General features: G+C 39.0%; 4 protein-coding genes across 4 annotated transcripts; 1 reads left to right on the top strand and 3 right to left on the bottom strand.

The window, feature by feature from the left end:
* Positions 1 to 9,164: 9,164 nt before the first annotated feature.
* Positions 9,165 to 11,562, bottom strand: LOC128358898 (calcitonin-1-like). The gene is made up of 4 exons (XM_053319296.1): positions 11,477 to 11,562; positions 10,277 to 10,411; positions 10,161 to 10,169; positions 9,165 to 9,415 (listed from the first exon to the last, which is right to left on the bottom strand). Exons 1-4 carry the CDS (start codon positions 11,560 to 11,562, stop codon positions 9,226 to 9,228), a joined length of 420 nt encoding a protein of 139 aa, XP_053175271.1. The 3' UTR covers positions 9,165 to 9,225.
* Positions 11,563 to 34,272: 22,710 nt separating this feature from the next.
* On the top strand, positions 34,273 to 39,388 carry psma1 (proteasome 20S subunit alpha 1). The gene is made up of 10 exons (XM_053318787.1): positions 34,273 to 34,333; positions 36,593 to 36,637; positions 36,740 to 36,841; positions 37,318 to 37,421; positions 37,511 to 37,599; positions 37,882 to 37,952; positions 38,097 to 38,226; positions 38,522 to 38,601; positions 38,811 to 38,915; positions 39,055 to 39,388. Exons 1-10 carry the CDS (start codon positions 34,331 to 34,333, stop codon positions 39,118 to 39,120), a joined length of 795 nt encoding a protein of 264 aa, XP_053174762.1. The 5' UTR covers positions 34,273 to 34,330; the 3' UTR covers positions 39,121 to 39,388.
* Positions 39,389 to 41,039: 1,651 nt separating this feature from the next.
* ric3b (RIC3 acetylcholine receptor chaperone b) lies at positions 41,040 to 47,544 on the bottom strand. Its single transcript, XM_053319494.1, has 6 exons — positions 47,427 to 47,544; positions 45,851 to 46,089; positions 45,492 to 45,570; positions 44,486 to 44,579; positions 43,693 to 43,823; positions 41,040 to 41,533 (listed from the first exon to the last, which is right to left on the bottom strand). The coding sequence occupies exons 1-6, from the start codon at positions 47,542 to 47,544 to the stop codon at positions 41,040 to 41,042; spliced, it is 1,155 nt and encodes a 384-aa protein (XP_053175469.1).
* Positions 47,545 to 49,835: 2,291 nt separating this feature from the next.
* LOC128358702 (rhombotin-1-like) lies at positions 49,836 to 61,488 on the bottom strand. The gene is made up of 5 exons (XM_053319059.1): positions 61,400 to 61,488; positions 60,546 to 60,759; positions 55,778 to 55,903; positions 55,314 to 55,422; positions 49,836 to 50,531 (listed from the first exon to the last, which is right to left on the bottom strand). The coding sequence occupies exons 1-4, from the start codon at positions 61,419 to 61,421 to the stop codon at positions 55,317 to 55,319; spliced, it is 468 nt and encodes a 155-aa protein (XP_053175034.1). The 5' UTR covers positions 61,422 to 61,488; the 3' UTR covers positions 49,836 to 50,531; positions 55,314 to 55,316.
* Between the last annotated feature and the right edge of the window lie 10,601 nt (positions 61,489 to 72,089).

The raw sequence follows: 72,089 nt of genomic DNA, 5'->3' as shown, positions 1-72,089 counted from the left end.
GGCAAGAAAAGTTAAGGAGATGTGATATAGATGTATTAACTTGTGTTCAAGATACAGACATGCCCACACAGTACATATGAACAAACATCTTTCTTTTAAATCTCTAATTGTCCAACACACTCAGACGCTTAAACCTAATAACACATCTCTTGTCATCCATAATTGTCTTTCTCTTGCAAAACACACACACACACACACACACACACACACACACACACACACACACAAATGTATCTTCCACTGCCACATCACACACACACAGAAGCCTGCAGTAAAGACATGTGGTAGCAGTGTCCTCATCATTATCGTCAGCCTTACTGTAATCATTGTTGTTTTCCACAGTCTCAGCTTCCATTGCTCCCACACAAACCAGATCAGCCTACTCCAAACACTGGTAGCCACTATGGTTTTCAGACTCCATCATGACTCAGAACAAAAATGTTAAATATTTTCCATGTGAAAATGCAGAGAAGAGTCCCGAGAGGAGCATTTATATTTATCATGATAGCATCAATTGGTATGTGCTGGTTCTCACAAAAGAGATGTTGATGGGCATGTAGGCCTACTGTATGAGCAATTTAGAATATAAGGTTAGTATATGTCAGTCAGATGTGTACAGTCAAGTGATAGCATGCATATTATTGACTCTGCAAAAAGGTGGCATAGACTTTTAATGTTAAAGGCCTTATTTAACGCAGCAGTAATATTTTTTCAATGACGAGGTATAGATTGAAAAGTATCACTGGACTCTGCAGTTCCTCCTTATCTTTACAGGGCGTTTACTGTGTTGTTTCACCCTAAATGCTCTCAACTGTGTAATTTCAAGTGGCTGTTTCCAGCAAATAGCTCTAATAAATCCACTGACACTACCTGCCAGACACCAAACAAAAACAGTGTGCAAACAGCTGTTGAACATAGTGGAACATTTAGCAGTCAAACATTTCACCATTGAGAGTTGGTGGAGACCAAAACAGAAGTATACAGAGAGGAGATAATATTAGACTTCAGTAGTTGGCCAGAAACACAATTCATGATGAAAGCTAATGTTGCTCTTGGATGTGTTGAAAGCTGATAACTTGCCAATGCTTTCACCATATCAACTTTAAAAGGTCATACTATGTCATTGTTGAGTCTACAGTTAGTTGCACTGCCCTCAAAGTGGCAAAAACATGGAATAAAGTATCACTAGCAGAATTGTTCCACACAAATAAAGTAATTCAATATTATTTGACCTGTTTTTGGATTACATACTCTCCACAATTAAACAAACTTAATTTGAATGTTTTTCATTCATTGTCTGTAACAATGTAGAACTATTATCGACTTTTTTTGCCTTTAAGCTTGTAAAAGTTTAATAGTTAATGTTATTTATCCTAAATGTGCATCTAATCTGATCACTTTTGTCAGTAACTGCATTACCCAATTAGAGTAATGCAAGTGCAGCATCTTCTTTTTACTTGGACTGTCATAACCAACTGCATATAATCTTTTACTCTTTAGAGTTTAATAGGGGTAAATTAAAGTCTATGTGACTTGGCTCTTTTTGTATTTTACCTTTTATGTGTCCTCTAAACTTTTTGGCAAGGATGACACTTTAAAATCTTAAGTCAAATACTCCTTAAATTGAAACAATATAAGTCTCCAGAGGGATTCATATAACCTTTAAATTTCACAGGAATCTGGGTGTCCAGATGATCAATGCTGTTTCAAAGTTAGAATGCTATCTATCTCTAATAAACCCTCCAGGTTTGTGTGATAAAAGAGCAGACTTGGACAATGGTCAAGAACACTTTCCTGAGAAAAAAGTGCTTTGACATCAGTTAAGTCACCACCCATTTAAATGCTGGAGTTTGTGAGCTCTGCAAGCACCTTGCACAACGTGACAAAAGCACTGCCAATTGAAGAAAACTGTTTGAAGTCCCTGAACCAACCAAGTGAACAACTGCATTGCTGTTAGGGTTATTTGCAGGCTATGACAGGGATGCAAGGGACAGGGGAGTTTTGTATTTAAAGCATGTACCCCATCATATACAAAAGTTAGTTATCTAAGTTGTCAAAAAAGTGAGTTGCTCACAGCATCCTTTCACCATTCCCAGAAGTTGAGATTAGACTGAAACAGTTGCTAAACTTACCCATTCTCTTGGTCAGCGACTAAAAGGTTAAGTGTTCCCAGCAGGATTCATAGTTGCAGCTCGTGGTTCTTGTCTTCTTCCCTGCAGACTGTCTGTCTCTGTCCTTCCTTTTACTCACTCTTACTTTGTCACACTCTGTTTCCCGTCTTGGAGCCAGCTGGGCCAACCACCACCGAAGCCTGCAGGAGTAAGACTGCTCAGAAACTAAACGTGACCGGCCTTAAACGTTTTTTCTTGGGGAGAAAAAGCCCACATCCCACTGTCAGTCATGCAGCGGAGCATAGTTTCAGCTGGGCCGCCATCCAAACAGACATGAAACTATTCTATTTCGGTCTGCCATATGAGCACTGTTGCTTTTCAGAGGAGGGGGCAGAAAGATTCTGTGGTGGAGCATGTAATTGTAGAGTGACCAGTTATGGTGAGATGTAATTGCAGACCTCATCAGAAGGAGAGAAACTGCCAACAAGACAAGGTAAAGGACTTTTAAATAAGACTTGAAAAAAAGAGTAAGAAAAAAGAAACAACACAGACCACATAAATAAATGAGAAGCTGGGTTCCAGATGTGGCAGCAAAGGGAGGAAGGGGAGGAGAAGAAAGAGAGGGAGAGACAGAAAAGAGGCTCAGATGAAGGAACTGCAATGGCAGCAGAATGAAATCCCATTTCTGACACGGTGAAAGGGTGTTTACCTTCCCAGGAACAGTCGCAGAAGACGGAAAGGGGGATTGGGGAAGGTGAGAGGATGTCGGGCCGGCCTTATGTTGTTTCTGGACCTTAACCATGAATGCTCCTGGGTGTCTGGTTTCACGTCAGCCTTGGAAATGACTACCTTATGGAAAAATTGGGAGCTTTAAAAATGAGGAAGGAAAATGAAAATATAAACGGCGGTCGGCTGGTTCCCATTACAAGCAAGACTCAGCTGGTCTGGGTTGCTGCAGCTAATATCACTACGTACTCTTGAGTGAATAATTACCATGTGATTATGTGGAAGGGGTGGCTCCACACAGAGACTCATGGACACATAAAGGCCTGTTACTCTGTATATAATCAATAAATATTAGCTTTAGCTTAAATCTGAATGTAAACAGCTAATTTCCTCACACATTTTACCTCATTTCCTGGCCACCGGAGTGCGCTCATTGAAGCTCATTTAGAGGTACATGGCAATGTGTGAAGGTAATCCTTAGCTAGACTTTATTATTTAAGTAGTTTGTCACTTTATATTCAGTTTTCTGTTGAGAGTCAGGGGAAGTTTGATGCCACTCTCGTGTTAACACAGTACATATGAAGCTCCAGTTAGCCGGCAGTTAGTTTAGATTTTAGCATAAAGATTGGAAACAGTGGGACATAAACTGGCTTCCCTCAAGGATAACAATCTATCAACACAAAATGGTGAAAAATTGTAAATGGACAGCAATTATAAATCATCTTTCTAATTTTCCAACCACTAAAAGCACTTTTACGTTACATACCAACATTCACCCATTCACAAACACATTCATACGTTAATGGCAGAGGCTACAATGGAAGATACCAACCTGATTGTCAGTGCACAATCATACACTCACACAGCACTGGAGCAGCCATTGTGAGCAATTTGGTGTTCAGTATCTTGCCCAAGGTCACTTCAACATGCAGACTGGAGAAGCAGGGGATCAAAACACCAATCTTCCAATTAGTGGACGACACGCTCTGCCTCCTGAGCCAAAGCCAAGCCCCCAGGAACAGCATTGGGCTGTGAAGACAATTTGACATAGTGGCCAAACTGTGCCAAACTGTGCCAAACCGTGGTCCAACACGTGATATACCCTGGCTCAAAAAGCAATTTTGCTGTACACAATCATTGGAAAAGGAGAAGCTGTAAAATGGTGAATACATTTACAACCTCTGCTAAAGGATTTGTTTTATTATCCGAATTTGATCCGTTCACTCCAATAACATTTGGAAAGTCACAAAGAGACAGGATTAAATTGTTTTATCTCAATTCAAATGAAAGAGGAGTCGACATGAAGGCTGCCGACTTGGCCAGCAGAAGTCTCTGAAACGTTGGATAAGGACTCTACTGAGTATGATCTATGGGCCCAAAACACAGAAGTGTGGCCATATTTGAACGTTCTCGTTAATACATGTATGACCAACACCCTTAAAGTCCACTAATTAACCATACAGTGAACCCAGTTGTCCTTGACGTTCTGGCTGTACCTCCACTTTTCCCTTACAGACATGACAGTAGGATCTTCTTTGCAAGAGAGCAAATAAGTGTATTTCCCAAAATGTCAAGGTCTACCTTCAAAACATATATAAGGAAGCATCTTCCAAAGCCTCAGGTTCGGTAATGGGTTTGTGGTGTAGGTTTCTGGGAATTGGACTAGTGGCACGTCTTGTCTCTAGAGATGAGGGGCTTTCTTGTTGGTTTCTCTTATTCAAACCATCTAATTTCCAACTGGAGGGGCCCCATTCAAAGCAGCTGTGTACTATTAGGGCTGCTTTTCTCATTGGCATAGTGGGATTGTTAGATTACTGCTGAGAAAGAAGCTCAAAACCAAACCAACTCATGAATCAGCTCTCCACCTCCCGTTCCCCTCAATTTTCAGAATATGGAGAGGGGTTTATGTATTTTTTCCTTCTTTAGTCATCCAGGAAAAGTTTCCATGTGGATTCCTGCATGACTTCGGCCCTGATTTTCTCCAGACAGATGGACAAACAGACAGATAGCAAGACAGCATGAGTGGAAAGACTGTAAAAACGGTGGACAGATGAGAGCTTTAAGGCTTGAGGGGGAATAGAGCTCAAATCCCTTCTCTGTTTATCCTCCAGTAGCATAAGTTCACACATTAGTCATTCGTATCCTCTCATCTGGGAATTAATAAGTCATCCAGTTGAACGCTTTAAGTGTGTAGGCACGGCATATCTGATGTTGATATTTTTCACATATTGCTTGGTATTCATCTAAAGTAAATAAGATGCTTTACAAAAGAAGCATCTTCATTTTTTCTTAGTTCTAACAGCTCATGTGCTTGGTGGTGATGCACACAGTGACAAATATCCTGTATTTTGCTCTGGTACACACTTGGCATCCATCCGTGCAACCAAATAGGATCAACTGTATCCTGTTTTTCAATTTCACCCTTATTGAATGGGCTCATTATCCCCTCAGTTTCCAAATTTAAATCCCATATTTGTCATACTAAACTGAAGGGCCTTTTTTATTCTCCCTTCAAGTTCTGTTTTTGTTCTCCGTCTGTGATTTTTCTGAAAACAAGTCATTGGCAGTGCATACAGGGTGTGTTATTGTTGGCAAAATACAACATAAAAAAATTGTGTATTTGCGTTGTATTTATTTGCTCCAGTTCAAGCAATTAATATGATTTATGTGAAATCAATGCTTTATTTCCTTTTATAAATACATCAAGATTTTTTTTTTTTTGTTTAATTTTTGATAATGATGTTTTTCTTTTGGAATATTGTGGTTTCCTTTTATAGTAGTGTCCACTTTCATTCAGTATGTAATCTGCAAAGGAGCTGCCCAGTACAACCAGTCTGCTACTGATGACTAGTGAAAGCAGATGGGATTTCAGTGTGTTTCTAAAAGGTATCTTAGTGGCACCGAAAAGAAAGGATAATTCTCCCAGCTGGTTCAAGATTTGAGCGCACAACCTTATTTTTTTTGTGCAAAATTTTTGTTCATATGAGGTATTATGTGTTTCAGCAGCAGCAAAGGCGATCTTTGTGACTCATGAATCCGTAGGAGTTAAGTCTCATACAGCATTGCACATAGCATTGAATAAAACCGTCACCTTTTCAAAGGCAATTTACATTTTTTTTATGAACCGAAACCTATCAAACCCATACATCCTGGTTAAAAAGCATGGGTGCATTTCCTCCATTCATGATACGAGCGCTGGATTGTTCAACAGGTCATTGTTTTCCACCTCAGTGATGTCAATATAACCCTCTGTTCAAACACTGCAAAAACCTTATGTAATTATCCCACCGGTGTCATGTTGATCAGAGATGTTCTTTCTTGGTTTGGTTTTATCATTTGTGCAAATAAACAACATGTACCTGCTGAGGAGGTCAAATAAACTGGTGATTGAGATGATAGAGTTTGTCATGTGTGGAAATGTTTTTATTTTCATCACTTGAGTCAGACGTGTGAGGATCTGCAGAGCTCCACTGAAAGTTTTGTCAAGATAATTATGTTGCCACCTATTGGAGTGCTGCTGTAAAAGCAAGAAAACCCCAAAATGTTCAGTCACCCAGCATGTGATTGAATATTTGACAATAAAAAAAGAGTTTGTCAGCTGGTTTAAGTACAGTATATACTGTAAAGAAGGTTTGAACACTATAAATATCACCTTGAACTGTAGTGAGAGCTGCTTGCTACTGTGAGTTTAATTAGAAATGTTAAATTAGAAATGTTGGTGATGTCTCTGCATTGATCTGTATGATTTTTTAACTTGGAAAATAAAGATTTACCTTCTGATATAGCATATATGTAAATGAAAGCATGGACTGATTCAAATGAGTGGTGTGCATTTACTTCCATTGAAGCTGAAGAAGGACACGTCTGACTGCAGATTTGACTGCCTTTTATTAAGCAATTACCCATGCAGTTATTATCTTGTATCATCATGTATCTCAACATATCCATGCTGTTGTGGTGACAGTCAGAAAAACCTCTCATGAAACCGAGCAGACTGTCGCTGCATACAAAGTGACCAAAACTGTGCAACAGTAGAGTTTATGACTGTGGGTTTGTTTTGGTTTCTTAATATTTTACTAAATTAAAGATGTGTGCTACAATTTTTCATGAATCTGTCAATGAGAAACTTCATACCAATGAATTACAAATCACTCTATTCCAAATTCGACTTATACCATATGATTTATCCTTAATAATTTATAGACAATGTTTATAAATATTCCAGCCATTAATATACAAATATATGCTTCTTATAATATAATCAACCTCTCAGTCGTTCATCCCTTTTCTACACCTAAATGCTTAAAAACCTTTGAAGAACAACACAAGTACCCCAAACCCGAGTGTATCTAAAATACATTTTAATCTTGCTGAAATTTGTTTTCACAATATTGTTTACAATATTAATCTTTCTTCGTTCTCTTCATCCTCGCTCGTGTCTTCTTTATCGTCTCGAAACAGAACTGTACAATCATGTTCATGTAAATTGTTCTACATCAAGGCACAAGACAACAGCCGTTGTAGGGGGGCCTTGGGTAGGCTGATCTTTAATGGCGTCCCTCTGGCACACAGAAAAACAGGGTACCCTTGGGAGGAAGGGGAAATATGGGAAATGTATGGATCTCAAATGGAGTCGAATGGAAGAAATGTGCTCTAACGAGGTGAAAGGAGGAAGAAAAATCAGATGATAACCACTGCTGCTTTCATTTTATTTTCCATAGATACTTATGTATAAAAAAGAGGAACCATTAGGATGTTTTTTGTTTCTTCAGGAGTTCATTTGTTCATGTACATAAACTAAAGTGCTTTTTTTTTCTCTTTTTTTTCTCTTATTTGCCAAAAGCAAAAGGTTCACTAACAGGATGGAAATGGGGACGAGAAGTCCTGTGGGGTCTTTTTTTTTTCCATAAGAACGTGAGAGAGTGGATAAAGGGCCAGTTCAGTGTTTACTTTCTGCTCGATTTTGTTTTTGTTGATTTTTGTTCTCAGGTTTTTTTTTCTGATGCTTTCTTGTCGGGTTTCAACCTGTGTAAGACAGAAAGAAGGAAAGAAAGAAAAAAGAAGCTTCATGAATAAAAGTAAAGCTTGGTATTCTAGACAATACTGAGACTGGAATTAAATATTACTCTATTTACAAATGACTACATGATGAGTTCATGTCCAAAACAAAAAAAAATCAATTTGTGATCAATTATTTCTAAATTCCTTGGATGCAAAATTTCTGTCACTTTTTAAAATTGGTAGTAGTAGTAAAAATCATTCAAATCAAGGGGTAAAGGGATGGCAATAACAAAGATTCATTTTATTTACCATTTCCCTGAAGGTTTTGGGGTGCTCACATCTGGATGCTTCTCCTCCGCCTCCCGAAGGCCTTGGCGCCAACGTTGGTGGGGACGAAGTTGCTGTTGCCCATTCCCCCCGATCGGCTGAGGAAATCCGCCAGGCGATGAGTCACACAGGTTGCCGTGTTGCAGGCGCGCTTCTGTGCTGTAACGCTGCTTCAAGAGAACAAACATGGGTTTAATACGAAGATCTGGTGTGATAGTCTTCCATAAACAACACTGACACACAACAGTATTACTGTGCACGGACATTAAAAACACAGTATCTCTGCACACAGTTCTTTTTTTATCAACTTTAACTTTACAGCACAGAAAGAAAAAGCACAAAGCTACAACATACAGGTTAAAAATACACATCAAGCATGCAATATTTAATTGTCTACTTTCTTCAGTTTGTTTTACATTCTTACCTTTGGACTCGATGTGAGCTTCTGAGATCATTTAAAAGGTTTTAAAAGCCAAGTTTATGTCCATTTTATATCCAGACCACGCTGTTTGTCCACTTTTATCAACTGACTGTTTTTAAGTGTGCCTAAGAATGAAAATGAGCTAAGGCTTCCTGGTAGAAAAATATGTTTATTGAACGAGAAACATGGTGTCGCATGAGTGGATCATTTATTAATGGTTTGATAAGTGATCTCTCTCAACTCTTCAATTTCAGGGTCTTTGGAAAGCCATCAAATGACTCCACGTACAGTACACAGAGATGGATGTCTGAACCGGCTCCTGAATTACATTTATGAAAACTGAGTCTGATTGTCTGAAATGATAGGGATAAATCATTCTCTGCCAAAAAAAAAGGGGGGGGGGGGGGGTAAGGAGATAAGAACTGAAAAGTTGTTTGCAGTTAAAGGTCATATTCTTCACATGTCAATCAAGCAGGTACAGTCAACATGCACTTGCCAATCCAAAAATGATAAGGAAGAAACTGGGATGAGGAGAGGGAAAGGACAGGAGAGGAGAAAGAGGGGAAAGGAAAGAGAAGGAAAGGGAGAGGAGGAGATGCGGCAAAGGTAGAAGAGCGGCTGAGGGGGAATGGGGAGGGCTTAGATGCTGTCAAACGTCTCGCCGTAGCTTGCATAGCTGTCACTCTCAGGCGCACTGCGCTTCTTGCCGGGCGTTCCTGCTCCCACGTTCGTGCGAGGGAACGTCTGCAACTTGTGCAGCTCCTGAGACAGTTTGCCCAGCACACAGGTGCTGAGGTTGGAGCAGCGCTTGGTTAGGGGCCTGTCCATGCTGTTGGGGAGGGGACACACAAAACACATGCAGAGAACAGGCTCATAGATATGGGAAAACATGCAAGCATCTATTTTTTTTAAATTTTTGTTAATTTTTCCTTCCATTCACACACTTAAGCAATTTCCTCACATGCATTTCCTTCTCGTGCCATCACAGGTATCAAACAGTACAACCCCCCCCCCCTCGCCCCTCCTTCTAGCATCATGCTTTTTTTCCCCCATCCCCACCATTCAAAGAACCTGTCATCCATCCCTTCATGCGCCAAACCTTCATTCCCACCCCCGCCCCGGTCCTTCCCATCTCGTTACGTCTTTAACACCCACCCAACAAACAGAAACCAGTTGCATCCCACTGTCATGCAACTCCAGCTAATTGACATCATGCACACTTATTCGTTCCATTAGGCATACACTGTTCACATGCCCCGCAGGCAGGCTCAAAATAGTAGTCTGTTCAAACAAAGTCAAAATCAAACTCATCCATGCAGGAGCACGGTCATGACAGAGAATAGGGATTTTTTTTCTCTTCTTCTTTCAAATTCATTTGTTTGTTCTTTGTCTACTAAGAAGTACATACCTCTACGCCTGACTGAACCCAAGCGGGCTGTTAAAAAGACGCATCTTCGGTGGTCATAACACGGAACCAAAAAATCTGGTACGTTCCCTAAAGAAAATTACACAAGAAGCCCCAGAAGGAGCTTTCCATTTTTTCTTTTTTTTAGTCAAAAGAAGTTTAGTGTCACCAGTTACCTCTCCATTCTGTCATTAAAGTCAAATCCTTCATGGGCTGTTTCTGCGTGGGGAGGAAAGGTTAGACTTTTTTTTTTTAAGGGTTCAAATTAAAAGGAGTCATCTGTACCTGTTTCCTTCAGTTGCCTGCTGCTCCAGCTCCTCTGCCGTCATCTGCACAAACTCCTTGACGATGGCGTTGAGTAACCTTCGCGCCTCATAATCCGTGAGCGTAACTCGGTCTGACATGGACTCCATACCCGGTCTGTGGCAAAAGGGGTGAGCGAGGAGGTTTAGGGGTCAAAGGGGTGAAGGGAAGAGGTGGGGGGGGCAAGGAAATCAGCATTAAATCCTTTGCTAGAATTATCACCTGCAGTTAAAAAAAAAAAAACGAGGGGCGGGGCAGTGTCAGGGTGGGGTAGGGTAGGGTTGCTGGTGGAGTGACTGGATGGATAGGAGAGGGTCAGGGGGGTTGGCTGGGACGTCACCAACTCTGAGAGGGATGACGTCTTAGTTGGAGGGCCCCCAGCCAACGCGGGGAAACAATCTGCAGAAAGTGCCTCATCTGAAAGAGGAGCTGATGTGCAACTGGCTTTAGATTTATTACTAAATCGATAGCTTCATGGGAACAGTGTGCAGAGTGGCTTGAATGGGGCTTCATATAAATATATAGACCTCATTTATCTCCCCCTGAGGTAAATTACACTTCTTCTTTTTTTCCCCTACTTTTTCATTCCATCTTAAACACTTAAAATGAGAGACATTATATATAATTAAATTAAAGATTAACATTAGGATATACAAAGTTAAAATGTATGGAGTAACATTTTTTTCTAAAATAAAAATATGGACATTTAAAATAAGAAGTCTCAGCTAACCTTCATTTAATCCTCATGTAAAAAGCCCAAATTAAGCAGTATATATATTACTAAGATCAACAAGAAAAATTATAGTTACAGTTTATACAGGTATCAGAATTGTAGCCATATATTTTTGAATGTGTTTGCACCTTTTTTCATCTATGCTTCCCCATTTCTTCTCATTTTTCTAGTGGCACAAAGATTTTGTGATTATGATGTAGCAGAAAGATTTTTTTTAAATCTCAAACCTCCACCATTGAAAAATATTTGCAGCATCTTTTCAACCCCTCAACCCCCCCCCCCCCCCCCCCGCACCACTCTTCCCACTGGTTGCTTGTAATATTACCATTAATTTAGAGATATAAGTTCATGCTACATTTAAACAAATTTTAAGCTTCTGGAAATATATGAAATGCATGTCAGCTTGAGAGAGCTTGAAGTGTAAAATGTGAACATTAAAAACATCTCACCTGGCAGGGGCGGCTTGTGAGCAGTACATCTGGCAAATGACCAGGGCGTAGGCAACGAGGAAAGCAGAGATCTTCAACATAACCATGGTCCCCTACACAGCAAGATAGACAAACCCAGACCAATCAGCTCAATGTGCACAAAACTACTGTCATTTACACTCACCTATCCACTAAAATAGGTTCTCAAATCACCCAAGAAATACATATGCAAAGTAAAAACCCAACATACATCTAGAGGATATACTTGCTAGAGTCTGGTCCTCTTTTGCTGTTGGGAATAAGTTGCAATTGGAAAACTGTCACTTTCCAAGGAGGTGAGCTCAACCCGACCCACATCTCAGCTTGTTACTCTTTAGTTCTTGTCTCCTGCTGAACATCCTTGCTTTTACCTCCACACAACACCCCTTCAAACCGAGCCACATAACAATCCCCCCTACTTTTCTTCTGCAAAATGCACTGTTCCTCCAAAACATCCAGCCGAGAGCACAGGACAGGTAGTTCTAGCATGTCATACGCCGCAGGTCCCGGAGTGTGACATGCCTGTGGGTGGGAGCTTGTGTGTGTTTGTGTGTGTGTGTGTGTGTGTGTGTGTGTGAGAGTGAGGGTAGATGGGGGTCCTAGACTGTGCAATGCATGTTGCACTTGCTCGTGCTGGAAGAGGAGGGGTGAAAAGAGGAGGGTGGGGGGGGCGGAGGGTTGGGGGGGGGCTGGACTCCAAGCTTGCCAACTCCCTGAGGGACCAGTGCATTAGTGTAATGAGCTAGCGGCACTCTCTCTCTCTCTCTCTCCCTCTCACACACACACACACTCTCTCACTCACACACACAATTTCAAACCTGGTTCCCCCCTGTCCATCTCTTTCTTCCTTTTCCTCCATCATTCACTGTTCTTTATGTCAGTTTCTTCTCATTTTTGCATCCATCTCTGTCTTTATTTCGCTCTCTAGTTTTCTTTTCTCCATCTTACTCTCTCTCTCTCTCTTTGGCCTTCAGGTAGCAGACTGGATCCTCACAAAAAAAAGGGTGGTGGTAATACTGGTGACCCCAGTGGCCACACTCCAATCCCATTAACAACACTATCACGTCACTGTACTGTAACGCAGTGACTCTGTATCCATTTCCCTCTGATCGACACAGACATGCAAACAGCTTATCACAAACATTTAGAGAGAAACTGCCATTCCAATGCATCGCCCATTATTAAAAGTCATCACTTACCTTCAGTGATAATCACCCAGCAAAAAAAATATATCTCTATGTATCTCTATGCAAAACACAATAAGTTGACTTTCTCCCAACTTGCAGAACAACTCTTGAGTCTGTTGCATGCAGCGCCAACGCACCAGCCTATATATCCCACCACTTGGATTTGTGCATTGACTGTGTAGGTGTTTAATTATCCGCCTGCAGCCAATCACAATGCTCTGATGCTACGGGGAACCAATGGGACGCCTCCCCTCAGTCTTGGCTCACTAATAAGGGATATGGCTTTGCGCTGACGTCATTCCTCAGTCACTAAGTGCTCCATTCACAAAATCCACCAGTCATTTGGACCATTTGCTATCCCCAATTTGCATTGATGTCATTAATTAAATAGGAGGCAAACCAAACTGGTGGCCATGGAGAAGCATCACCAGCAATAAATATTTTAAGAACCTTCCAAAAATGTTACATTGCATGCTATATCTCAAATGCCAAATCGATAAGGGCCCCCACACCCCAACACCACCACCCGCCAAGCTAAGCACTTGCAGGCGGGGCCATCTGCTGGGGAAGGATGTATACTACACAATGACGCACTCCCCAGGCTCTTCATTCATAATGCTGTTTGGATCGCACCAACTCAGGCACGACACCCACTATGCTTCAGCTCAGTATAGACCATTTAACACACAATCAGCTTACGTAATCAGCTTGTTATTGATTTGATTTGGAGCTATATGATGTGATTCATCACAAATAATGAACTCCTGGCACTTTACATATCATCTACCAAGCCATACGAGTCAACTCTGCACAGAGCATCCATGAAATTACTTTAAGGTTGCAAAGCATTGTGCATTTTTTTTTATCTCCCACAACTTAAACCTTGTATTTTCTTTTTTTTTTTTACATAATTCATATTTCTTCCATCACAGCAGCCACAGTACAATCAAAGCTCTGTATGATAACCTTCTTCCTCACTACAGTGAAACATCAAACCATATTGAGTTAATAAAGTGATACCACAGTCAGTCCAGTAATGGTCAGTGCCGCCTGGGCCTCCTCCCACACACTGAGAAAACGAGTTGTCCTCGGCAAAGACCAATCGATGACAGCCTCTGACAAGAACCGTTTCTCAAAAGCAATTACACAACTGTTTGTCGTGTGCCATCGTCTCAATTCCCTTCCTTTTCATTAGTGTGCAGGAGAGCATGTGTGTGCGTTGTACACTATGTGTGTGTGTGCACAGGCAAGTGTGTGTTTGATGTGTGTGTACACATCCGTTTGTGTCTCTGTGCACTCAAAGTCTCTGCACAGTGGACAAAATGAATGGCTGTACAGTCAGGATGTGTGCTTTTCTTTGTGTGTAAATCTGTGTGTACGTGCTAGATTATATGTCAGAGTAAAAGAAGGGGAGGGGTTGCCTCTCCTTATCTGCGTCATAGAGGAACCCCATTAGACAGGATGAGCCTTTTAGTGCTATTGAGCCACAAGGCTCACCCATGTCAGATGCTAAATCACTGCTGAATAGACAGCTCTGGGGTCTCAAGCTATATCTCTGTACCTACATTGCTTCTCTACCTGCATATCTACTGTCCTGCCAGATGAAAGTAAGACATCGTGGGCCGGAAGTCTCTAACTTGTTATTAGAAACTTTCTCTTAAGATCTTATATTGATTTCAGTACAAGGGAAGACCTGGACAACAAGTGAGTCATGAATGGTTTGCTTGGGGGTCAGTAAGGGAAAAAACTTCTCAACACGTTCTCAACAAACTTTCAATGCAGCATCAGTTGTGTTATTGCTGCACCACAGTAGAACACATAAATGCTCAGTATGAAATAATGGAAATGTTCTGAAACTAGCAGGCATGTAATCACTGCGGGGGATGTGGGGTCACGCCCCTCTGTAATATATCAAACAAGGAAATTTGTAACATATATTTGTAATTGACTTCAGATTCCAGAGGCTGAAAGAAAGAATAATTTGTTCCCTCAATATACAAAACATACTGGAAATAAATCAGTCACAGAAAACCTCCTGCATCGTATTTTTTGTTTATATCAACAGGCCAAGTGAACACAGCAGCTGTGAGCGTGATGCCAAAGCTTTAGGTCCCGAGGGTTTCAGCCCTTAATGTTTTGAGCCATCCTTGCATATGTCTGCTCCTCCAAACTGGTATTTTAATGTAATGGAACTTAATTTGGGGTGGCAGGGGCAAGAGGAGAAATATGGTGCTGAACATAATCAGATGCATACAGGTTACAGACATATAGGCATTAAAGTGACTTTTTACAGTGAGCAGAGCAGTTTCCATTTTTTCATGGTTTTCTCCAATGTCAGCACTCAAATTGGTCCATAATGAAAACAGCAGAAAGCCCCAAAGCCTCAAAATCGTGTGGCATTACTTAGCAGAGCACACACACAGAGCTCTCCAAAATGACAAACCAACTTCCATGGATTTTTAATATTTGACCTCTCTAGTATTTTGCATCTATAACTACTGAAAGGTAGCTATTAATGTGACTCAGGCAAAGTCTGAAATGTGTTAGATTAATGTCTGAATTTTAAAATAAGGTTGTTCAGGTATCGCTGAATGTATACAAGTACTGATGTTGGTGCGTTTCCAAGCTGAGTAAGAAGCTGTGCACATTTATGCATGCAGCACAGCAGTGGTAGCTTCATTAACACTAGATCAGTCAGGATCTGATGGTCATTAATGATGTGTGTTCTGCTACACACCAGGTCATTTGGCATTGTTTGTAATAAAGCAGCCCTTACAGCACTTCCCGAGCTTCCTTTTTCTTCTTGTCAACAAAATGTGCAGAGCCAAACCCAAAAAATGAACTCATCCTTCTCACAAGCATTGTTTAAAAAGTCATTGGGTGACATGTTCCTTCACCACGAGGTATACGGTTATATTAGCTTGTTAAGAAACAACTCAGAAAGCTTATAACAGCGGTCATGTTAATTATTGTGACTATATTCTGTGGCAAAGGTACGTGACAGAAGGAAGAAAGGGAGGAAGGACAGATGGAAGGAGGAAAGGAAGGAAGGACAGATGGAAGGAAGAAAGGAGGGAAGGAAGAAAGAAAGGATAAAAGGAAGTAGGAAGGACAGATGGAAGGAAGGACAGAAGGAAGAAAGGATAAAAGGAAGTAGGAAGGACAGATGGAAGGAAGGACAGAAGGAAGAAAGGGAAGAAGGACAGATGGAAGGAAGGACAGAAGGAAGAAAGGGAGGAAGGACAGATGGGAGGAAGGACAGAAGGAAGAAAGGAAGTAAGGAACAAAGAAAGGATAAAAGGAAGTAGGAAGGACAGATGGAAGGAAGGACAGAAGGAAGAAAGGAAGGAAGGAAGGAAGGAAAAGAACACAGGAAGGAACGTGGGTCGGATTGCACCCCTTGGCGGGCCGGTTCTGGCCCACGGGCTGCATGTTTGACACCCCTGGTTTTAGGACAACAACAGAGGTCTACAGCATAGAAAAATAAGATGTACAGTGTACCAGGCTTTGGATACACATACACACTCAATATTTGTAAGTTGGACGTGTTCCTTGCTGGCTTGGCTCTGCACATGATTTGTTGACAGTAAGACAAATATAAAAATTGCCAGCCGTATCCTTTAAATCAGAGATCATAAGTGCTGAACCTTCAAAAGGAATATTAATATTTTATGTGTTAATTAAGGAAGAATCATTCACATTTAGAAGTGTGGGGTTTGATGTGCAGTTGTTATATAACACTGAACGCTTGATTAAATAACAGATCAATGTCTCTGGGAACAAGGTGTTGAGGGCACCGTGAGAATCTGAATATTTCTTGATCTTGGGTTGTAATAACATAAAATGACAGTGGCAGAGATAAGTGCATGACAGTAATAAGACAGCAGAGACACTCAGATACAATAACACATGCACTGCACCAGCTTTGCCTCATTTTTCAACATCAGGGTCATTTGAAAGATGCATTACAAAACAAACATGCACAATGGTTTTAACCAAATTATTATTGGGTTGTTTTGGCAATGTAACTTGACACATATGAATACAACAACATACATATGTATCAGAGTATAGTGGCAGGTTTAAGTATCTTTATATTATCAGCTTGTATGAAGTGTCAAACCACTATTCTCCAAGTTTTATTCAACAACAGTTTTCTATCTACTTATTGTGCCAGCTGACGTATCTGTCTATCTGTGTGTGTGTGTGTGTGTGTGTGTGTGTGTGTGTGTGTGTGCATGTCTTTCTATTTTTTAAAGCATCAATTTCAGTTGAAAAACAGTATTGTGAGGAAACTTCTGGGTTTTTGGTTGGACCTCACAACTTCAAAGGGCAATTTGAGATTTAAAGCTTGGTTTAAGGTTAAGGTCAGAGTTTTTGGGTTTAGGTCCAGTTGAGGGTAATGTGATGGTTAATGTTAGAATAAGGGGCTAGGGAATGAGTTATTATGTCAGTGAGGGTCCATTAGAGATTTTATACAAGGGAGAGAAGATAAAGGGGCATACACTTCTGTACTGAAAGTCCTGTTAGAGATGTATTTTAACTTAAATTGAAGGTCTATATGATCTTCTAGTTGGGTGTGTTTGCAAAACCCTTTGGCCTTTCAACATCGACTGGACAGACCGTTAAGCTAAACATAAGGTTCCTGTTTTTACCTGCGTTACATAGCATGTGTGAGCACAGACACATATCCTGTATGCCTGCGTGTGGGTGAGTGTATCTGTACTGTGCGTGCCTGCTTACATAGAGACAGTATGTGCACTGATTTTTTTTCAGAGTGGGTGTTCTTTTCGGGTCATCAGCGTCACACTTCACCCCAGGGAGTTGAGCAGGTCATCCTGACTCCTCCAAAGTTTTCCCTGACTTCCTGAAAAAACTTTGGAGCATCCAGTCAATACGGTAACCTTTGAAGCCAGCTGAGATCAACACGCCCCCACCCTAGTGTAACTTATTACTGGGAACACAGTGGCCACTATGTCTTCCTCTGCATTATTGGATGTGCACAAACGTTATGGGATATGTCATCTTAATGGCTCAGCTCTACCAGGTCAATCAGGTATCTCATGTGTCAACGTAAGAGAAAATACACACCTTCAGAAGTGAAGCTAACATACACAAATGCTGTTATTGATATTACTGGACATGTAAACCCACTGTGCCATATGTCTACGTAATGACTGAGCTCATTAAAGAGGTGATGCAGAGTTATTTTTCATGTCCAACGTAAACACACATACACACGCACATACATTAGTCATACACACAACGGGGTCATTTCACACTGTGCCATGTGTCAGCTGCTCAAGTTTGGATCGGGATGAATCTCATGTGGAAATGAAAGTTCAATATGTGCAAAAAGCATGTAGGTGGACTCTGAGTTCTACCTCTATACACCATGGCTGTCCACTGGAAGAGATTATAGGGAATTGTCTGTATTCATAATCCCCCCCCCCCCCCCCCAAAAAAAAAAATATGAAGATGCATAGTTTCCATTGGACAGCATACAACTGCTGCAATAAAAGGTAAGTATTTACTGCTCTGTTTATGAGGTTGGCCTAACAGAATTTATATCTTATTTGGGGTGAGAAACAGTACAGTACAAGCTGTGTCCTGCTAATGTTGTGCTCCAAGATGCTCATCGACCATATCAAATTTATTGTGTCATAAAAAAAACAGTAGCTTTTACAATAATAAATTGAGGTCTTATGCCATTATAATATTCTCATAATCTAATTTTTAATCTCTCGCATTATGAGACAATGATCTGCTAATATTCAGATAATAGTGTATTGAGCTGCCACAGATGTCCAGTGTGCACCCTTCTGAAGCCAAAATAATTTAGTGTTGGTGAACAATAAATGTCTATCAAAATGTCTGCTGTGAAACTTCTTGCTGTCAAGACTTTACAATCGACATGCTCGCAGTAGACTGCACACAGCAAAACTGATCATTCACTCATGGGTAATATAATATATACTAAACTGTGCAATACCAACATGTTCTATGTCCAATGCTGTCAATTAAACAGTACAGTCTTTCCTTTTCTTTTGTTACTGTTTACTCATTTATCATATCTTGCTTTTTTATTGAGCTTCTTGTCATTTCGCTATGTCCTTTGCCGCAATAAGGGATTATCTTATTTTAAAAAGGTATATTTAACTTTTGTCTCACTCCTAACTTTACATCTTGTCATGCCAGTTCTGACCCAGACCAGTGATGTGATTTCTAGCTTGTGAAGCCTTGTCACAGGATGCATTTGGCGTGTCTAATGGTGGTGACCAGTTTGTCCGAAAAACACTCATTGTCTTCTCAGATGGTTTTATTTGAATAATTATTATAGGATTTAATTATCCAGCATATTACAAGAAATATCTATCTAAATCTTAAAACATGTCATATCTAAAGAATAAAAAGAAACAATTTTATGTTTGTGTTTAATGTTTTTTCCCCTCTTTTTTGTTGCTTTTTGCCTTCCTATCAAAGTCAATCATCTCATGACCTTAGGATTTAACTTGCACCCACTTTGCTCACCCTCATTGGAAAACACTGGCCTATAAACAATGCCATACTAAAGGCTCTGCTCTGGCTCCACAACATGTTTGTGGCCATATAAACATTTTATTCTGGCTTCAAAGCGACCAGACAATGAATGACCTCATACACCTAAACTGGAATATTGAGGCGACCGACAGTAGTCTCAATAATCAATTACGTAATGGAGCCACAATACAAGTAATGTTTGTTCAAGAGGCAGGACTCTCAGTGTTTCTCGGCTGACAGCTGTTGTAATCGCTCTCTCCACCTACACAAAACAATGAGAGACAAGTAAGGCCCGATATTGGATATTGGATCTTCAACGGATATTTGTTGCTTCACTTTCAATAACTTGTAAAGCAAATGATTAAAACCAGACAAATGAGTGCATCTGTGATTCCTAGAAAAAGGAAGAACAATATAAAATCATTTGTATCAATACTTGAATTGCCAGTGTCACCAACAGATGAACGGAAAAAGTTCACGCCTTTTCTCCCGGGCTTAATGAAGAATATTCAAGGAAATGCTGGAAATCATTAAGTAAAGTATAAGCAGCCACTGGACATTGAGGATTCACTTTATGGATGTTTTGTGTGGTCCCACTATGATTTAACTCCATGATACTTAATAAAATATTCATTGTTCTTTTTGTTACAGTTATGTATGTTTTATATTAAGTATCAGTAGTTGTATCAGTAGGTTTATTTTTCCTAAATAATTGATTAATTATTCAGTCTATGAAAAAATATCAGTCCCAATTTTCCAGAATCAAAGGGGATCTCTCTTGAAATGTCTCGTTTGAAACTACCAACAGCCCAAAACAGATATTCAGGTTACTATGCTACAGAGCAGAGAAAAGATGGAGCACAATATATGCTTGAAAATGGCTTAAACTATTAATAAATTATCAAAATAGTTTTGATAGTCTGCAATCGACAAAACAATTAATCAACCAATTGTCTCAGCTCTGACCTTGTCACTCTAAATTATGTACAAGACAATTGTCATATTAATGACATACGGCATGAAGGACAAGAACAAGTGAAAGCCAGAACTCTCATCTCACAAGCTGTGATTATAATCAGTATTATAATGTCTTACTTTACCATGTTCAGAATCCATAAATCACCACTGGGAGTAAAGGGAGTGTTGATAGGGTCAGAGCAGGGTGATATGATCTATGAATGGCACTGTTCACTGTTGGGCACCTCCCAGTCAGTTAAGGCCAGACCAATCCAGATAAATCACTTCCTGAAGAGAAAGGAAGGCGAAACAGCACTTAAGTCATTATCCAACTGCAGCCTCCTGTAATGGCTCTCAATCTCCAAATCTAATCAGTGGCTTGCCACCACAAAGAGGGCTCGCCACCTGATTAAATGCAAGTTCAAGTGGTGGAACTGGTGTCGCTTTGTGGTTTTACATCAAGGAATCGAGGGACTGTGTTTAAACACCTGGGATGGTGTGTTCACTGGGATTAGCAGGAACAGGAAGAATTGTAGGATGTGTAGTGTCTAACAGGTGTTGCACACTTTAACATCTGTTAAACTGGTGGGGCAAGTGACTGGGAAAGCTAACATTTGGGAAAAGCCATTTGTTAGGGAAGCATGTAAAATGTCAAGGAGCACGCAGTGTGGTCTAAGTTTCAAGGCGTTTGCTGTTGTTCATTCCCAGACATTAGGGAGATTACATTCAATCGTTGAAACCTCAACGCATCAATCAGGGGCCTTCAGCATTGCAGCGTGGGAGGGATGTTGGCCCCTGGCTCTGACATCACTGTCTGAGCTGCATTTGCTTGTATCCACTTCACATTCATTCAAGAAAAAGGAGCTAACGAGAAAAAGAGACCTCTCAGCAATCGATAGCTGGACATTTACAAATGCTGTGGACGGACGGAGCAACACAAAGAAGAGTTTGTGTTTCCGAAAAGTGCCTGTTGGAAGCCCTATTTATCATGATTACACGAGAATGAATGAAGAGATCTGACCAGCAGAAATGTAGTGAAATTGGATTTGAGTTGTTCAGCGATTATGCTTGCCAGCTCAACATAAAACCTTATGAGATTCCTTCAATCATTTATTTCATCCACTTACATTTTTCTAATAACAGGCTGAACCTCTTGAAGTACTAGACGCTGATGCACACAGCTAAGCTAAATATGTTTTTTTTTTTTTTTAAATGACAGAACTCTTAAGCCAGTACAGCATCACTTGACAACAAGGCGTTGAAAAACAGATAGAGTAATTGTAGCAGAACAGTGTCCAAACATGTGCCATCAATAATACTGACTGAAGTGCCAGCTATAGACCTATTACACTGAATAATGGACCCTTCTCTGAATTTCTTTCCCTAATAGAAACTGTCCAATCATGGCAACCATTTTTGTAACCCTGGATTGTACGTTTTTTATGCTCTAATATGAGCTGCAATTATTATCATGTTTAACTAGTACCATCAGTTGTAGGCTGAGTGCATCTTTAACTAACTACAGGTTATCTTTATATACAGCTAGTACATCTACTATGCAGTATTTACCCACTTTGTTAGTGGCTCCTGCACTTTGTTGGATTTGGTTTTAAAACTCCAGCAAACCCAGCCAACATTACACTATAGAGTTACATTTGCCAAACACATTTGTTAGTCCTCATCATAAAAGCCTTTTTCTCACAAGCCTCTTCTCTCATAACATTAAAGTGAAAGCACATCATTTGAAAAAGGGAAAATGTACTCTAAGCAGCCAAAAAGGGTTATGTTCTAACTATAACTGTGTTTGAGGTGGCCTTGCTTTTACACTCCAAACACCCAATAGACTACAACAACTGTATGTTGGCTGATGTTAGCTCCACGTCTCGCTTGAAATGGACACACTGACCGACCGTGTCTGTGGCTTTGTGCCTGATATTTGTGTCTAACTGAACTACTACAAACTGGTTCTTTCTATTATTTCTCTCCAGTCGCTCTTCTTTTCTACATGTGTCTTTATGTTTATGGAGCAGTTTAATAAAGCTCCAGTACGTCGCAACTTTCATTCAAGTTGAAATCTTTGTGTCAATTCCACCTGGGAAAATTTCCACTGACTTTTTAGAACTGACCAGATCTACACTACAATACAAGTGTAATCCAGTGATAGGACATGCAGCTTTGGCGTCAGTTTTCTTTGAATATTATGTTTGCAGGCATCAAGTGCATACGTAAGACCTCTTTACAGGGTTCTTATTTGAAAAGAGTCAGATGAAAATGTTAAATAGGGAACCAAAGTCAGTGTTTCAACTAATAGAGCTGGAGTTGTCTTAATTAGGAAGCTAGCTAAAGCAATAGTTTTTAGCATTTCTGCCGGTAAATTGACTGTCACAAGAAGCCTGTTTCTGTCTTACCTTTTATGAAATCAACCACTACTTATTTAAACACTTACAAAGAATATTGAATGATAAACATCAACATTATCATTGTAAACCACATATGAAAGGAGTTTGACAGGCGTAATAACAGTGGTGATATTAGCCCCTTTGATTACACAACTTACACTTACGCAACGACAAGCATAGCTCGACTGCCCTTTTAAGATACCAATCCCACTTGAGATTTTGTGCATTGCAATGATTACTTTTGCTTGAATTGCTCAGAGACCGTGGAGTGACTCAGGCTGGTGCCCTGTCTAAAGCTGGGCAGAGGCAAGCAGTTCCTCTGAAGTATCATAAGGAAACTTGGCTCTCATCTTTGGAGTCATTTCAGATTCAATCACACTTGATCAACTTGGACCGCATCCCGTGGTATTTATAGAAAGTTAAACGTTATGCGGTTATAAAGCCTGGCCACGAACCAAGAATTTGCCTTCTTTTCTGCCTCTGCAGCAAAGCTGAGAGATGGAAATTTTTGGCTCTCAGTAGTATGCTCAAGTTACAATGAAAGTGAGTAGGAAAATCTTCATCAACAGGCAAAAATATGAAACATGAGCATTTTACCCAAATCTAAATCTATTCAGCAAATGTCTCAACCATCATCTCTTTTATTAATCAGGGTGCACTTAAAAGTCTTTCCTTGTATCTTTTGTAAAAAGTTTGTTTTGTCAGTTAGGCCTTTTTGCATTATCTTCTTTCACTACCTCTTCTGTCTTACTTTGTCATTCGTCTTTTACCTTCTGCTGACAAGTTTGCCTCGTGTCTCGCCAAAGAGTACTCATCAGCCTTTGGAGAGCCTTGTTCTACCTTTCAGAGGAAACCATCTCAAATTGTGAACCATCAAATTCCTGACCCGTGAACCTCTTCTTTCCCTTGTTATGTCACCCTCATTGACGTAATTGAGTCTACCAGTTAATGGTTCGGCTAGCATGGCAATGAAATTAATATGGTGTGTTCAACCGTTGCATTTTTTTGTTCTCCACCACCAGAAATTGTGACGGTTTTTCCAATCAGTCAAATGCAGTTAAAAGTGCCCTTCACTCATAAAAGCGATTGTTGTGACATGATGGGTCCTGAAGCACAAGAGGCCATTAAGAGGGTTTAATGAATAGATTAGCCAGAGCAGCCAGGTGTCTCCACAGGGTTGAACACTTGATCATACGCCCACCTGATCGTTGTCATTAAAGTGTCCTGTGCACATTAGGTGACAAATCAAATCAATGTTTCACCAGTGGGCAGGTTTATGAATAAAAACCTGCCATGTTCTTCTAGGCATAAAAACTTTTTAAAAATCGGTAAAACATTCTTTCCTTATTATAAAAAAATATTATTTGAAAAAGAAGTCATCCCTCAAGACATCCAAATATGTCTAGACTTGAATTTCATTGGATTTCCAAAACAGACAAGCCCAAAAAGCCAAATAGCATAAATATCAAACTGAGCTAACCTTTTGCTGTGACCTAGTATTCCTCCGTGTATAATCTTTGCTGGACTACCTCATCTGTGAATATTGATTGGCAGGTCTTGCCGTCCTCATTTGCTGCCATGCTTGGTCCGCCAACCCATGATACATACTTACACAATGCCAGAATAAAGCTGATGACATAATCACATAGCCATGGCTCTCACAAATCAGTCAATGGCTTTTTATAGCAACTTGTACTCATTTTAATCCGACACACATGGCTATAGTAAGCCACGAGCTTCCATATAAATTCCACATCAAGCACACAAAGGTCACGTCACATGAAATTTAAAGCAGGGGGATATTGTAATTAATTCTAACAAAACCTATTGATTGCCTGGCTGTTGTCTGTTGCACTGCATATTAAGTTTCTAAGGAGAAATTCACTGGATTGCATAGGCTTCTTGAGCTAAATTGAATAACTTCTTTAGCAATTCTTCACAAATGTTATAACCAAATTGTCTATTTCTGTTGGTTCATCATTCGTTTTTGATGGTGTTAATGCTGTCTTGCTTTTGGACTGATGCTAAAAAAAACTTGAAAAACTCTTTAAAACTTAAACTTTTAACTGTTACATTATCTATGCAGATTTGTCAATGCATAAAACATGAGAAAAATAAACTTACCAGTGGTCCTCGCTGTGTCCCCAGAATAAATGGGGACGGTACATGGTACAGCATCAGGCTTTTATATGTTTTTGTGTTAGGTTTCCAAAACAGCACTCTTGAAAATGGCAACTGCAAACTTGTGTTTTCTCTGCAAGTCTGACATCATGATTTTTCCAAATAAACTTCACCCATTTCTCTTGATTATTCAGAAACTTTTGGTAATAAATGAAGGCTCACTGTTTCTTCTTTTATAAATGTGCAGCTGAAAACAGAACATATCTCTGCTATTGTTTTAAAGAATTGAAACTTCAAATCAAAACCACAGTAAGTAGCTAACGGTTACATACACCTGGCTTTAAAGGAGCTAACAGTTACATACACCTGGCTTTAAAGTAGCTAACGGTTACATACACCTGGCTTTAAAGTAGCTAACAGCTTTAAAGGAGCTAACGGTTACATACACCTGGCTTGAAAGGAACAGATTAATTATTTTTCTCTAACAGGCTATTTTTTGAGAGTTGGAGGGATGCTTATGAAAATTTCTGCAACTCTTTTCCAAAAACTAACAACCTGACAATCATGCTCACTTCATGCAGCGATTGGCCAGGTGTGCAGTTGTCCAGGTGAGAAAGCAAGCTAAAAGAAAGAGATTTGTGGCTGTTTGAAACAGGTATGAACATTTTTTACCTTGACACCAGCTGAAAATCTTGTTTTAACTTAACTGCAGTCTTTTAAAGGATAAATTCACATTTTTGAAGTAACTGTAAGACTGTAACTTTGAAGGATAGCCATTTGTTTTCAACTGTGCTGTCTCTCTGTATCCTGAAGCCTTTTCTTAACTTTTTTAACTTGTTTTGGAACAGAGACTGTGGATATTGTCTCCCATCTCTTACGTTGGAATCACATCAACATAAGGTATGTGAGTACTGAATTAAGACAGAAAAAATGTAAATCCTTTCTTCAAATCAAATCAAACCTGAAGTGTACAGGAGTACACGTATAACCGCGCCCAAACACAAATAAAAGCTGAGCATTTAGCAGATATTACCTTCAAGACTTGGACCTACATTCATCAGGTGTCCAGCAACATGACTCTAAATTAATGCTTATGTTGTCACATATCTGCTGGATGTGTAAAAACGCAACTGTTCACCTTGTTGTGCTGCCCCCAACTGGCCAAAACAATGGATGAATACAGGTTGAAGTCTTTTTTTATTTTTACATACTGGCCAAAATTGTCCTAATCAAATATAGTAGTCCCGGATGTATGTCAGTCTTTTACATTCTTTGTCTATAATTTACTACAATCAATCAAATCATTGTGATGGGTGACGTCAATGTGAAGCTCTTTGAACTGAAATCATACTGATGTATCACATGGCAGACTGGCTTTTGTGTCATTCATCTACTATGAAATACATCATTGTCTAGAAAAATATGATCTGGACCTACAACAGAATAAAAGGGTGACTCATAATGAAAGCGAGCTGTAAATCCCTCCCAACTTCTTCATCTTCCAGCACTTGCTTGTCATTGAGTCGTGTGTCATCACAGAAAAAGACTGACAGTCAAATCAATCCTGAGGTTTGAGATGATTTGTGGTATCAGTTAATTTTTTGGTGGGTGGGCTGGGGCTGTGGGTGGCGGTTGCTACTGTCAAATATTAATTTAGTATATCAAAAAGATCAGTGCAGCGCTATCTGACAGAAGACAAGACTCTCGCCTCCAGAAGTGACCACTTGAATTAGTTTTATTCCAACAGTGCAGCGCTAGATGAGGAAATGTGATTAATGCTTAAGCGTTTGCTGGAGAGCCGCAGGAATGATTGGTTGTTTCCATTGTGTAGGCTTGGTGTCATCAGATGTTTCTGCATGCACTGACAAGAGATGACAAATGAAAAAATCGTTCAAGTGCTTTATTTTTTAAATGAGGTCAGACAGAGTTATCATCAAAACTCAAAAATCTTTACATAACTGTATTTTCCTGCTCTGTCAGATGATGTAGAGACTTTGTTTTCAACTGGTGATGGAGACAAGCTCTTCTTTGTCTAATTGTATTATAGTTATATGCAGTCATTTTTTCTGTGTGGTTAAGACTTTTCTGTGTGTTATATTTGCTTTAATCAAATCAACACAGTGAAACTCATAAATGGAGCAGCAAATTTAAGACTAAAAGCAACAATGGAAACAGTCCTCTGTGGGTGAGATGCTCATTACAACAGAATATTAAATAGTGAAGTAAGACAAAAATTCGAGAAACTTTGCTATCATTGAATCTTTACCAAAAATGGGGCCAAAAATGTTGAGTTCATTGTGGGGCTGGTAGAGGAAATGCCATGTTAACTAAATCAAAAAGGTGACATTATTTATTTAGTTTTGTTGATGTGGACCTATGGATGTGTCCAAAATGAATAAAGTTTCTTTTTCATATTTATATCGGTCATTTATTTAGTTAGTTTTTATTGTATAGGGACCCGTATGCATGAATTTATACCACATACCACTGCATTTATAATCTAAGCCAGTGATTCTCAAACTTTGTCACATCAAGGACCCATAGACACAAATTAGACCCCAATTTGATCAGATTTTGTTCCAAGGGTGCCGCATCTGATACGACTTTTGCTTTTAGATGTTTTATTGCAGAAAATGTACAAAACTCCTGACTAAAATAGTTATACATCATGTCTTGTGTTACTTATGAGTGGAATTATAGCGAAAATTAATTATTCCCTTTTTGGAACTCCCCCAAGGATCCCTGGAGGTCCCTAAACCTCACTTGGAGAACCAGTGGCCTGAGCTACTTGGCAATGCCTTTCCCTAGGATATGTCAGACTCAGCTTGCAGACAATGCTCATATCAATCTCAATAAATAAGACTTCCTAACATCTAATGCTGTCCCCACATGAAGATACATATTCAAACCACTACACCAGATTATTAGAAAAACAGCAATAAATAAAATTAGTATAGTAGATGCATGACACAGATAATATAATCCATTTCCTTTAAATCAAACAAAACCAGCTGAAGTCTGTGGCTTTAGACTATTTGACCATAACAGATTTATGTCTCACAAACACAATTATCTGGTGAGCAGAAATGGGCTGATATTAAATGTCTAAGGCAAAAGCAACAGCATTTTGTTCAACTGAACCAGGCCCCTGAGTTATTTTTATGAGTATAACCAGGATGTAAGTTGATATAACTCTGTCCTCACATTAGTAAAAATTACATCTGTCCTCCGATAAAGTCAATAGACAGTTTCATTAGTCAATTTCATCTTTAAATGAGTTGAGAGAAAAAACAAAGCAAAAAACAAAACAGACAGGCCTGTGTTTTTAATCTAATTAAACTTTAATCTAAAACTTTGTGTTTGTCATTTGTCTGGTTATGCTTTTACACAAATTAAATCCTAACGGATAAATAAAGTTATTTTGAATTTAATTGAAAACTTTAAAGAAAGAAATTATCCATGGTTGTGGGCGAAGTGAATTTGGGCATTAGTTTTATAAGTCTCCTGTACCTTTTGGACAAGCTGTATTCAGTTTTCTTCCTTTTTACTTTACTATTTTAATCTCTTATTTTCATAAAAGCCCTTCGAGGGACAAGTATTGCAAATTAGCATCCATTATAAACACTGTGATACTTGCATCGGATATCTGTTTTAGCCTGTCTGTGGATAATCTCTTGGCGGAGTTACATGAAATATCAGGGGATCATCAAAGTCATTAGGAACGTCATAACAACAGTAACCAACAACTAACCAAAAAGTGTGCGAGTGAGTTCAAGAAGAGCATCATATCAGCATTTAGACAAAGTTTTATAGGTACAGTCCTGAGTGGCAAAGGGCTTTCCCTGCAGCTAATGTTGTAGTCAGTGGACATCCTCTTTTAAGAGGTCTTGAAAGCCAAACCATAAAGGATTTATTGTAGAATTTATTGTATATCTTAAAGTTTTGCAAGCACTGAGCAAACACTGAATAAATGTATTATAGAACAGTAATCACTATATATGTTGAAATGTGTTCCTGTTTCAGCCTTTCACCTCTTATAAGAATTTATGTATCATATCATGGCATCATTAGTATTAGTGTTTTGTTTGTGGGGGGGAGGGGGAGGGGGAGGGGGTCCACCAAAACTTTTTAAACTGCTCTGCGAGTTTCTCAGATGCAATCAAAACATTAAAATGATGGATTCTGGTACTCCGGCACTGGTGTGGGAGCATTTCCTGGCATTAAAACAATGAAAATGATGGATAGGAAATTTTGAATCATTGTTAATATAATGACTGAAATCAACTGCTTCCAGCACTGCATTTGCGTCTGACAGTAAAGAGTGATTACTGCGTGATGACAATTTGAACCACTCAAAAGACAGCATGTGTGTATATATGTATGTATGTATGGCTTGTTGGCATCAGGTGGTTTAAAGCAGACCAGTTTGTGTCATATTGGTTATTCTACAGACACAAGATGAGGTATGTATGCACTTTATGAAAAAGCCTCTACATTAGTCTATTCTTAGGTTCATGGACTGAGCAAAGAGACTATCTATCTATCTAGCTGCTGCTGATATTATTAAGTGCTTCACAATGTACTGCTTTTTTTTTTTTTTAGCAAGAAAAAGCCTCTTCAGCCATTTGCCACTAAAATGCTGCATAAGCTCTTTCGTCAACACCAGGAAACTGACGGCAGTAGTGAACAGGATGTCTGCAAGACTCCCACATCACCTCCCCTCTCTCTCACACACACCCATCGCTGCACACCCCAGGCCCTTTCTATAGGAAATGTTAAAGTCAATGACGACATACCGTATAGTATTCGGTCCCATAAAACTTATCAAGAGAGGGGAGGGACTTAGATGGCTTTCCTCCGCGTGCTGTGCGGCTGGTGACCTCTGACCTGCCTTGTTATAAGGTAGCTGCCAGCTTAATGCAACCTTGGCAGAGCTGCCACCTTTCTCGCCCATTAGTCCAGTCATTTTCAGGCTGAATCACATTGCTGACCTATTTTAAGCAGCAAGAGGTGAGACTTATGGAATATGTAGTCGCTCGGGATGCAAAATGAACTGTATATTAAATAGGTAGAGCTAGATTGCACCTGTAAATGTTTTGTCATCAGAGGAGTGAAGGCTGCAGCTCGGTGAAATGCCACAAAGTAAGAGTTCTGCATTCATTAACGGGAAAAACCCCCACAAAAAACTGGTCTGCACTGGTGCCATCACATCAGGATATTATTTAAAGAAATGAAGTCTCAATCTAAGTTAAGTTCATCATGGTAAAAACAGCAAACCCTTCACTCCTTGCAGTGTGACAAACAAACTGAAAACCATGAATGAGTAGAGGAGCGGGCACACTCACGCTCGCTTCTACTCCTTAAAACACCTCCGTCTCCCTCCATCCCTCTACCCCCACCCCCTCCCCTCCACCATGTGCCAGCGCAGAGTCCACAGTGTGGCTTGGACCCATCACACAGTGACTCAGGCTGCTCTCCATTTGAAAAATTAAACGGGGGACCGTTTGGCAGAGTTAAATGAGGCCCCCAGGAAAAAAACATGCTGAGCTCAGCACAGCTCCTACAATCTCAATCACAAAGGAGGAGGTTGGCGCACTGATGTAATGGCCGCCGCCGTGCTGCCGCTGCCTTGGCAGAGGAGGAGAGCTCGTCAGCATAGCCCTACTAATTCACCCCCTCCCCTCCCTTGCCCACCAGACCCCCCAGACCCCCCCCCTCCCCCGGATCAAGGGTACATCAGATATCATTAACAGAGAAAAAGGCGAGCAATGGCTGGGCTTAAAAACCAGACTCAGGGTGAGATGTAAAGGAGGATGAAGCATCAGTGGGAAAGTAAAGTATATTTACAGTCCTTTAGTGCAATATTAGGGTATTTATTAAGTATTTCCATTTATACTGCTTTACATTTCTACTTTAATACATTTATTTATAGTTTCTGATTTCTTTCAAATAAAATTTTACATACACAACATGATCAGTATATAAAATATGATGCATTATTATAAATTAAATAACAGTATTAGGACATAAGTTAAACTCAACCAACTATAACAGCACTCAAAGTAATGCAGATGTTAATGCATCAATAATAATGACCCAATAATTTAACACTTTCTGGTTCATTCTTTTTCTTTTGCTAATACTGCTGCATTCAAGTTACATTTTGAATGCAAGACTTTTACATAAAAGTGGAGTATTTTTATGGTATTGATACTTAAAACTCATACAACTTGTATTTCTTTGACTATAGAAAAACACACAGTGGAAAAAGACAGACTCCCTACAGAAATGGAAATATGAGTATGTTTTGTAGAAGGCAGAAAGAAGCCAGCGTCCTGACACTCACCTGTCAGCATCACCTGTAGAGCCGTCCCACAACCAAGTAATATCAACTACAGCAAACAATGGAAACATTTAAAGGTAACAGTTTCCACTCCAGACAGACATTTTAATCATAACATCTCGTTCATTTTCCCATTTTGTACAAAGAACCATTACTTGGTGGTTTTCAATCATAAGTGGATTCTGGATTATTGTAATTATTTAAATTGCACTAATACAAGCTATAATAATATACTGGTGGAAATGAATACAAAGTCCAATACAAATACTGAATCCAAGTCTGTAAAAGCAATATCTACTGGAGCTATTTCTGGCTTTCATTCATTTAAAAACAACAATTATTATATTATTATTAGTGGTTCAATGGCGCTCAGTCTTTAATAGTATACAGTAGGCTATAAATGCACGATAAATGTTATTACTACAATTATTTAGGTATTTAGGGTATTTATTGTCATTTTTAAACTGAAAGCCATTTTAAGATACTATTCATTCATGTCCTAAAGTAATTTTAGGGACATTTAGAAAACTCTCTCTTAAAGGACCATTACACCTGCTGGTTGAAATGTGTTCATCATCATAAAGAAACACATCATAAGGGCTCATGTTTAAAAATATTATACGATATATATAGCGTCTGCCATTTGATGGACATGGCTGGTAGATAAACAATTAATTCAAACTCATACTTGAGAGGGTTACAGAAGAATACCGTCATTTAATCATTTTATTTTTGTGGCCCAAGACAGTTTTCTGAATTTGGGGTACCTTAAAAAAAATCCTTGCATTTATGATTAACTGGGAAGTGACATCAGCGGCTGCTTCATAGATTATAAATCAGCTGCTTTCTATCAAGCTGGACATGTCACACCAAAATTAGATGAATATTATAGCGCGGCTGACTGTGCATAAAGCAGTTTTTAAACCTAATTCTGCTCCCAGACCTCAGCACACTCCAGTTCATTGTCTCTGGAGCAGAGACAGATCTTTCACTCCACTTTAAAGGTCATGAGTTAATTCTCCAGCTTTTCTCTTTTTTTCCACCCAGAAAGAGCAGCGGGTGATGAAGAATATTGACTGAATTGCTTTGTGGCTCAGAAATAACACATGTGAATTATTAAAATGCATTTACTTTTCAAGAAGCAGAACACATGAACTGCTACTGCCAGCATTCCCGTGATTTTGAGTTTTCACAAAGTCTTATCTTGACAGTATGATTACTGTTGTTCTGTAACGTTTAGACATGGTTGCTTTTTATGGTTTTTATTTGACCTTTCTTACATTTTCTTGTTTTTATTGTTGCTGTATATCCTTCTTGGCAGACTCATTTATTTGTTGTCATTTGACTTTTTCATCATTTTACTGTTTTTATTGCTGTGTTTCACTCTTGCCAGACATGTCTGCAAGTTGCTTTATTTGCTCTTTTATTATTGCTGTGGTTGTTATCATATATTGTATATCCTTATAGCTTACATGAATGTGAACTCAGGGCATTGCTGTAAAAGTGCTCAATGCTCAGTCAATTTTCTCAGAATAAACTTGATTATAGCCTATATTTATTACTTATTTATCGAAATGTCTTTTTTCTTCAAGCCACTGTAATCAGCATTCTTTATTTTTAGGGATTTGACTGAAATTATTTGCAATATGCTGCAAAGGACACTACTGTTGTTTTCCAGGACACGAAAAAGTCTTAGTTGTAGTTGTGTAAATTAATCACAAAATGCACTTAAGTTGAAACTGCACTGAAATAGACTTGCAGCATGTCAGTGTTATTCTGTCTGTGCCTTCGTGTTTGTATAAAAGGCGACAGTGCAATCAGGTTTTTCATTGTCTTTAATGTCCATAACTGGTATTAAAACACATGAAAAGGCATAAAAAACACACAAAAGTACACCCACTATTTTCGTCTGGAACTTGTGTGTGTGTGTGTGTGTGTGTGTGTTCACAGCCACGGACTGTTTATAAAGATTTGTGTATAAAGATTTATATACAGTCAACGGACACAGCCAAATACTCCTCCAGTTTACTGCTGCCGCCTAGTGTTCATAAAAAAGCACTACAGCTGTAAACTCTGCAGGAAACGGAGAAAGAGGCACTTTAGCAGGGAAGTCCCCACACAGACCTACACCCGGTTCCTCTAATAAATGTGATAAAGTACTGTTAAGAAATACACACACACACACACACACACACACACACACACACACACCTACCTTGTTTTCATTATGTGATAAATGTTAGGATAAAGGTAGGGCGCAATCTGTGATGATCACAGGCTTTATTTTAAAAGAATATCAAACAACCCATGCAGTATAGCTATATCTTCTCTTTACCCTTTTAATTTTCATAAAGCAACAAAAAGAGTGTCTGTAACACTAAGAACACTGTATCATGGAAATATATCTCTTTAATCTGACTAATTTGGATGGCATATTAGCTTCAGATAAACTTTTAAATAGATTTTTTTTTTGCACAGAAGGATGACTGTGTAGTTTAGTCTGCATCACTTACATTGTAAGTGCATTATTATAAAATGGTCATCTAATGATCAATATGAACAGGATGAATTATTACAGCAAGAAAACACTTTCTTTTTTTCCAGAGCATTGCATACAGTAATGGCATTGCCAGTAGTCACCTTAGATCCCAAAAATATATATAGTACAGTCCTGGCATTATCAATACACTTTTTAACCAACTTAATATCAATACCTAATACCCTTCTTTTTTTTTCTTCACCTCCCTTCGTCCCCTTAAACATGTATATATATATATCTTAATATAAAACATATAGTATTAAAACATTATGATGATGCACACATATATAACAAATATATATAAGAATAATGAAAATAGTATAAAAAAGGGATGAGAAAATAAATAAATAAATGAGTTAATAGATAAATAAGTAAACCATACATAATAATAATAATAATGATAACAATTTTCAAAAAAAAATACTATATTAATGTTCATTTTGGCACCTGACTTAAACGATTGTGAACCCATCCTTTTAAATATTCCTTTATTTATCATTTCTATTTGTTTAACATATTCATTTTATCAGATTTACTTTACAAAAACAACAAACATTTACAAACATTTTTTTATGCAGAATTGCACAATAATGGTAATGTCTGTATATTTGCTAAATGTTACTGAATCGATCAATGATTTTAAAATCGGTGCTCTTCTTGTTTCTCCTGTGACGGCTTGTCTAGGAAAACAAGTCAAGCGAAGAGCGCAGCGCAGACGTAGAGCGGCGACACACTTTTCCTACAGCAGACATGGTGAGTCTGAATGAATTTAGTACATTTCTACTCCATATACCAACATATGACATGTATACACATATACCAAGTCACACAATAAGTTTAATAAGCGACAGTATGTGAAGAATCGCAGTAAACATGGATAGTTTGCTCACACGAAGCTAGCGTTAGCATGCTAACTTCTGGCTGCACTGTGAGTAAGCAAAACACACTGTTAGCAGAGATGATGCCGGTTTAATCTTCTTCCCCCCCAAAGACACTCTTCACATCTGATGTTTGTTAGATATCACATTCAGTTATCTTCAGAACCAACCCAGTGTATCATCAGTCAGCGATAAATAATGTAGTATGATTGCGTCGCTGTGACTTTAATTATTTGAGTGGTTTAGTAGTTAGCATGCTAGGTGGCTAACTTAGCAGGGAGGTTGTTAGCATCTCGTTAGCTTCGAGCTCAGGTGCCTTTTACTTTCGATTTACTCCCAGATAACTTAATATGCGCTTGACTACAGACATATTAATTAATTTGTGAAGCCAACAAATGCTTTAATTTGCACTGTATGTCCTTTTAATCGTTTTAAAGCAAATCATTATGCTGCAAATTGATATGTAATGCTCTATACTAGTCTAGGTTTTATTTTTATATATTATATATTCTATTTTTCTGTACTTTGTTTTTATTTATTACTATTATTATTATTATGTTGTTAATTATATTTTTTAAAGTTTCCAATTGTTGCTATTATTGTTTTTTTAACTTTTTTTTATTGTATGTTTGTTGCCTAATATCAGTCATCGGTCACTGATGATTCAGCAAGTTAACTTGCAGTATTAGAAAGTATTTTTGTTTTATCCAACTCTATACTTCCAAATTTCAGAAGGAAATATTGTAATATACTCTACTACATTTCTTTGACAGATTTAATTCCTCTTAAAGTGGAGATTTCACACAATGGATAATATAAGTTGTAACTCATTGTTAAAGATGAAACCAGTGATTTCCAACCTCTGTCTTCTTAACAGCTCCAACAAATTGTGATTTTCCCCTCTATACTTCTCACATGGTTTCATTTTAATAAACCAATTCCAATAAAGACCACTCAGATGTATTTATAGTGACCTGCTGGAGGGGCCTGGCCCCTAGGTTGAGAACCACAGGACAAAACTACTAGCTAACTGTATATAAAGTAGTATAAACTAGCTCCACCTCCAGCAGCTACAACAGTAACACGCTGCTCTAACACTGATGCTTCACTATTAATAATCTAATGATGTCATATATAATAATATATCAGTCAGAGGGACCAAACCACTACTTTTACTGTAATACTTTAACTACATCAATCACTCATAATACTGCAGTACTTTTACGAAGGTATGATTTTTTTCATGCAAAGGTATAATATGCAGGATGATATTTTAAAACACACCATTCAAAGTCGGCCCATGACTCTGGCTTGAATAGAGAGAAAGAGAGCAACACTGGCGAGAACAAAACCGTGAATCAGATCAATAAAAAGTTACTTTTCTGATTGTTTAACTGTGTTTCTGAAGCACGAAATAGACACAACCACACCTCCACAAAACCCTGCGGAAAGATGTCGCATTGCTGGATTTTGTGTAAATGCAGTTTTATCCTCTCTGCTTTGTGGGTGTGTGGCTCGGCCCCACCCTCCGTCAAGAAGACACACACACACACACCTGCAGCTCTTTATACATCCATGAGACAGATGGGAGAGACTTTGACATAGCTGTAACCTGGTGACTAGTGTACCATTATGCACACCCACTGCCCAAAGGTTGACTCCCAGAAGTTCCCCAAAAACAGCACAGTAGTAGTAGTAATAATAATTAGAGATAAATACACTTCCACACACTTCTGGTAGATCATAAAAAAAGGCATTCGTTTTATGAGTCTGTACACTTTTTTAGGAAAACCTTGCTTAGTCTATCTTTCAAGAAAAGGCTTTAAATTCTTCTTCCACCACTCATATAATGCTTGTAGTTTACTGTGTGATGCTCTCTAGTAAGTGGGCGTACACAAAGCAGGTTTTTTTTATCAATTATTCAGTCATGTTAGTAATTTAAAACCTCCTTCTAGAGCAGCACAAACTATCAACCGGTAGAGAGGGTCGTATGTGCTCGTCCGTAAGAAAAAGCCTCTAATAGAGAAAATCTACCTGCAATGCAAGATAATTATGTAAGCTCAGCTGTTATGTTTTATCATTATAATGTTTCCTTTCTCACTTTGAAACCATTGTTGTTTTTTTTAATCTTCAGTTTCGCAATCAGTACGACAACGACGTGACAGTATGGAGCCCACAGGTACGTCTGCTCTGCCCTTTTCTCTCTTTCTCTAAATGTGTGATAAAGGATATGTGAAAGCTCAGCGTGTTAACAGAGTTGTTCATGTTCATGTGTGTCCAGGGCCGCATCCATCAGATCGAGTATGCCATGGAGGCAGTGAAGCAAGGATCTGCCACTGTAGGACTCAAATCCAGAACCCAAGCAGTCCTGGTTGCACTAAAGGTACAATTATATACTCACCTAATGTTTTCATGTCTGCTCAGATAACATGTTTTTGTCTTGCTACTGTTTTCTTGTCTTATACTGATAATTCGCCTGGATATTTTCCAGATATCCCCCTTTTTATAAATGCATAAAAAATGTTAAGAGCAGTTTCAGAAAATATACCAGTTACCTAAACTATCTTAAAATGTAGCTTACTTAAAACAGTTGATCATGCTAAATAAAACATGGAGCATTATTCAGATGGTTTAGAGGTGACAGCTGGTTTTTAAACTCTCATTAATAATAAATGAAAGGTAGGTAGGTAGATAGATAGATAGATGGATAGATAGATAGATTCTTGTCACATCAACATGTCGTATCATACCTTTTTAAAGATATTTTACAACACACACATTTTCTAAGAAGGCAAAGTATTCAGTTCATTTAAAAGAGGAGCAGTTTATCACAGGATTGTTGTGTTTTCATGTCTTCAGAGAGCCCAGTCTGAGCTGGCCGCCCACCAGAAGAAGATTCTCCATGTCGACAACCACATCGGTATCTCCATCGCTGGACTCACTGCCGATGCCAGACTGCTCTGGTAGGTCACAGATGCCTTTTTTGTGGTCTGGATGAAACTGTGGATTAAGAAAAGTTGTTAACACGATACTAACGACTTCTCTCCAACAGTAACTTCATGCGCCAGGAGTGCTTGGACTCCAGATTCGTCTTCGACAGGCCCCTCCCAGCATCACGTCTAGTCTCTCTTGTCGGAAGCAGTATCCTCAAAAATGTTCTGGAGTAACAAGTGTCATGTTGTTTTGGTTATTATATCACCAATAGGCCAAAATAATAATAAATAATGCTGATATACTTTAGTGATAACCTGTATGTTTACCTACTCTAACTTACATTTATGGGAAAACAGAGGTCTGTAAGTACTTTTTTTTTTTTTAGACAAGTACTTAAGTACAGAATGTGAATACTTTTGCCACCCCTGCCTCCTTCTGAAAAGTAAAACTTGTAAGCATGGCAGCAGTGATCCTTGACTGAACCTTCAGAAACCCAAATCCCAACACAGAGGTATGGAAGGAGGCCCTATGGCGTTGGACTCCTCATTGCTGGCTTTGATGTAAGTTTGTTTAAATACCTTTTTTTATTTTCACATCTATAGAATTCTCTCTCGAGGCTGTTGTGAAAAAATAAATGTTGGAGACTAAAAATGTGATATTACCTCTTATTTACCTTATTTATGTGTTTATTTTGTGTTACTCAGGACATGGGACCTCACATCTTCCAGACCTGCCCGTCAGCCAACTATTTTGACTGCAAAGCCATGTCCATCGGAGCGCGTTCCCAGTCTGCCCGCACTTACCTGGAGAGGTGCATGGACAAGTTTGCTGACTGTAAGATTAGATTCTTTCTTTCTTTTTTTTTCTTCCAGTCTCATATTCAGAAGAAACCAGTTGTACCTAAGAGATCTGTAGGGGTTTGCAGCTGAACGTGAATGATTAGTCAGGTTTTAGTTCATCTTTGGTTGATTAGTGTGATACATGTGAGATGACGACTGATTTGGACATAAATATTTTGGTCATGACCCCATCAGTGTTCTTTAGCTTTGTCACAGTACTGAACTCTCTTACTTTCTGATCAGTAAGTAGAAATGGACATGCATTAAGAAAGTCTTATTTTGTTCTGCAGGTAATCTGAATGAGCTGGTCCAGCATGGCCTCCGTGCTCTCAGAGAAACCCTTCCCGCAGAGCAGGACCTCACTACCAAGGTACGCCAACTCGCTCCACAGCTGGCAGATGTGACACCGCACAGAAGATCTAGCATCTTACTTTTTGGAAAACCAGCTTCTGTGCTCTTGACAATACTAATACCAGAACACCAAACTGATATTGTTGGACTTGTGAAAATGAGATAAGTGTTTTTTTTAACTGTGATAATATGAAGGTAATTTCAGAGGTAAATGTTTACATGTTTCAGAATGTTTCCATCGGCATCGTGGGGAAGGATATGGAGTTCACCATTTATGATGATGATGATGTTGCTCCCTTCCTGGAGGGACTGGAGGAGAGGCCACAGAGAAAGGTAACGTAATTCAGTCCATCGTACTTGGTTTCATTTGAGACAACAAATAATTGAACTCCTATCAGGTTGAATGACAGGAAAAAAAAAATTTGTTTTAGACCCTGAACTTTAAGTGCTGATGAACATTTCTGTGTCTCAGGTCGCCCAGCCTGCAGATGAACCCGCTGCTGGAGAGGCACCCGGCGACGAGCCAATGGAGCACTGAGGCAGCCCCGTCACTCCGCCGGCCAACCAATGATATACCTCCTATCATCCGTGGGGGAGGTGGGGGGCGGGCACGAACCCAGACCAACCTGACACTTACCGCAACTCAACAGAGCAATTTTTAGAGGGGGAAAAGATGTTGTTGTGATGTGCCACTTGCTAAACTGTTAAATCCAAAATATTCTCTGCTAACATCAATCCATGTGATGTTGCTTTTGTATGAGTAAAGTGTACCATTATACAAGTAATAAACTCTTTTTTTGAATTAAGCTCTTTGTTTTTAATTACAGTTTAATGATTTTTAATTCAACAAACAATATAACTGTACTGTGAGATGCTAGAGGAACAAATCCAACTAAAAGGCATTGAAGGAAATTGGGAAGGGTAATGACAGTTACAGTATTTATTTTAATAATCAGACAGACTGATGTGCTTTTTTTAACAGTGACGAAATAAATTATATAAAAGTAAAAACGTTTAAATAGAAGTTCAAACAGCAGGTCTGTTGAAAATTGAAATTATTAGTGCGGAAGACATTTCTCCACTTTAGACTCTTATCGAGAACAGAGGAGACCCTCAACACGTCTGATAAGTCTCGTCCCTTTTCTTCAGGTTAGTACAGTGCATTCATTTACATTAAGGTTAGAAAGGAACATACATTGGACCTAATTTAAGTGTATTTAAAGCATGATTTCATAATGCAACTTTGATGAAGACCACAGGAAGCTCAAAAACTCTGACGAGGCACAACCGTCTCTGCAAATTAATGTTATAGTGAAATATGGTGAACAAAAATCCCTCAGTGCTCCAGACATAGAAAGCAAAATATATTATCACAAAATTTCCATCCACATTGCATTTTTTTTCTGTCGTATTTTAAATCATTTACTCATCATCTTTCAAAGTTTTCTGATTCAGCTCTCATTTAAAAATGTTATACCCAACAGAGCTGATTCTTCTTGAGAGGAAAAAAAAGGTTTGCCAAGAATGATAACTTAACTAACACTCCTCCCAAAAAATAAATACTGTGTTTTTCACAACCAGCAGGAACATGACAGTATGTACTGACTGAAAACTACTGTCATTCAGTTATTTTACATCATATGTGGTGCTGGAGTCATGCTTTAAGCAGAACTGTATTAATGTGCATAAGATTAAAAATAGCATGAATTTCTGCCATGTGGAGACTGGCATGATTAAAGACTTAAGAAAACAAGGTCTGTAATTTCCTCTACTTGAATGTAAGAAACCTTTTATGACCATGAAGTAGGGCTGCAACTCATGATTATATGTATTACTGATTACTCTGTCAGTAAATTTGGTCAATAAAATCTCAGAAATGTTTCACATCTGAGCTGGAATCTGAACATTTTGACTCAAAACAATTCCTGAAATAGTTGGTGATTAATTTTCTGTTTCCATGGTTCCCAAACGTAACATCATGGCCCCTAAATTGAAACAAATTAGACCACTAACCCCCATTTATTTCCCAAGGTCCTATATCTGAGAGGATGTTTGCTCTTAGATGTTTTATTTTAGTAACATTGTGTTACTTATGGATCAAATTACAGTGAAAATAAATTACCCCCTTTTTTTCTCAGGACCCCCTACAACTCCCTAAAGGACCCTGGACCCCACTTTGAGAGTCTCTGAACTAATCATTGCAGCTCTGATGTACAGTGTAGTTTTTCCTTTTGCAGCTAATTAATGAAAGTGATCTCGTGATGTACAAGTGACCAGTTTCCAAACGCTGCCTTAAAACGTTCTCACTTATGTACTTCAAGTAAAGATAAACAAGGCTGGAAACTCATTTTTCATGCGATCACCATCTTTCATGCTACCGTCCATGTATTCTGATCAGTCCGGATTACAAAAAGCTGCCCACAGAAACCAGGCCCAGGTTTTAAGGTTAAAATCAGTCTAGTGTGAGTCTTTCTTTGCTCTCCTCCTCTTGTTCCTCCGTCTGACCGTGCTGCTGGCAGGTTGTGTCTCCTCCGGCCGGGTGAGGTCCTCGATCTTCTCCTGCTCCATCATGGTCGTCATCTTCAACGTGAGCTCCAACTCCTTCAGGACTCCGGCCAGATCCTCTTCTGGGACGCCCAGATCAATTTTCCTGCCTGCCTCCTTACGTTCATCCAAGTTCTGGCTCTCATTCACGCCTGAATCAGCCTCTGTCTCCACATCCTCCTCACCTCCTGCTGTAAACTCTCTCACAGCCTCTGTACTCAGCCTCTCATCTTCTTCAGCTTCTCCTCCACCTGTAACATCTGCAGGTATGTTTTCCACCAGGTCGGCCCCTTCGGCGTCTGTCCTCTCAGCCTCTGTCTCTGGCTGTGGACCGTGATGCTGCTCGCCGTGGTGACAGCAGCAGTTGGAATGTTCTCCCCAGTACTGCTGAGGCTCCTCCGGATAATCTGTGAGTAAAGTTAGAGACATTTAAAGCAATGGTTCGATGAATTTTGACGATGTTTACAGATTTAGCAGTAGCAGCAATGTAAAAGCCATCAGGTAAGTGTTTATTTTAATAAACTCCTGGTGTACTTACAAACTTTCCAATGCATCGATTTATGAGTAAAGACCCTATTTGTACTATTGTAGAAGTTTGATAAAAATCCAGGCATTATTAGTGGGGTCATTTACGAGATACACTGGTGGTCCCGTTAGTGCCTGTACTAAGCCATTCAGCTGATGGCTCTAACTCCACTATTTTCCGACCAAATGAAACTAAACGGCTGAGGTGGTGTTTAGATAGACCTCATGGTGCATATGACTCTAGATCGAAATTACGCCGAACCATCACTTTAATGAGCAGCATTTCATTGAGCTACACATCTAAAGCATCTTATGGCAATCAGTTACAGTCTGGAGCTCTGACACTTCCACTTGTGATACCACTAAAATGTAAAATCAATAGCTGCTTCTTGTTACTGCAGTAGCTGAAAGTTGTATTTGACCCATAAACTACAAATCATGTGTGCTCCAAGTGTTTAGATGGTTTCATATCAGGACATAATTGTATCCATCCATGCATTTTCCACTGCTTATCCAAGATTGAGTTGTAGTAGCATTAGGCTGAGTAAAGAAACCCAGACATCTTTCTCCCCGGCAACGAACTCCAGCTCCTCCTAGGGGATCCCGAGGCGTTCCCAGGCCAGGAGAGATAAGTAATCCCTCAAGCATGTTCTGAGTCTGCCCCAGGGTCTCCTCTAGAGGCTTGTGGGCACATAATTTTATTTTATAGTTAATTAAAATGAACTTGCAGACTTCTAAAAGATGCTTACGAAAGATAAAACTATATAAAGAACGTCTTGTCGTTTTTATATTTTTTGTAGAAAATTATGTTATTATATTAGTGCAGCTGCAAGCAACTGTAAATCTCTAAATTTCCTCGCTGGTGCACTTAAATACTTGTGAGTCAGCTGTAGAAAAGCACTAGATTAGGAAATTAAAAGCTAGAAGACAAAGCAAACATGATGGAAAAAAGATGAATTTGGTTGTTCAGAATCAACCAAGTGACTGAAAACAACAAAAAAAGAAAAATGAAAAACTGTCTCCGCTCACAACTGCATGACCAAACATATAAAAAATAGTCGAGTGAAAGTGTTTTTGTGCTGTTGTAACAGTAGAAACACTGGCTGGTAAGCAGGCAGTAAATCATTTTAAGAAGTTCTTTGAGAAATTTACAATGTCTGAGTCAGAGTCTGATCGATACGACAAGTACGAATATACGTCTGACGCACACAAGAAAAAATGGTTGAATGTGACTGATTCATAGAAGTATTCAGACGAGGAAATACAGCAGAGACGTGCTGAGAGGGAGAGACTGGGGGGCAACACCAGACGGTAACGTTACCTCAGGTCGTAAGCACCGATATAACTTAATGGTCAAAACTTAGATTCTTTATTGCCTCCGGTCTCTGACGGTGTAACACAGGCTTTTTGGCTTCTCATGGTATGGGTATTTCCACAACCAGTTACACAGCAATTCATTTTCTAACACTAACTTCATACAAATTAAAAAGATTTGGAAATGCAATCTATGTTCGATCGTACACAGAACTACTCTCCGGAGACTGAGAACATGATCGCTGTTTTCAGCCATTTCGAAACACACTAGCATGCCCAAACTCTTCAGGCCGAAAGGAAAGTGTCACTTAAGTGTTTTTAGTAGTTTTTGGACAACAATGGAGGTCTACTGCACAGAGGAATGAGATATATCAGGCTTTGGCTTGACAATAATTTGAAGTAGGATCAATTCATTGTTGGTTTGTGATGAGATTTGCCAATAATAAGGAAAATAAAGAAAAATCACAATGAGGCTTATCCTTAAAGGTAAAAAAAATAGTGAAGTTAAAGAAGCAAGAGACTAATCGTGGGTCTGAAACAGGATGTGAACTCCAGTCTGTGGCTTTAAAAATTCTTGACATTACATAATGAATCCACCTGCTGGATCTCCACAGCTTTTGTTTCACTTCACTAAATTAACAGACACTCCTTTACTACTTCTGAACTTTAGATAAGTGCAGTATTATCCATATAAACTCAGTGTATATCTCAAACCGACTGGCCTGACCTTCCCAGCTGTCTTGGGCCTTCTTCTGTGGCGCCATCCCTTCCATCAGCTGACCCTCCTGCATCACCCGAGTTATCTCCGTCAGCTGCTGCAGGAGATTCTCCTCCTGGTCCGCCGTCACGCCCTTCACCCTGCAGCGCCCACAGAAAAATGAACACTCCTGAAAACTCAAACACATCCTTATAATTTCTTAAACTGTGGACCATATAAAAGTCTTTAGAAAATGACTGTAATGACCGTGTGGCAGCTGTTATTGGTTCTTTTTTTCTACTGTAGATTTACAGATTTAACTCTTTTTTTTCAGCAAATTACTTATTTATGTAGAATTGAGTACATTGTGGCAGTTTTAGGAGTTGATCTATTTCAGCTTTTTTATTAACAAAGCAGCTAAATAGTTGTGAGGATACTGTCAAAGATGATTACAGTGCTTTCAAAAGAACAAATACTTATAAAAGAACAAATACAGGCTAGATTGCGCCACAGGACTAACTAATAATAACAGGAATTAACCTTTTTTTTAACAATAAATAACAAGAATCAGAATAATAAAAGGATAAGCAAACTGCTAAATAAAAGATCATTATATGAAAGTGAGAGAGAACAAATAGAAGAACAACACGAGAAGAGGAAATTAACTCTGCGTTCATACTTTAGTTTATGGGAGTGTTTTGTGTGGAAGAGATTATTGTAATTAAATCAACAAATGGGTTCAATCGAATGACTCCTGACAGGAAAACAGAGGGAGAAAGGCTGACTGATGAAATGAGTCATTCATAAAAAGGCACACACCCACCTGTCAGGGCTGTGGTGGGCGTTGGAAACAATTTTCTCCATCACCAGCTCTGTTTCCCGCAGCTTCTCCTGCAGCTGGGCTAGCTCGAAATCAGCTGGAGGGGCGAAGAGTTCAAAGAAATCAAGAAAAAAAGTTAAAGTCGTTTGTGACTGCAGAGAAAAAAAGTTTGTTTCGAACAGGAGTGAAATTGACGTCTAGATTAATACGTGCAGTTTGTTTCTCACTTTGTTCCGAGATTTAGACACAAGCTGAGCTCAAAAGTACAAATTTGAAAGCCACACACAAGTTTAAGAGGCTGTGGTCATTAGAAAATATATACGACTTGTCACTATTCATTTTCCGATGATTAATAGGAATCAATATGCCAGAAAACAACCAACATTAATTTATTTCTCATTACGTTAATGCACAATGAAGATAAATGTGCTTGTCAGCCATTGAGGCTACATGAGAGTTAATGCAGATGTGATGTACTGAACACAAAGAGCTACAGAAAAGCTTTCATTTATTTTAAAGCTGATGCTCTTTGTTTCATGAGCTCAGGAAAGTGGATTTTTTTTTTCCAACAAGGTTTTACCCATATAATCTTTTATAGTGACAACTTTGCAGTTTTATTACATCAAAACCAACAATTTGTTTATTATATCTGCCCTTATGTTCATTTTCTCTGCACTCAAATCTTGATTTCAGTCAAATCTCATCACCTTTCAGAGTTTTATTTTATTTTTTATTTTTTCTAACTGCATTGGATAATAATGAGAAAGATTTTTTCTAAAAGTTGTGACCGCTACAGTGCTGCAGTGTTCAGAAAATTACATTACATTACATCCATTCGGCAGACGCTTTTGTTCAAAGAAACTTAGAATAACTAAAGAAAAACAAGAGTTAGATTTCATCAAAAGTTAGAAGTGCATTTGTCTCTATTTAACAGCTAAAGGTTTGTTCAAGAGGCTACGAAGCAAGTACATTTAAAGAAATGAGTCAGCTGTTGATGAACGATACTCACTGATCTTTCTCTTCATGTTCTCTGACCGAACTGAAGGAAACCTTCCCTCTGACGGCTTGTTGTTTCCCTTGGACGTGATCTAGCAGAGACGATATCAGGGTTAAAACTCAAAATACAAAACGCTGAAAACCTCAAGTTCATGTCTGCCAAACATCATTCTTATTTTCTTTATGTAAAATATTAATTGTTAATACTTGTTTAATAGCAGATTTGACTCCATGCATCTGAAGTTGTAGTGTAAAATCTTTAAATTGAGGACTGTTAACACATTATTGGATTGGAACTTCTCATCTTTCTACACAGCGTCATTCTTCACAGTGTCTCATTCAGCAGCTGTCATGGATCCTTCAGTGTTTCACCTTGAACAGTATGTAGAGGATGTAGAGTAAGATCCCGAAGCCGTACACAGGGATGATCTGTCCTGCCAGGTTGGATTTGCCAGCTCCTCCTAGCCCGCTCCCCGACCCTGTCCCTGTCCCCGCCCCCGCCCCCTTGGCCCTGGCCTCGGGGTTGTGAGACCTGGAGAAGCTGGAGCTTGCGGCCCTCTGGCTTCGTCCCTCTGGGGCCGCCTGACGGTGCATCATCGGAGGGAAGCGACCTGGATGTGCAGGAAGGCGAAGACACGATTTACAACATGACTGACAGCAGACAGAGTCAAACACTCTGAATTAGAAACTAAATGAATATATATATGAAGAATGTACGTGATTTGAAGATGTATGTTGGGCTCAGGAAATTGGTGACTTATTATGTGACAATATTATGGTGACTTATAAACTCCTTTAGAGGGTCACGGTGGAGCTGGAGTCAATCTCAGCTAAGGGTAAAAGGAAGGACACAGAGACAGACAAGCATTCACATCTATGGGCAATTTAGGATCACTAATTTACCTAACGTGCATGTTTTTGGTCTGTCGGAGTAGACAGATATTGCCCACGCAGGCACAGGGAGAACATGCAGACTTCAAACAGAAGGGCCCCAGCTGGCCGGTGTGTTTGAACCCAAAGCCCTCTTGATGTAGGGCAACAGTGTTAACTACACGATCAAACCACCACTAAATTATCCATTAATTAAAAAAATAAAAAAAAACAGATTAAGCAATAATGAAAATAAGTATTAGTCACAACTCTACATTATATACATATATATTCTAAACTAAAATTAAATTTAAAAATCAAAAGTTCTTTGATGCACTTTTCTGGTATTTTATACAGAGGCCAAATACAGTTGTGCTTGCAATTATTATTTTTTATGCCATCAGTTTATCTTCAAAAAAACAAAAGGTTGATTTTTATTTGATTTGATTATCAGGCGTTTTAAAAGAGCAGAAAAAAAGAGAAAAAATGTTTTCATTGTTCTATTTTACTTGATTTTTTAAATGTGAGGCACCATTGTGATAGATAGATAGATAGATAGATAGATAGATAGATAGATAGATAGATAGATAGATAGATAGATAGATAGATAGATAGCAACCAAAAGAGAAAAAAACAAAACCAGCTAAAAAAAACAAACAAAAATGATAAAAGATAATATAAAATACCAACTGAGTTTTTCTTATTTCTTAATATAGATATATATGAAGTATTTAAACGTGATTTTATCAAATTAATATGAACATAATAAATGTATATATATCTTAATAACTCTTTAATTCACCCCATTTATATCTAATATATTGATAAATGTGGATTAATATACTACTGATAGTGTTTTAAGCGCCCTCTGCAGGGAGGAGAATGTAACTGCAGTGGACGCTGATGCCCCGGTGATGCACTGTGCACATTTTGGCTTCAAATATATAAAACATAAACATTATATCACAACATGCATGAACTTATAAATGAAAAGCTTTAACCGTCTATCAGAAAGGCCACCAAACACCGAGTTGGAGCCATCTGAACCACAAAGAGAAACCCCTGAAAGCTGACGCACCCTCCGGCCGCTCAGCATCCTTCCTCCCGCGAGAGAGCAGCATTTTGGGGAGCAGCAGCGCGACGCACAGCACGAGACACGTCGCGAGGGTCACCTTCTGAAATGTTGACATCGCCATGCCAACAGATGCACGTGAAAAAATAAACAACAAACAGCTGGATAGGTTCAGGGTGAGACCGTGGAGAAGACAGGAGCAGGTTGCTTCTCGTCCATCGGCTGAACTTCCTTGTTGATTAGAAAGGTATAATGTTGTTTCCTAGGATGCCGAAGGTATGACCCGCCTTCCCTTACCTCTGATTGGCTTATCCGCTAACTCTAACCAATCATATCTCTCATCCCAAAAACTAACCAACGAAGGAAATGAGCACGAGCCAATCAAAGTTAGAATAAGGCAGCTAATGACTTTGCCATCCTAGGATAAACAACATGGTGAACGGAAGTGAGCCAAAGCTGCAACTGATACATTTCACCACCATGTGGCGCCAGAATACCATAGAGTACAGCAGGTTGATAAATGTGTTGAAGATCCCTACCATACATTGCACACATGGATTTAATCTCAGGGACATTTATATATTGCAGATTTATTGACACAGAGATTGTTTACTTTTTTACTTTTGTTTACATTTTTTTCCTTTTTACCACTTTCACCCCTACACTGCTACGTTATGTCCTTGCTGTGTCAATTTGAATTTCTCCGAAGGGGGATCAATAAATGTACATCTTATCTTATTATATCTTAAATACTCTGCTTGGAGCATTGTTTGTCCGATATGATTTTCCCCACAAAAATGTTAAAATTATACCATTCTTTAAATCCTTAAAATGGCATCTACTCCTTCTCCCTCATTAAAAAATGACAGAATCAATGAATATGCTGCTGGACACAAGATGTCTCCTACAATTTATAGCTTCAGTTTCATTTTCCAGACATTTTATCGAAAAGCTACTTTTGAGGTTTGATACAACATAAGCAGGATTTAGTCAGGAGAGAGTAAGTGCCATAAAGCTATAGTTAGAGTCCAGTATGGATGAAGGTGCCAAAAGGCAGTGCACAGAGGCAATGCATAGAGTGCATATAGGTAGAATTTTTCCAGTCCATTAAATGCAGATGGACTGAGGGTTGGGTCTTTAGTCTTTCCCTAAAGATTGAGAGGGACTCTGCAGGTCGGATTTAGTTTGGAAACTTGTTCCACCAGTAGGAAACTACAGAAGAGTCTGGATAGCAACTCAGGGCCGTGTTGTGGTGATTGTACCAGGCACCTTTCATTAGTCAGAGCGTAGTCAGTGGGAGGGAGCATATACCTGAATAAGGGAGTTCAGGTAGGCGGCAGCTGTTTTAGTTGCGGCTGTGTCAGGGTTTTGAATACGAATTTGAATTTTTCCCACTCTCATTGAAAGGCCACTGTCAGTGTACGCTTCAAGTTTCCATATCACACTTTCATAAGCTGAATATTAAACTAGTTGTGATATCACAAGTCAAGGTCCTAGGCCCACTCTTTAAAAACTTTGTAACATTTTCTGCTGCACTACTCTGCACATTGAAGCTCAAACAAGCTCTAACAAAAGAAAAGCACATATTTGAGTGGAGCTGGACTTTGTAAATGATCTCACTTACTAAGACCAAGAAAGTCTGTCCAATTGCCCAGATGTCAGTGTTAATAAAACATAAAAGGGATTATCTTTGTCAACATATACAATTTCTATTTCTAAACTTTCGCCTGTTTAATACTGGTGTGAATCTATTTATAAAGTTTGCAAAGAGACAATTGGGAGAGGTGGAACAAAACAGTCTAACGTTACTGGATTTGAAAAGTAGAAACGTTTTTTTTAGCAGCCTTTTTTGTTTGAAACTTTTTGCTCTCGTATTCAGGTTTTCAGTGTTTCTGTTGCACTCCACATGCTTACCTGAGCAGGTGGTGCATTCAAGTCACAGTAGATGAGGCCATATGGCCAGTCACAAGTAGAACAGAAGGTATAGTACTTATTTCAAGTTTTTGTTGTTTGGTGTTGGTTTCTATTTCAATGTGTCTGATGAAAAAATTTGTTAATTTATTGATTTTTTGCATGTAATCCTGCCTTAAATTGTTGCCCCATTGTTTTACAATTACCACCCTTTGCATAGCTGAATCTAAAACCATGTTAAGTCAAATCAATCACTGATCATGCTGTTTAAAATGGCAACATGTCATCACTGGTTTTGTTGTGGGTATGTTGACGAAAAATGGGCATTAAATGTGAAATGTCCCGTTTAACTTGATAATATTTTAAACCTTCATACAAAAAATATGCCTGATCATGTACAGTTGCTTTACAGTAACTAAGCCTTCTTTTCTTTTATGAAATTAAATGTTGAGATTGGCATAATCTGAGCATACAGACATAAATAATTATCACACTGACTGAAATTAACATTCAGTTTATTCATTCAAGAAAAAAAAACAGCTTGGTATCAGAGTAAAAACAAACAACAGCCGGCTTGAAGTGCAACGCTGTTCCGTTCTGTCTTCAGAGACGAAGAGATCAAGTTGATCCTCCGCAGTTGTTGAACTGAACCAAATAATATTTGAAAAGATGTGTCAGTTTGTTTTAGGGCTTCCTGCATGCCAGGTGGGTGGAGTTCACCACAAAGCGAGCTCAGCGACTGCCAGAGCGATTTGACGATCACAGGGGAGGTTAAAAAGACAACTTAGTATTTTTCTCTGTGATGGATGACTTGGTTGATGATTTTTGTGGCCTGACTGGCTTCACTCCATCCATCTACTGTTTCAAGCTTGGTGAACAGACTCTACGGATTATTTGCAAACACTAGTTGCTCTATGTTGCATCACAGTCCACATTAAGTGCTCTGTCCCTTATAGACAACATCCTCCCTGTCGTTTCAGTCCGTCCTGGTTGACCGCTAGTCCAACTGATCAGAAATATCATTTAACCGCGCAGCTCCATGTTAAAGAGTTCAAACACAGGCTGCTGGAAATGTGTCCCATCCGTGTTGTTTTTTCCACACATGCTGGTTCAGTCTGAAACAGGAAGCTGATGAGGACTGTGCTGCTGTGAGCTACTTCTTTCATAGTCCAACTGGCTCACAGTCGTCCTGTTCCTCATCTGCAGAGAGAAGAAAGAACATATGCAGCAGCTCTAGGTCACTTTGTGTGTTTTTGAGGTTTTGGGGGCTCAATAAAAACATATGATCAGCTTTATATAGCCACTAATTGTGGTACAATAACAGAAAAGTGATATGTCTTGTAATAAATTGTGGTGCTGCATTATGACTAAATGGTTGCATTATTGGCTACCAGCAAAGACTCGCAGTAAAATTTTATTTTATTTTTACATCTTTTGGTAAAAAGTAATAAATCTGAATTTTAATAAATCTTTTAAAGACAAATGAAATACTATACTAAAAATATGATGCAACAGTCCAACAAAAGCTTTAAAGGATAAATCTCATGATATTCAATATTTCTAAAAAAAAAACATCTGTGAATTGATCTTTAAACAATATCCAAAGTCTAATATACTCTAATATATATATCATAATCTTTCTGTCTTTTTTTTTCAATCAATGACACACACCATTGCACTGGGCGACATGTTCCTTCATTACCATGAACACACATACTATAGTTTATGATGAATCAATCCCTAATACATCATCTTGCTGCTGGAAATACTCACTAGAGCAACAATGTGTATTAATCTGAAAATAGTCCTCAATAAATGCACTATTTCCTCCAGTTTGAATAAAGTTATTTTTTGGCTGGGGTTTTTAGACTTGGGGGTTGGGGAAATCATTAAGTATTTGGAGACAGAAAAACATATAAACATGTTAAATCAAGTACAATGCTAGATTTACCTTTCACTAGTAATCTAAGACTGACTTTATGAGAAAGTTAAACCACATTCTCCAAACTTTGATAATCTCTTTGAGGATTTAAACTCTTTTATGTGCACCAAGAAGCCTTAAATCCCTTCAATTATACACACTGTGTGCCTTGGAGCACATTTTTATATGGCATAGATAATAATGAGCTCACATTGTTGCCTGATGCCTTTTAAACCACAATAAAAATGTCTAACACAGTTAAGCGAGAGAGAGAAACGTCTCTTCCACTTAATGTATCAGCAAACTCATATTTTTTTAACTTATATGATGAGTTAAGACTTGGTCTCAGCACCACTTCCTTTATCAGCAAATGATAAAATTAACATTTTATTACTAGTATTTCATTCTTTATCTTATCTTTTACAGGAGTGTTGTATGACCAAAATCAAAAGGCCATTTGTCTAATATGGCTTCATTTCATTTCATTAAATTGATCTCATATTATCCAGGTTTGGCATGAACAGCATGTCAGATACACAAATATATAATTCACGAAGGGCGAAAACCAAGAAAAATATCCATATAGTATAAAAAGCAGTGGTCCAGTGGTCACATTTATGTAAGGTCTTTGACAAACGTTGAAATAAATCTAAAAAAAAAAATCCAACATCAACAAATCTATTTGAGTCTTGGGAAACCGTTATAAAGACTTAGAGCATTTTAGAAGCCAAACATACCTTCACTGTAGCCATTTTATCAAAATTATAGAGAGAGTTGAAGCCACATTTCTAAAGAGGCCTCCCATTTTAAAACAATCCAAACTAAATAGGAGGCACATGTTTAAAAGACACCTCATTTCTCGCCTCAGTTAACAATAAAATGGATTAAAACCGTCTGCGTTAGTCCTCCAAATGATCACATTTTTGACTTTTGAAAAAATAAAGTGATCTCCTTAAGTTGTTTTAACATGAACTCTGAATGACCTAAAACCAACCAAAGTTAAAACTCTTCCAGAGTCCATCTAGTGTCCAGTGCGGTGTTGTGTATTTTATGAGCTGTAGTTTTACTGTTAGTATCTTAATGGTAGGTTGTGCTGCTGATGGCTTTAGGGAATGTTTTTGAACTGGGGCAGATCCTTCATAATTGTGGATTCTGTGGTATTTGTTGCACTTGCTTTCAACCTTCACTCGACCGACCCATCTGCCCCCGCAGCCAACAACGGCTCACACACCCATCAAGAGGCTCGATAAAGGAAAGTCTAGTCCCTCAGGATTTAGACTACAGACCTGTGCAAACGTGCAGGCAGCCTCACATGTTGGTCAAATGACAGCGAAAGGTTTTGTTTTTTTAAAAAGAGGACGTTGCAGTTTACGCTGTTTGTCTTCACCACTACAGATGTATGATTAAAAACACCAATGACGGTAAAATCATGTGACTACTACATACACCACACTCCTGTAAAGCAAAGGTACAAGACAGGAAAAAAGACGTAATAGAGATTCATCAAAATTTCTTTGGACAGACACTTCACTCGCAGCTTTCCAAAACACAATTTGGATTTTGCCCTTGAAGCTTAAATCCATCACCTTCCTAATGTTTAAACTACTACTTCAGAAATACTGAAATTCACTGAAAATGAAATCTAACAACCAGGTGACAAGCACAAATATGTTCTTGATTGAAGTGATGAAAGTGACACAAGGTGACAGAAAAGAGTATTTACTTTTGGACTGTTTTGCCTACTTGTTTCTGGAATTGATGTGATCGTAAATTACAATATAACAATTAAATAAAACATTTGTAGCAATAGTTCTCTAAAAATTCTGTAAATCAACATGAATTAGTATGGTAAACTTAAGTAACGTGTCACAAAGGTCACACTTGTATTACCTGCACAACGTTCCCATCAGCCACAACTGTACTTTATTTAGTGCTAATTGGTTCGTATGCTAACCACTGTGCCTGAGAACAACCAGTACTGTTGCTGGGTTTGGTGACTTTTAAAGGTGTAACGTGTAGAATTTAGTGGCATCTAGCAGAATGGACTTGGCAGAAATGAAATATAATGTTTTAATTAGTGTATAATCACCTGAAAATAAGAATCCTTGTGTTTTTGTTAACTTAGAATGAGGCCTTTATATCTATAAAGGGAGCAGGTCCTCTTCCACAGAAGCCACCATGTTTCTACAGTAGCCCAGAACAGACAAACTAAACACTGGCTCTAGAGAGAACTTTTCTGTTTTTTATGAGTTTCATAGTCACTGTCCGTTCTCCCACATGTTTAGAGGGGGAGGGGGATGGAAGAGGTATTCAGTCGGTTGCAATCTGCAACCTCACTGCTGGATGCCACTCACATTTACACACTGCACCTTTAAGACCTCTTCAGCTTTTTTTTTAAGTGCCTCGCAGAAAATCTTGTAACTTTTTGAGCAGTTGCCAATATTCCTGAGTGAATGTGCTCTCATGTGGTTGTGTCTCTCTGGACAGACTGACTTCAGTAAGTGGAGGAAAGCAGCAGCAGGTTCAGTCGACCAGCCAAGCCAGAAACATGAATGAGCTGTGAACTTATCAATGATTCCCATTGTTGAGGACACATGTTCAAAATCTCAGACAGTACGGGAGAGACATTATCTGCCTTTATAGGATGACTGTGTATTCTAAATCATTTGGTATGTATTTTCTAGAGTGGAACGTTGACCTTTTCCTGGCATTGTGGATCACTCCTACAGGATGTAGCATTTAGCTTCAGCTGAGGCTCTTCAGAAGTGCTTCTCATTACCGGGTTGTGGAATAGCACAGGAAATGATGCAGGTTTCTGTTTCAATTTAGAGAAATTCTAAAGATGATGTTGTAATCATTCAGCATGAATTTATTTGCTTGATCCTCCTTGATTTGTAAGCTGTGACTTGTGACTTAATACAATGACTTATAAAGCTGCACTCATCCTTTCTTTGGCCAATAGGGGACAGAGGAACTTCTTAACAACCTGACACACCTCTGGCATATTATTATGTAATGAAGATTTGGCAGATAACATGTTGACATACCTATTTACATATCCTGCAGTCTAGCTGCTGTTTGATTTTCTTCACCAGCTCGTTGCTCACTTGGTCTGCTGAAGGGTTAGTACAGTCAATCAGACCTTGTTTGCTATTGTAAGCAACCACTTTCCTTTTTACATGTCAGTATAAAACAAGATTTCTAGCACATTAAAAGTTTTACTAATATCTATGCTAGTGTAGGTTTAAGTCTATAGTCTAGTCATATTTGGCAACCACACCAGCAACCAGTTTGGTTCAAAAGTAAATCAGCAGTTTTATAAAGGGTGGTGGATACAATGACAAATTTGGCTCACAAATTTCTTAAAATGAAAGATATTCAAATGTATTAAAGGCCCAGGGTGTAAGATTTAGTGGCATCTGGTGGTGAGGTTGCAACCAACTGATAATGCCTCCCCTTCAATCTCCTTTTCCAAGTGTGTAGGAGAACCTACAGTGGCCACGTAACTCATGAATAACACGAAAGACCCTCTCTAAAGCCAGTGTTTTGTTTATCTGCTGTGGGCTACTGTAGAAACATTGAATGTAGAAGGGGACCTGCTCCATTTATAGATATGAAAGATTCATCCTAAACTAAGGAAAATACAACAGTTTTTAGTTTTAGGGGATTATACACTAACTAAAACAAACGTATGAATATTATAGTCCATTTCTGCTAGATGCTACTAAATTCTACACACTGCACCTTTAAGTCATTTCCCAATTATCAGACAGCAATCCATTTTCTTAAGCTGTCCTCTGAATTGGAGACATGTTTATCCAACCATGCTAAATGCCTTAATACAAACCTTTTCAGAGATAATATTCTGAAACATATCTTAGCATGGATTCTCTTGCTAGTGTCAGCCGCCCCTGGTTTGAAGTCTAATGTCTACATATGGTCATATTTGGGATGAGCTTCTGAGTTCACTTGTATACCTTCCAGATATCTGAGCGCATGGTTTAGTTCCAACTGTCAGAACGGCTGTCGAGGACTGTAATTCATCGACATCAGAATATTACCTCTTATTGAGGCTGCCTCTCAGTGCTGCCGTTAAGATGACCTCCTTCATAGTCCAGCTGGCACAGGATCATGTTGTTCTTGAGGAAAAACTTGTCTCCCACGCAAAATCTGCAGAGAGACATAAAAATATGGAACTGGGTCTTGGGTCTCGCATGAGCTGAAGTGAATCATGAGGTCCCAAAGGAGCATTTCAGGCATATTTTCAGCATACACACTGCAATGGTAATCAGAAAATTAATCTTGCATGATTGCTGCCTGATTAACTATCCAAGTGATATACAAAGTCTTTAACCCCTTGAGGTTTTTCAGCCTGCGCAGTAAAAATTTCATCACATTCTGATTACAATGCGTTGGTAATACGCTCATAATGACCAACGAGTTCACCTTCCAGAGTGCACTTGTACACCTCCCAGATAAGTCAACTGAATTTGATCTCCCCGGCTAATTGCTCCCCTAATCTTACCTCTGGCGGCAGAGCTGACAGGCGAAGCAGTCTAAATGGTAGACGTTGTCTCTGGCTCTCATCACCATCTCAAAGGCAGGGATCAGCTTACTGCAGGCTGCACAGTTCCCCGTCACCCCAAAGAGCCTGCAGAGAGAAGGAGGGCGACAAGCAGACCTGTAGTCTGGACCCACTTAGATGCATTTCAGACAAGAGCTAAAAGGAAGGGGGGGTAGCCTAAAATAAAGGGAGGACAAGCCCAAAAACTAATACTTTAGTTCAACAGGCCCCTGACTCTGAGTGTCACGGATGTTGCTCATGAAAATAATGACTTTAATAATCACTGTTTTAGAGTGACAATCATTTCCTGTAACTATTTCTGCTCCTAATAATGCAGCACTCACATCAAATTATAGAGATGCTGCCAAGTGAGACAAAACATTAAATCAGCCTCGTAGTTGCAATTATGATTATGACAGAAGAAAGACATTTTACAGTTTACTACCATAGATGACAAAGAAAAGCAGCAAATACTGACATTTTAGAGGCTAAATCTCGACATAAATGACACAATTCATCGGTCATAAAAATAGTTGCTGGTTAACTTTATGTCCATCAACAAATTGATTAAATTATTTTAGCACCTCTATAAAAAGGGTGTCAACAATTCTTCACAGCCAATATTGTAGATATACTGATACTGACATTCGCAATTAGCTAATTACAGACATACAGCTGAGATAGTTTATTGCAAACAACTTATAAATGCGGTTCTTAAAATTTTGAGTAGATGTCAAGAAATAAGAACATTTAAAAAATAAACTAAATTGACTATATAGCATTAGACAAATAGTCATAAGTTACGTGTAAACCGACAACTTTAAAGAAACCATATGGTTATAGTTATACTTCCTATATATCTGTGAATGTATATACTATCTGATCTATTGTTCCCTTAAAATCTACAGAAATTAAGCGGCACTAAATGTATTTGTTACAATATTTATGCTCTAAAGTCGAGTGGTGCATTATACCTGTATTTTTATCTAGTAAGTAAATCATTACATACAGTTTCATTGACATAGATTCCCAAAGTCTGTACTCAAGTACCTTCTTAAAAATCTACTTAATCCTACATTCAAAATCATTCACAAGCTACTTATCAGCTATTTATTAATTGCCAGTAAGCTCCTAATTTGTCCCTTATTTATTCCTGGATAACAACTACAAAAAGTTAATTCAAGAAAAATAAATCAATCAAAGCTGAAGAGTTAAAAAAGGTATGTGAGCAAGGTCACAATTAAAGTGAAAAAAGCTAATTTAGCCTCCTTTTCCCACTGGTGTATATGGTGTGATTAAAGGCTTATCAGGGCAGGTAACCAGCCCTGAATAATGGCGTTAACTTCATTGAAACAATGTTCTTTGTTTTCTGCCAGCATGGTGTGAAGACAGAGTACCTTCTTTTTTTCTCTCTCTCTATTTTATCAATCTACTGCTGCTGCTTCAGGAGACTTCCATTTGTTGAGACATTTTTGCCACATAAGAGCTGCAGCTCAGCAGCCACTTAGTGTTCAGAACATTAAATATAAAAGCTTTCACGAGCTGGATATAACTTGTTTCACCACTGCATTAAATCTGCAGAATCTCAGAGATTCCCTGTTATGAAAATGCCACAATTTATATGAAAATGTCACTTACTTTAAGAACTAGATGGGTGTTTTTCCCCCTCATTACACTGACGTTTGAGGAAAGTACTTGAGAGTCAATTTATTACGCTCTGAAAATAACAATTCATCCAGCAACATTTGAACCGTGTCCTCAGACTACCTGAAAACAAACCCTGTGTTGTTTTAAATGCTATGTGACTCAGTGCTGACCAGCCGCAGATTGCCTCACCTCTTATTCACCTCTAGAAGAACGAACATAACGGCCTGCCTGACACACATGAGGATAAGCGGCTGCCGTTGATTTCCATATTCCATTAGAGGCCAAACAGAAAAGGAGGTTTGGGAGGAACCATTATGAAAAACGACATCGGGTCAGAGGGAGGGAGGAAAGCGTCAAGCATGAGTATCCCAGAGCTTCAGTCAACAAATGAAAAACGTCATCAAACGAGAGACCAACGCGGGAACAAAAGCGAGTCCTAATTAACAGAATGTTCTGATCTAACGAGCCTGAGTCCTGAGCAGGCACCTGGTGGGGTTTTTTCCTTCTTAACGAGAGTACGAAGCTCAATGCTAATTCTCTACTAATGGTCCAATTAAAAGAAATCACATGGTTTTAATCCTGCTCTTCAAAGGCTTTTGGTCTGCACCCTCGCAATGATGAGGAAAACAGGAGGCAATCTAGCCAATTTAACTGTCAAAAGGGGTTTTGGTCTCTTAAGTGCAGCACAGCTAATGAGAGACTTAGCTCCAACCAAATCCAGCTGGATTGTACATGAGACTAACACATGAGTTCAGCAATGTGGCTGAGATATCAGGAGTTCTCCTGCTGACCTGACACCAGACGTCGTTACTTCAGGCAGGAAAATCAGGGGTATATAGCTCTCAGAGGAGCTGTTTGAACCAGGTTGAAGTCTGTTTAGAAGCGGTGTCATCGAGATTCATGGTCAAAAGATTGTAAAGGTTGAAACCTGTTTAAAATCCAAGTATATTTAAAACATAACCTACTTACTTATATACTCATTGTGCATCACGGGCACGAGACATCTGGTGATTAATAACCAGTCGAAGGATTTTAAAGTTGTCCAAGCAATCCGAAACATTTATCTTTATCTGGAGAGTTCAGAATGAGTGTTTGAAGTGCTTTATAGTCTGTTAAGTGTTTCTATATAAACTTCTTACTCTATTACATAGCAGAGAAAGGCTTAGAGACACTTGAGTATGAGGTTTCCTTGATTTGAAGCAATGTAATTGAAGCCGTACTTTAACATTTTGGGAAATATGCTTTTTTGTTTCCTTGCCAAGAGTTAGATGAGAAGATCGACACCACTTAATATGCTGCTGGAGCCAACAGCTGGTTAGTAACATTTAAGACTGGAAACAAGAGGAAACAGCTAGCACCTTTGGGTCTGTCTGGAGGTAACAAAATCTGCCTACCAGCAAAAGCTCACTAATTATAATGTTATATCTCGTTACAGCTAAGGTGTAAAAACGACAATTTGCCACTTTACGAGGGGTTATGTGCCGGGCGATTTCATGGCTGGGAGCAGAGACTTTAGAAAGTTACTGGTCTTACATAACATAACACATAACTCCTTGTAAAACTGCAAATTGCCATTAGACAGGGCCAGTATTTTCAGTCTTTATGCTAAGCTACGCTAACTGGCAGCTGGCTTTAGCTACATAATTAGAGTAAACACGTCAGAGTGGTATTTATCTTCTCAACAAATTCTCTGCATGAAATAACCCGGCATATAACCCCTCGTAAAACAGCTTAAAATGGTTGTTTTCACACCTTGAATGTAACAAGTTCTAATAATGAATGAGCTTTAGAGGTGCTGGTAGGCAGATTTAGTTACATTTAGACAGAGTTATACCTGTTTCCCCCTGCATCCAGTTATATATGCTAAGCTAAGCTAACCAGCTGCTGGCTCAAGCTTTATATTTAGTTGATGAGAAAGCACAAAAAAAAGGAAGCTAAATTTTAATGATTAATTCCTCTCTCCTGGTATAACTGTGACTCAGTGAAGCCCCCTCATCTTGGTTTTGCATATTTCTGCATTACCAAATGTTCACATCTGTTTTCTCTGTTGCTCCATCCTCTCATTCCTCTTGCTTTTAACTGTTTATTGTCTGATAAGTAAAGTAAAATTGGCACAAAAGTGTTCATTAAAAAGTTAGAGACATGATCCAATGTACTGACTTCACAGTGTACTCCTTTAATAAAGACCTGAAACATACTGTTCATTTCAAACTGTGTGAAGTCACTGTTAAAGTTGACTGTTGCTTTCTTGAGTTGACTACAGCTCTCGTAACTCTCTCTACTTTCAAATACGTTCACAAGAAAGTATTATTACTATTAGTACAGTGGACAAGCAGAGAAATATGTATCAACAGCATCCAACATGATGACTCAAAGTAGATTCAAGAAAGATCCAAACATGGATAAAACATGCTTGGACTCATATTCTATTTATTTAATGAGGTAATTGGGATTAATGGGCTGTAAATGTGTTCTCTTCTTTGCACTGTGTGTAGGAGAGCTACTGGAAGTGAGAGTCAAATTCCTTAAACGTGTCAACATACTCAGTCAATAAGGTTCTGATTATGGGTTTTGTAAAGGGACGTGTCGCAGCTTCTGAGTCGTCAAGTTTCGGGGCAAAAAAACAGTTGATTTGTGAAGTACAATTTGGCTGTTTGTGTTGACTTCCTGAGTTCAGCTTTTGTGTGTTTTTATAGCACATGCAGTCATGTGTTTGTACATTTTTTCAGGCACAGCTAATGAGCCTTGATAGCAAAGGAATCGTATCTCATGCCCACGTCTGTCCTCGGGGAAGTCACAAACCCACACTTTGCCCACTCAAATTCCTGAATTGTTTCAAGCAAATAAACGTCTCTGTTCCCATAGCAGTCCTCCTCCTCTGAAAACCATTATCATTATTTTACTTGGATGCTCATTCTTCTAATCTTTTGTTTTTTGACATACAAAAAAATATGCACATAAGCTCTAATTACAACAACAGTTCTCCATTTGTATCAAAGATGCCAAAACCTTAATGAAGACATATAATGTGAACGTTTATCTTTCCCCTCTGACACTCCCTATCCATCTTTGGCAGCCGTACCTCAGGTAGTCCCTGCGGCAGAGGATGAGGTTGGCCCGGGTGTAGAGGGTGGAGCCCACGCGGCCCAGGCGGCAGTCACAGCAGGCACACTTCAGACAGTCCTCATGCCAGTACCTGTCCAACGCCTGCAGCATGAAGCGGTCCCTGATCTTCCCGTTGCAGCCGGCGCAGCCTCTCGGCTTCTCTCTGGATTGGAGGGACACGAGAGACACACCTGGCAGGAGACAGTCCAACAGGTAGAAAATAATGACAAGGACAGAAACAGAGACAGTTGTTAGTAAATGTGTGTAAAGAAAAGCAAAAATCCAAGACACTCAAGAGATATAAGATGCTAGAAAGAAACATTTAATCATTATAAATTCATTGCTGAATGTCACAGACACTACAATAAATGTCAGTTAATTACAGTGATGTCTATTCCTTTAAACAATAACCAGTTAGGTCACCTTAAAGCAACAATTACTACAAATATGTGCCTATATTGGAATATTATACAATTATCATGGGCAAAAATGCCTGAAGTAACAGTAAAGTGATCATTAGGCAGACAAATAAGCTTCGAGTTCAGTGATTTTCTGCTATGAAGGACCAGAAAATAGTCAGCCTCATTCTTAATCTTCATTAAAGTATTTCACAGAGTTGACTGTGCATTGTTTTAATTGTCAAACTGTCTGCACTGTTTCATTTCTGTTGCTTACAATCCTTCCTAATCCTACAATATTTCTATTCTGCTTTCTTTTATAATGAACATAAAGTTTATAAAAAAGAGGAAATATGCATTCATATCAGTCCACACACACACACACACACACACACAGCAGACAGTAAACGTATCTCAGTTCATCTGTACTCACTCTCCTCCTTGTCCAGCACCATCCTTCTGGTAAACGACAACAAATCCAACTACGGGAGGGAGAAATGCCACCTAGGTCTTCTCCTGCGTGCAAGATAACACTAATGAACAAAGAGATTGTATGACACTAGATTACACTGTCAACGCGGAGTCGCTCAAAAACTTCAGCTCCGCTCCTCATTGTCCACGGAGAGAGAGAAACAGACCACAGAGTCGCTTTCTGCGTCTGAGGCGTTAAGGAAGAAAAAAAAAGAAGAAGAAGAAAAAAGCCAGTGGATGGAGGGAAAACAGGGTGCATGGACCTGGGATCACCTTGCAGACAGGAGAGATGTCCTCAAAATGAAGAGTGGCTGAGCCTTATCTGGGCTGATGTCAGAGCATAAGCATTTCTGTGTATGTAAAGGCTGCGGCTGCTCCTCTCAAATGAGCTCTGCTGCTCTGACTGAGTCTCTCTCTCTCTCTCGCTCTCTCTTTCCCTCTCTCCCTCTCTCTCTCTCTCTATCTGGCTGCAAAAAAAAAAAAAAAAAAAACTCCCACAGTCAAATGGTTTTTTCAATGCTGCGTGCTAATTATATAAAGTCATTATGCTCAGATCTGATAGTAACCGCCCCCTCCCTCTCTGAATCAATTATTCAATAGACAGTCACACACCAGGACAGCCCGGGCCTGAGGTGTTTTAGAATGAGCTTATTCAACTCCAAGGACACCAATTATCTCCAGGGCGCCCTGTAGTCAAAGCTGTGGCTTTTCAGCACGGCACGGCAGATGCAGCTCCTTGTGCGCGTGCGTGACTCTGTGCGCGCGCCAGTATTTTTGTGTGTAAGTGTTTGTGAGTGTGTGTGTGTGTATGCTTCATATGTTTACTTTTTTTTTTTAGCCTTGAAACGCTGGACCCTCTTATATGAATGCATTAAAAGGAATATTATAGGAACATTATTAGAATATATATATTTTTAAAGAATTAGTTATCTGTCTCTTTAATCCTGGTGGTAGTTAAATGAGTATAAAGTAGCTATAAAGTCATTACAAACTCAGTAGTATAGGGATCATATACTGCATAAGAGACACTATAAAAATAGCATAAAATAGTCAAAGATCACTATAAACTCAGTAGAGCTACATTACAGGTCTCTTCAGGAATATTATAGGTTAATTATAGGAATATTATAATAATAATATATAAAAACACAAAAAAACAGTTATATGTCTCTTTAATCCTGTTGGTAGTTACGTGAGTGTAACACAGCTTCAAAATCATTACAAACTCAGTGGTAGAAGGATTGTTTAGTGCATAAGGGACACTATAAAAATACCATAAAGCAGTCAAAGATCACTATAAACTCAGTAAAACAACATTACAGGTCTCTTCGGGAATATTATAGGTTAATTATAGGAATATTAGGCTATTATAATTATATAAAACCACTACAAAAACAAGCAGTTATCTGTCTCTTTAATCCTGGTGGTAGTTAAATGGGTATAAAGTAGCTATAAAGTCATTACAAACTCAGTAGTAGAAGGGTGATATACTGCATAAGAGACACCATAAAAATACCATAAAGCAATTAAAGATCACTATAAACTCAGTAGAGCTACATTACGGGTCTTTTCAGGAATGCTCTCGGATAATTATAGGGATGTTATAGGAATGTATAGGATTGAAAAACATGTAAGCTCTTCTGTTATAATAGTGGATTTATATGTTAAGTCGATAAATATTAAAGCTGGCAATGTTCTATCTTGTTCTGTCATCAAATCTCATTTTTCAAAACCAAAAGCAACAATAAACTGATCTACTTACAATCCAAAGCCTGATATATATTATTCGTCTGTGCTGTATACCTCAGTTGTTGTCCAAACATGTCGTCACTGTTATAATCCGGTGTCTCCCTAATCTGCTGTCACTCTCCCATTGCCCGCCCCCCGTGTGTGTGTGTGTGCGTGCGTGCGTGTGTTTGTGTGTGTGCGTGTGTGCGTGTGTGTGTGTGCATGTGTGTGTGTGTGTGTGTGTGCGTGCGTGTCTCTCTGATTGTGTGAGTGGAGACAGGTGTGCTGGAGTCAGAGCAGAGCCACACCAGCTGTACCTCATCACTGTTATCAAGCTCTCTACAAATACCCAGTTCTGCCACTATCACCCTGCCAGATCGTTGTGTTACCATGCTGCAAGCTACTCAACCTGCATTTATCCAGTTTCCTGCCTGTTGTAACCTGCTTTCCCACGCCTAACCTCGTTCCCGCTCTCCTGCAGTTCTGTATGCTCTGACTCCGGCCCCTCGTCTTGTGAGCCCTGCTTCCCTGCCCTGGATTCCCACTTTTCCCAGTTTCCAGCCCAGGCCTCAGCCTCGGACTTCCAGCTTCCAGCCCAAGCCCCAGTCCTCCAACTATCTACCCAAACCTCAGCTTCCTATAGTTTCCCAACTACCAACCCAGGCTTCCCAAAGTCTGTATTCCCCTTCTCCCAGCCTTTACAATAAATGCCTTTTCTCTATTATCTGTGTCTCCTCACCATTAAGTGTCTGCACTTGAGTTCAGTATCTCCATCCCATGTAACAGATACAGTTTGGGCACATTAGTTTATTTTTGCTCCAAAGAGTAATGACTTTGATTAAAATTGTAACTCTCAGGAGAGTAGTTCTGTGTAAGGCAGACGTCACTGAGTACGTATGGGAACACTGTTCAGTTAGCTTGTACTACATATCACAACCTCTTGACTTTGAGGTTAAAAATAAAATATAATGTAGTAGAAAAAAGTCAAGAGGCTGTCATGTTACACGACAGCAAAGTGAAAATACTATAAAGCAGCTATACTATGAACCTTTATACTTCTTATATGTGACTAAAACATCAAAAATATGCAAGGACACGCACATTGTCCCCAGGATGAAAATGTTTCACCTTGAGCAAAAAATTTGCACAGATCACGGAGCTTTATGAATCTGCTTCATGACAGATTCATACAGAAGACTTTAAAGAGACCAGTGATGCAGGAGAAATGTATGTAGCTTTTTAACCCTCCTGTTGTCCTTGAGTCAAGGAAGGAAGGAAGGGAGGGAGGAAGGAAGGAAGAAGAAAGGAAAGGAGGAAGGAAGGAAGGAGGGAAGGAAGAAGGGAGGAAAGGAAAGAAGGAAGGAAGAAAGGTAGGAAAGAAGGACAGAGGAAAGAAAGAGAGAAGGAGGGAGGGAGGAAAGAAGGAAGGGAGGAAGGAATAAGGAAGGAAAGGAGGGAGGAAGGAAGGAAGGGAGGAAAGGACAGAAGGAAGAAGGAAGGAAAAGAGGGAGGAAGGAGGGGAGGAAAGAAGGAGGGAAAAAAGGGGGATGGAGGAAGTACAGACAGAAGGAAGGAAGGAAGGAAAGAAGAATAAGACGGGGTCAATTTGACCCGGGAGGACAACACAAGGGTTAAAAAGTGGCTGACTGGTTTGATTTAACCCTTACATACTGTTCATATTCTGACTCATTATTAGTTTCTACACCAATTCACATTTATAAATAACCAATCAGTCATTAATACATGTTTGATTCAACCTTAATGAAGAGTGTATTTTATTTATTAATGGAAAAAACTATCACTACTTTATGGTCCAGGAAAAAATTTATAGATATATGGTGGCCGAGACCCGCCATAGCTGCAAATAAAAGTAACGCTGCAAACAAAAACAAACGATGCTGCAAATAAAAGAAACGCTGCAAATAAAAAGACACACCGCAGCAAACAAAAAAAACGCTGCAAATAAAAACAAACGCCGCTGCAAATAAAAGAAACACCGCAGCAAAAAAAATACAAAAAAAACACTGCAGCATATAATAAAAAAAACGTTGCAAATAAAAAAAGACACAACGGAAGTGGATTACCGGGGACTGTTTTTGCCGAAACACCGGAAGAAGAAACAACAACAACAGGACTACGAATTGGAAAACGAACAAGAAAGTAAGTGAAAATGGTAGTGTTTAATGTCGCTACATGTACTTTTTAATGTGTTATTTGGTCAGGCGATGTAGCCCCAGGTTTGAAGTTGAACTGGAGAATGCCGGTGTAGGTACCAGATCTGCTCGGGTGCCAGATCGGCTCGGGGTCCTGCGCACGCAGATGACGTCACGCGCAGGATTTAAAAAAACAAACTTTATTGTACATTCACATAGTTATATAGGCTAGAAACTTTATTGTACATTCACATAGTTATATAGGCTAGAACATGCGTGTTAGAAAGGCTAGATTGGCTCGGTTTTCGGAAGCCAATATATATATATATATATATATATATATATATATATATATATATATATATATATATATATATATATATATATAGTGTTAGAAAGGCTACATTGGCACGGTTTTCGGGTGTGTGTGTGTGTGTGTGCGTGCGTGTGTTATCATATAAATTAACAATACCACATAGATATGACGTTATGACCAGATAAATATGTATTAACACTTAACACTAATACATCACAGTCATTTGTTAGGGCTTTATAAGATCAAAATAATACGATGTAGGTTTCTCTTCGTTATGTCTCCGCTCACTCCTCCTTCTCCGTCTTCACCCTCGACCTGGCTGCGTATTTCCCTCTTTTTTTATATGGCTGTTACTACAGTTTCCATGGTTACTACCGAATACTGCCGTTCAGCCAATCACAGTGCGTGACGTCATCTGCGTGCGCAGGACCCCGAGCCGATCTGGCACCCGAGCAGATCTGGTACCTACACCGGTGTATTGTTAGCTTCGGCTGCAGACACTTAAAACACGTTGTTCCGCCGACGGGACGGGTCGGAGGTTGGGAGGTAGCCACAAGTCCTTCTGAATGTTTTAAACACCAACCCTTAAACATATATATTCATGCCGTACATTGTTAGAAAGCATAGGTTGCCCTGATTCATTCAAGACCACTCACGAATTATATGGTTGCTCACAGCCGTAATAGTATTAGCGATTGGCTCGGCTAGCCACTCAGCTAAAGTAAAAACAGCTATAATCTCTACATACCTTCAAAGTCTTCCCTTTATCCACAACGATCATCTTATGACTCAGGACTTTCTGTACAGCTCGCCAAGTATCCATTCTTGTGAAATATGAAATCCGTTTCCATAACATCGAAATACTTTCCTCAATATGTCAACATGTATTTAGTCCAACACGTAACGTAATAACACAAATAACAAACCATATACGGTCCCTTTTACGTCTTTTCCTGACCTACACGTACAAGCAACAACAACAACAACGACAGTAATAAGCTGCCGGAACTATGTAGCCGTCAGTTGTTTCCACTCTTGTTAGTGGTCTACCCGTGTTAGCCGAAGCTAACAATACAACAAGTTCGTTTTCCAATTCGTAGTCCTGTTGTTGTTGTTGTTTCTTCTTCCGGTGTTTCGGCAAAAACAGTCCCCGGTAATCCACTTCCGTTGTGGCTTTTTTTATTTGCATCGGTTTTTTTTTATTATATGCTGCGGTGTTTTTTTTTTTTGCTGCGGTGTTTCTTTTATTTGCAGCGGCGTTTGTTTTTATTTGCAGCGTTTTTTTGTTTGCTGCGGTGTGTCTTTTTATTTGCAGCAGCGTTTGTTTTTGTTTGCAGCGTTACTTTTATTTGCAGCTATGGCGGGTCTCGGCCACCATATAAAGATGTGTGAATGCTGATTTTTGAAGAATGTTCTAAAAACAAGTCAAGTTTGGACATTTGCATTATAAACATGTGAATCAGCTGCACAAAAGTTAACCAAAGTGATGCATTTTATTTCCATTTTTGTGTATTCAGGGTCACATTAAGAAAAGTCCACCTAGCAGAAATGTGTATATGGTGTTTCTACAGCTCTCAAATGAATAAATGGGTCAAATTTTACCCTGAACAGTATGTAAAGGTTAAATGTACAAGATTTCAATTCTGGGACTTAAATGTTGAAACATTGTTAAGACAGCAAGTTGAATTATTGGCAAAAAATGTAATTCTCTGTTAGACCCATATAACAGCAAGAAAAGTTGAATCTGTCCTATTAAATTTAGGCCATCCTCTCCTTAGGAAACTTGACGTCCTGCCCTTTGGTCAGAGATAGAGGATGCCAAGAAAGTGCCTTTAATTCTAATGTGCTATAAACTGCCTCTTGATTCCTCACACAGCTTAGCACTCTATTTATTTGCTATCTTATTTTATTTTAACTATTGACCTCACTTCTAAAGTACATAATTATTGTTGGACTTGTTTGGCAAAGGAACTTTTAATATCTTACCGTAGGTTTGTTTTTATTGGGTTTGTTTTTCATGGTTTTGTGTTTTTTATGCTGCCTTGCTTCAAACAAAATTTCCTCTTGAGGGAAAATTAAAGATCTGAACTGAATAATACTACAAGTCCCGGTAGGAATATTATAGGAATATACTGTCACTTTTATTTATGTACCACATTTCATACACAAGGGAATTCAATGTGCTTTACAAATCCAAAAGAATACAAGGACAATAAAGATTAAAAATTAATAGAACAGCATGCAATTAGATAAAAAAAAGTGAAGGAGAGAAAAAAAAGGCAGCATAAAGGAACTTATAAAACTTGTGAAGTGCAGCATTAAATTTTAATTAAAAGCAACGGCAAACAGATGTGCCTTCAATTTGTATTTAAATATAGATTTACCACACAGCATCATACTGATTATTAGGCTTTAAGACTATTAGCCTGTTAAAATATGAACATATGAGATGTAGAACAGATAAACTAACTATTAGACGTACCACAGAAAGTGAGTTATTTTTATAGGAATACCAAACAGCCTTGAAACTCACTGTTAGCCTTTACAGTATATTGAGGATTTAGAAATCAAAATAGCAGAAAGTATGGTAAAGTCATTATTTAAAGTTAATATCGAGCAGTACATACACATAGTTAGTCCCTAGTGTAGATAGATTATTGGAACATTATAGTGGATTATAGTGATTTTCAATGGGGTTTTCAAGGCCAGCAGCTACTCACCCCAGTCCATAAACAACACTGCAGCCTGCTTCCAAATAGATCATCCAGCCCTAAATCCTCCTCATTAGACGCTGTGGCATAAACAACTGTTCTAACATGGCCCCTGGATCAGGTCACCCTAATTAACCAGCACCATCGACTGACTATTCTCTCATTATCCGCCCTCTCATCTGATCGCATATAGGCCGTCAAGACAGCTAACGATCAACAGACTAATTAATCAGCTGATGAGGTGCAAGTGAAGCACTGGGCTCCCTCTTCATTTGTGAGACACATGGGAGCTAATTAGTTCAATTATTAATGCATCTAATTAAATAGTTTCTCTGGGTGATCATGGTTACAGTCTCATCCTCATATTGGCTGCTGTGATAAATGGATCTGAGGTGCATTAGACCCCTCTTGTCCTTATTTTGACATACATCAACACCAATGCAGCTTTTGGCCCGGACTAAACATTACAGGCTATTCACAGGCCAGGGGCCCATTAGGCTAATTGCACTAAAAGCAGTCTGTGGCTGGCATTAAAGGTGAGCTGTGGTCAGGGCTCTAATTAGCAGTCTGTGAAAATAGGGAGCCTTTTTCGCCATCTGCTGCGGCCTGCCGTGCCGTCATCTCTCCTCTGTGTGAAAAGGGCAGAGACAAATTTAGGCGATGTTTAGAGGAAGGACTGTTTGTCAGATACAATGCCATGAGAGGCCGGGTCACTGGGAGCACATTGCAGACAGTAACAGCTGAATTTAGGGGAGGGAATACCAGGAAAGTGCTGCAATTTGTGGCTGACTTTGCACGTAAAACCACAGCCTGCTGTGTCTTGTTAGACTTTAGACAGTGAACCCATTTTCTGCTATCTTCATCTAGTCTACATTTCCATAATCTAACACATGCATTAATTAGATATTTTTCCCTCACTGAGGTGCAAAGTTTGGGGTGTTAAATCTTAATTATGAAGTGAAAAAGACATGAATGTGAGAATAAAGCTTGTTTTCCAAAAGAATAATTAATCTGTCAGTTGATTCCAGTTCACTGGATCAACAAACTGAACTGACTAATTGTGTTTTCTAGAACTGCAATTAAAAAAAAAAAAAAAAAAAAAAAATCAATCTCAATCCGCTCAAACAACAGAAAAATAATCAGTGACTATTTTGACAGGCTGTTCATTGTTTTGTAGTCATTCTTTAAGAATGAAATGCCAAATGTTTGCTGGCTCCAGTTTGCAAAAAATTCAAAGATTTTCTTCTTTTCTGTTTTTATATACTTATAAGTTGAATATTTTGGGGTTTTGGACTGTTGATTGAAGACATTTGAAGACGACATCTTGGTTTGTATTTTTCAGTATGATGTGATGTTATGAATGGATTAATCAGGACAGTCAGCAGATTAATCAAGAAGGAAAACAATCATTAGTTGAAGTCCTAATGTTTTTATTCTTTCTTTCTAATACACAAACTCAAAATTGTCTGCAAAGCAGTATTGTGACTGAGTGCATATTTGTTTGACAAGGCAGCCACATTCATCAGTGATATGCTAAAATTACATACCGATCAAATTAAAAACACCATCACATTTAGTTCAAAGCATTATTTAAATTTTGTTGTTTTTCACTCTGGACTAAAAGAAACCAAACTGATCCTTTTTAAAGGTGTAGAGAAGGTCTGATTACTGCGAGTAGAAGAGAAAAAATAGTGACTAAATGAATACTGACAATTAGGACATTATCATATAAGCTTCACAAACAAAGTGGTTTACATGTTGCTGATTGAGCTGAGATCCCAATAGGTTCAAGCACTCGGGGAAAGATTGCTTCACTCCCTGTGCTGTGTGGGAAAACCAGAGGAAGAGAGAGGCAAGCGTTAATGACGTGCCTTTCAGCAATGCATATAGTCCACAGTGAAGCTTCAGCGGTTTTACTTGGCAGTTTCCAGTTCAGCCCTGGGAGATGTGTATTGACTAGCAGTGTCCTAAAGGTTACAGAGGCTCATGACCTCAAAGTCACCAGGTTAATCCCAAGACTCCTAAATCCAAACCACATTCATACAGATGGTAGAGAGAGTTTGAAGGGGGAACATCTCCACAACACTAGACACTGCTTTTGGCCACAAGATGAAATGTGTTGATTTCATGATAAAGTCTGTCTTCATACTACAAGTGTTGCTGAAGTTTGGACCTCTTTAAACTTCTTTCTTTCTCCATTCACCCCAAAAGTAGGTGAAGTTGTGCCAGAAATTCCTACTCTTGTTGAGAAAGTTGGCCATATTTACGACTTGTTCATGTCATGGAAAATTCAAGACAGGTGTTTGACCACAGAGTTTAAAATACATTACATTTACAATATAAATATGTCAATTAACCCTCCTGTTGTCCTCGAGTCACGGAAGAAGGGAGGAAGGAAGGGAAGAAGAAGGAAGGAGGAAGGAAGGAAGGGAAGAAGAATGAAGGAAAGAAGGAAGGATGGAAGGGAGGAAAGGAAAGAATGAAGGACGGTAGGGAGGGAGGGAGGGAAAGAAAGGAAAAGAGGAAGGAAGGAAAGAAGGACAGAGGAAAGAAAGAAGGAGGGAGGGGGGAAGGAAGGAAGGGAGAAAGGAAGGAGGAAGGAAGGGAAGAAGAATGGAGGAAAGAAAGAAGGATGGAAGGGAGGAAAGGAAAGAATGAAGGAAAGTAGGGAGGGAGGGTGTGAGGGAGGGAGGGAGGGAGAGAGAAAGGAAAAGAGGAAGGAAGGAAAGAAGGACAGAGGAAAGAAGGAATGAAGGAAAGGAGGGAAGGAAAGAAAGAAGGACGGAGGGGGAAGGAAGGACAGAAGGAAGGAAGAAAGGTGGATGGAGGAAGGAAAGAAGGGAGGATGATACGAAGGTTAAGTGAAGCTTTAATTACCTTTCATAGCAGACTCTTGTAGTTGTGAGGTGTCTGTGCTTGTTTTTTAAGGCACCACTATAATGTTAATCTCTAAACCTTATACATTGAAGCATTCAGAAAATTAGTTTCCCCAGTTGTGATTACGACTTGGATGTTGATGTGAAGGCTATTTACATATGAAAGACTGTGTTATAACTACATAAATATAAGCCACTGCTGAGCCATTCTTGAGTACGGTCGTAAATGTGTCATTATGTTTCAACCAAAGTGCTTTCTGGATGGTCGAGCAGCATCTGAATTAACTTTCAGAAACCAGCAATCAGATACAATGCTCACTCCATGAGGTCTGTAGCAGATCCACCAGGTGTTTGGAGGTGAAACCGAAGGCTGGGTGTAACAATGATTTCTGTCACTTCTCATGTGGACAACCAAGTGCAAAGGCTTTAAAGAAGAGAGTGTCCTAAAGTGGTCGTCATTCTCCACGTCTGACCGATTACTGTGTCTCCCCTCGTCTTTGTGAGGGCCAGCTTTTAAACCCACCTTCAAATACTGCCGTTCAGAACAGATATGAAAACTTCTGTCTTCAGTTGTGTATGAATTAGTTCATATTGAGCATATGGACATCTTTTATAGTGGAGCAGCTTAATGTGGATGTGTGTAACTGTGAAGTCTCTCTGGTAATAAACAGGGAAAGGTAGAAATAGACATTATGTGTTGGATGGGTGTGACAAGCTGGTTTATAGTTTTCATTTCAAGTCAAGCCTTATTCGTCTATCCCTAAGTATCAGAAACACAAAAGGCATTGTTTATTATACAGATGATATTGATGATTCGGTGTTGTCGAAAGTTTTTGGGCGCTTAGACTCTACAGAGAGATTTTGAATT

Source organism: Scomber japonicus, chromosome 5 (genome assembly GCF_027409825.1).
Source record: "Scomber japonicus isolate fScoJap1 chromosome 5, fScoJap1.pri, whole genome shotgun sequence".
NCBI lineage: Eukaryota > Metazoa > Chordata > Actinopteri > Scombriformes > Scombridae > Scomber > Scomber japonicus.
Note: the sequence above shows the minus strand (reverse complement) of the source record. Positions and strands in the feature narration are given on the sequence as shown.

What these genes read in the sequence shown, in the direction of transcription:
- LOC128358898 (XM_053319296.1), bottom strand. Translation starts at nt 11,562, where the DNA reads ATGGTTATGTTGAAGATCTCTGCTTTCCTCGTTGCCTACGCCCTGGTC. An exon ending in TCACAAGCCGCCCCTGCCAG is followed by an intron (nt 10,412 to 11,476) that starts GTGAGATGTTTT and finishes CTTTTGCCACAG; the next exon opens with ACCGGGTATGGAGTCCATGT.
- psma1 (XM_053318787.1), top strand. An exon ending in TGACAGTATGGAGCCCACAG is followed by an intron (nt 36,638 to 36,739) that starts GTACGTCTGCTC and finishes ATGTGTGTCCAG; the next exon opens with GGCCGCATCCATCAGATCGA. An exon ending in TCCTCATTGCTGGCTTTGAT is followed by an intron (nt 37,953 to 38,096) that starts GTAAGTTTGTTT and finishes TGTGTTACTCAG; the next exon opens with GACATGGGACCTCACATCTT.
- ric3b (XM_053319494.1), bottom strand. Translation starts at nt 47,544, where the DNA reads ATGGCGATGTCAACATTTCAGAAGGTGACCCTCGCGACGTGTCTCGTG. An exon ending in GCCCACCACAGCCCTGACAG is followed by an intron (nt 43,824 to 44,485) that starts GTGGGTGTGTGC and finishes TGGGCGCTGCAG; the next exon opens with GGTGAAGGGCGTGACGGCGG. An exon ending in GGCCCAAGACAGCTGGGAAG is followed by an intron (nt 41,534 to 43,692) that starts GTCAGGCCAGTC and finishes CTTTACTCACAG; the next exon opens with ATTATCCGGAGGAGCCTCAG.
- LOC128358702 (XM_053319059.1), bottom strand. Translation starts at nt 61,421, where the DNA reads ATGGTGCTGGACAAGGAGGAGA. An exon ending in TGCCGCAGGGACTACCTGAG is followed by an intron (nt 55,904 to 60,545) that starts GTACGGCTGCCA and finishes TTCTCTCTGCAG; the next exon opens with GCTCTTTGGGGTGACGGGGA. An exon ending in TGTCAGCTCTGCCGCCAGAG is followed by an intron (nt 55,423 to 55,777) that starts GTAAGATTAGGG and finishes GTCTCTCTGCAG; the next exon opens with ATTTTGCGTGGGAGACAAGT.